Source organism: Miscanthus floridulus, chromosome 5 (assembly GCF_019320115.1).
Source record: "Miscanthus floridulus cultivar M001 chromosome 5, ASM1932011v1, whole genome shotgun sequence".
NCBI classification, from domain to species: Eukaryota; Viridiplantae; Streptophyta; class Magnoliopsida; order Poales; family Poaceae; genus Miscanthus; species Miscanthus floridulus.
In genome coordinates, this window is record NC_089584.1 from 127,431,681 (window position 1) to 127,503,310 (window position 71,630).

Below are 71,630 nucleotides of genomic sequence, written 5' to 3' on the forward strand. Positions count from 1 at the left end.
GCAAAACAAGTTCACAGTAGAGAAAGACCAGTGTCTCTATTGTAAGAAGACGAGACATTATAAGAAAGATTGTTCCGATTATTTAAAGATGATCATGGCAAAGAAAGGTAAGAACATTATTACGTTCATAAATGAATCCCTATATGTACAATATTCGAAATCTACTAGGTGGATTGATTCAGGTGCAACTGTTCATGTTGCTAATTCTTTATAGAGATTCCGTTCGACGAGGACTACGCAAAGAAGCGAAAGATACGTTAAAGTTGCAAATGAAGTTCGAGTAGATGTTGAAGCCGTTGGCAATCTTTCTCTAGAGCTTGCTGATGGTTTCACACTTTTACTTAGAGATGTACTATATGTTCCCTCTCTACAGAGAAACTTGATTAGTGTTTCATGCTTGGACTATGATGAATATGATTGTCATTTTGGAAATGACAAATGTAAGATAACATTTAATAATGCATGTGTTGGTCTTGCTATCTTACAAAATGAGCTTTATTTGTTATCACTACGTGATGATGTGATTGTTGTATGCGATGATGGGAACGTTGCGTGCGACAAAAAGAATATATCCTCGTCTACGGATGTAAACAGAAAATGAAAGAGAGCTCATGATGCGTTATCGAAATTATGGCACTATCGTTTATACCATATTTCGAGGGAGAGAATAGAAAGACTAGTTAAGAATGATATTCTTCCTCCATTAGAGCTCTCAGATTTAGAACAATGCAGAGAATGCATAAAAGGAAAGTATATAAAGAAAATTAAGAAATATGCTAAACGAAGCGCAGGAATTTTATAGATTATTCACACGAACATCTGTGGTCCGTTTTCTATAAAGAGTGTGGATGGTTATGATTCGTTCATAACATTCACAGATAATTAATCCCGTTATGGCTACATTTATCCAATCAAAGAAAGAACAGAAGCATTGGATAAATTTAAGATATTTAAGGCAGAAGTTGAAAACCAACACAATTTAAAGATTAAGATAGTCAGGTCCGACCATGGAGGGGAGTACTACGGTCGGCATACCCCATATGGCCAAGTTTCTAAACCTTTTACAAGGTTCTTACAGGAGAATGGTATAGTAGCCCAGTATTCTACACCGGGCGAACCTCAGCAGAATGGAGTAGCTGAAAGACACAATCGTACCCTGATGGATATGGTGCGCAGTATGATAAGTTACTCCACCTTACCGTTGAGCCTATGGATCGAGACGTTAAAAACCACCATTCATATTCTCAATAGAGTACCAAGTAAGTCGGTGCCCAAAACACCGTATGAGTTGTGGACAGAGAGTACCCTCACTAAACCACTTACGTGTGTGGGAGAGTCCTGCTGTACATTGGGAAGCTAGATCCCAAAACAGTAAGTTGTCATTTCATTGGCTACCCAGAAAAGTCAAAAGGTTTTTGTTTCTACTGTCTAGACAGACATACAAAGTTTGTGGAAATGAGACATGCTGTCTTCCTAAAGGATGAAATGATGAGGGGGAGCATGGTAGCTCGAGAAATTGACCTTGATGAGAAGCGGGTGTATGCGCCCACTCCAATGATTCATGAGCCATTTTTCTCACTAGCTGCTGTCGCTGCACCGACAGTTCAAGACACTGTGGTGCCAGCACCTGTTGTTATTCTGCCTGTGGCAACAATGAATAACGATGAGGAACCTATTCTTTAGGATCCTGTAGAACCTATTGCCACACATGAGGGGGAGCAACAACAGCCTCAAACAGAAGATGTGCCAAATGTGGACGCCCCTAGAATGTCTCAAAGGGTTAGAAAATCAGCTATTCCTGCTGACTATGAAGTATATAACACTGAGGAATTTCAAATAGAGGATGATCCCACCTGATTTGAAGAAGCCATGAGAAGTGATCATTTATCAAAGTGGCTTGAGGCCATGGAAGATGAAATAAAATCTATGAATGCCAATAAAGTTTGGGACTTGGAAACAATTCCTAAAGGAGCCAAAACAGTAGGCTGTAAATGGGTCTACAAAACAAAACTTGACTCTCAAAGGAATATAGAGAGATATAAAGCATGACTTGTGGCAAAAGGCTTTACGCAAAGAGAAGGGATTAATTACAATGAGACCTTTTCTCCAGTCTCATGTAAAGATTCTCAAGGGAATATAGAGAGATATAAAGCATGACTTGTGGCAAAAGGCTTTACGCAAAGAGAAGGGATTGATTAAAGAGAATGTTGAGGACAATTATGTATATGCAAAGTTTAAGAATGGGAAGTTTATCTTCCTTGTCCTGTATGTGGACGACATCTTACTTGCCAGTAGTGATGTCAGTCTACTACTGGAGACAAAGAAGTTTTTGTCCTTAAAATTTGATATGAAAGATCTTGGTGAAGACTCGTTCGTTCTAGGGACCGAGATTCACCGAGATAGAAGTAAAGGGGTATTAGGACTGTCACAAAAGACATATATAGAAAGAATCTTAAAGAAATTCAGTATGCATAAATATAGTCCTTCACCTGCTCCTATAGTCAAGGACGACAGATATGGGGATTTTCAATGCCCCAGGAACCAATATGAGATCGATCAAATAAAATCGGTTCCATATGCTTCAGCTATCAGAAGCTTGCAATATGCTCAAGTATGTACGCGCCCTGATTTGGCATTTGTCACCGGGTTACTTGGTAGATTTCAGAGCAATCCTGGAACAGAACACTGGAAATTAGTAAATAAAGTCTTGCGTTATTTGCAAGGAACGAATAGCCTCATGATGACGTATAGAAGATCTGATTCACTCCATATAGTGGGATATTCAGATTCTGATTATGCGGGAGATGATAGAAAATCTACGTTTGTATATGTATTCACTCTTACAGGGAAAGCTATTTTATAGAAAAGCTCAAAGCAAACCATCACTACGTCGTCCACAATGTATGCCGAGTTTGTAGCGTTTTATGAGGTAACTGGGCAGGTGAACTGGCTAAAGAAGTTCATACCCGGTTTGAAGATGGTTGACGATATCTATAGACCACTTAAGTTATACTGCGATAATAATCCGGCAGTACAGTATGCTCACAATAATAAGTCAAGTGGTGCTGCCAAACACATTGACATAAAGTACTATGTTGTGAAAGATAAAGTCCGAGATCATGTCATAAGTCTTGAGCATATAAGTACCGAAAAGATAAAGCCCGAGATCATGACAAAAGGCCTACCACCCAACGTGTTCAGAGAACATATAGCTGGCATGGGTTTAAGGGAAAGTCTATAATTCCTAGACAAAATAAGGTCCAAAGATAAGTATCTATTTCAGAACAGAGTGGTGTGTTGTAGATGTTAAATATATCGGCAATTGACCGTGACGATAAAACGTGCTCTATGCGCTAATCTGTAATGGAATGAACAAAAGTAAATGATATGAAATTAAAAGATGGTAGGAGATCAAGGGGAAGATTGTTAGATTGATCTTCAATCTCAAACTGGGCCCAACGGCCCAGTTGGGCCTTTGATCCACGCTCTGATCGGGGGCGCCCAGCCCACTATGGCTGGAGGGCCCCTGTCACACTGCGCAATAAATAGAGATGGGGGCCGGTGGCTCAAGTCACGAGGTTCGCCTGAGCCGAGCTCCCCACCGACACCTAAACCCTAATCCGATCAGAGAGGGGCGCAGCCAGTGACGGGAAGCCACCAGTCGCGCCGCCTGCTCCATCGACGTCGACGTCTTCATCGCCCTCTTCACCGACCGTCGCTGCCTGTGCGCAGACTACACCGACGAACGTGATGGCGTCCTCTAAACCCCCTCTACGGTGTCAGCTTCGACAACCCTTGTCCATCCTCTCTGTGTCCATGTCTCTCTATCTAGAACGTGTCCTAGTTTTTAGTTCATCCAATAGCGAGTAGTCCCTCTGATCGACGCCTAGATCGATCCGTACAACAAAGACTTCTAGGGTGGTGAAAAAAATGGCAGCTGGTTTAATTAGCGCTGCCAGTGAGTACTACAGAGCAATTTGTTTTAACTTGCGCCTTTGACTCACGAGGCCCACACCACACACACGCGCGCGCCTGGGGCACGGCGAATCGACGCTGACCAGACGCGCCGGCAAGGCGAGTCCAAGGCCAGAAAAAATGGCAGAGCTCCGCTGGTCCAAATCCAAGGCCTGTCCACCGCACTGTAAAAAGTGTGTAGTACCTCATCCTTAGACTCCTCACTCCAGAGTCCAGACCGTTCCAAGTTTCCAACGATTTGTTTACTGGGGGTGTGTTTAGTTACCCAAAATTCAAACTTTGGTACTATGCAAAAAGAAGATTTCCCGTCACATCAAACTTACGGTATATGCATGGAGTATTAAATGTTGACGAAATCAAAAACTAATTGCATAGTTTGGTTGTACTTTGCGAGACGAACGTTTTGAGCCTAATTAGTCAACGGTTAGACAATTATTATCAAATACAAACGAAATGCTACAGTGCGCTACGGTGCCGCACAGTGATTCCGGCGGCGCCAACTTTGAGCAACTAAACAAGGGCCGGCTCTACCTCATGTCTGATGCGTGTCTGCGCTGCGCATACAAAAATGATCTTGTGATGTGCATCATGTGAGTGGATCGAGCACGGGTATGCCGCGCCGATGTTGGTAACATTTGGAAGCATTTGCGTGCAGGGGAAGGCTGCAATCCCTGTCCTGCCCACTTGGGGCCTCCGAGTTCCAACCCGCTGCTCTGCCTGCGCTCCTCTGCATTGCATGGGAGAAGATGGGACAAGTATACTACCTAATCCGAGCCACGTGAGAGAGAGGAGGGGCCACTAGAGACCACGTTTATACGCTAATAATCAAAGCCGTTTAGGATTGGGCCTCTGGTGCCCAGTGGCCCACCTCTCAGCGGCTCCCTGGGCAGTTGAAATCACACCGGAAAATTAACCCACCAGGCGGAGTATTTGGCGCGGGGGACAGGCGGTGAGGACAAGCGGGAGGCTCCACCGGCTACGGGATGAGACGAGACGGCAGTGCCGCGCCAGGTGCGGAAAGCGAGAGCGCACGACGGGCGGGCGGCGACACCGGGGAGGAGGGGAGCTACAGCTACCGGGGCGCGCGGGGGATCGCGACTGCGTTTGACCCACGGAGACGGAGACGAACGGGACGGGTCGGTGCGGACGCGCCACCGCGCCGGGCCGTTCGGGCGTCGAGATCCGCGCGCGCTTGTTTTCGCCTTTTCACAGAATTCCTCGTCTTTACCGCGCCCCGGTAAGCGTAGCGCACTGAGTAACCGCCGTGGCCAGTCGAGCTCTCTGTCAGGCGAGCAATCGATGGCTCGCGTTCACGCAGCCGGTCCGGTATCCCGGTCCAGAGAAGCTCATCGTACTGGACGCCGACGCATGTTTCTTCTTTAATTTGGAGGATGGCAGATTTGGCGGAGCCAACGATGCTTGGTCGGTAGGAGCAGAAAAATACAGGTAGTCCTGCCTTACCTTACCTGGCATGTGATTTAGAGCTTGGGAAAAAAAGTCCACATCCGTCTCCATGCAGGAAAAAACCAGAGTTATTGTTTAGTGCGGTGCGTTGGTGAGAAGCTGGAAGCTTGTGGCGCGACCGCGCGAGTCTGCAAACCGACGCGTCGGAGACATGCAACGTGTCGTCCGATCTTTGCTAGAGTTTAAGAACCGCAGAAACCGACGAGGCCTCAGTCCGAACAGAGCTGGAGTCGTGCACCGTCTTAGATAGAGCTCGATCGAATCGCCAGGGTCACGGAGAGTGTACTCTTGCCGCTGATCCGTTTGCTTTCTGCTGCTGCGCGCCTTTTCTTCACGTACCGCGTCGGTCCGGCACGCCGCCGTGAAGAGACAGAGGACAGGAGGGATGGGAATAGGCAACAAGGCATAATAAGGAGGAGAACAACTATAGTACAATATTTAATGTATATTACAGAACCTTTAGTTCTAGCAATAATATTAAGATTTGGGCATTAAAAACTTTTACTATTCATCTAAAAGTTGTATAATGGTTTGAATGATAACACAAATGTATATTCTTATATTCCAGAGATCGAGCTGGCGGATACACAAGAATGTTAAGAACCAAAATACGTACTGGTGATGCTTCAACAATGGCATACATCGAGTAACATTCTTTATCTATTTCTTGGAGACCGACTTTACCCATACAGCTTCTCACAGGGTGTTATAGTTTGGTGCTTATTGCAAGTTCATTGTTCCTTACTACTTCCTTTAGTGAAAGGAGCTGACTATATATTTCTAGCCAAGTACACACTCTATTTTTAAATATATGACGTTTAGGACAAGCTAATTAGTTTATTTTAGCATGCCCTAAACGTCATATATTTAAAAAAATGGAAAGAGTAATTGGCTTTTCTTGACATTGTTACATCCAAATAGTTCAATATGAATCAGACTGCAGTAACCCGTCAAATGACTTATAGCAGATTCCTTGTAGACATGTGTTTATCCGTTATGTCATATGCAGGTTCGTGGACAGGGAGAATGAGCTTCGAGAGCCCAAACCTGCAACACCGCCGCCGCCTCAACGAGTTCCTCTTGATCCATGGACCAAGTCACGTGCTAGCCAACAGTGGGCAGGACCTAAAATCACCAAGACCTCGGAATCACACGGCTTGTGAGCTATTGTATCGATGTTCCATAGAAAGTTTCAGTTATTTTGCTTTAGTCGCAGGAGATTTTTTTTCTTCCTCTGGAGATAACTGCCGATAGAATAATTTCAAACTTTATTGTCGTATTGTATGCTTCTAATTCACCAATTGAAGATTGCAAGGCTGTCCACAGAGGAAGCTTGGAACGAGAGTGATGTATCTGTGTTTTGCTTATTGCAGTTGTAACAGAGCTATTCCGATTCGTGTATGCATCAATCCACCAGTCCTGTGTCCGGGGATCGTTATCGCAGTTTAGTTTCTGATGCTGTCTTTCACCATTAAATTAATAAACCTCAACTGTAGTTTGTTGGGTTGTTTTTCCTTCTGTGCTCCGGATCGCAGTTTACTGGCGTCAGATTTAGATCGAACTGTGGGCGTCAGTATATCCTACTCTGCCCAATCCCAAGCGGGATATACTGCAGTGCATAGCTTGAGTATGGGACCATGCAATAAGCAATGAGCCACTGATCAGATTAAAAGATTTATGATATAAACAAATGAGCCATAAAAAACATAGAAACCCAATAGAGAACAGATTGAAACAGGCACCAACAATTCGACGAAGACGTGACGCCGGTCACTCTGGTGCCGAGCTTGGCGCCGTTGACGCTGGCGCCGAGCATGCAATTGCAGGCCTTGAGATGACCCTGTTCGCTTTTATTCACGGCGCCATCGGGTACCTGAAGAAGCTCTCGGAGAAGGACGTGGCCGGCGCGAAGAAGCTGCTCGAGAAGCTGGACCGCGGCAGGCTGCGCAGCCTGTTCATCAGCAGGAAGTAGCGTGATGGTGAGATGGTCTCCAGCTGAAGCAGCTAGCAGTGAAGCGATCGTTCGTTTTGCGGTAACCTGTACAAAGATCCCGTCGTGTTTCATAGCCTCTATGAAGTGAAGTGCGGCAGAGCGGTGGACAGAGAGTGTGGTTGAGTTCACGTGAAGTGAACATATGGCGTTGTAATTTCGCTGGCTAATGTGTGTGTCAGGCAGTTCGTTCGTCCGTTCGTTAGCTCCCCAACCATGGCTGAATGAATTCCCAGAGGGCCCATCGTAATGTTAATAAAATCTCTTCAGGGAAAGAGCATTTGCACAGTTTGGTTGTGATTGTTTGCAATCCTTCAGAAATTGCTGTCAGCATTGAAGCTATTCAGGTCTCTCCCTCTTGGCTCTGAGTTCAAACAGCTATGATTCCAAATCTCGATTTAGTCGAACCTTTGCCTTGTGGATTAAAGAAATCCAGCATGCCCTTCGAGTCTTAGAATCTGGTGAAGTGTTGATTGTGTCATCACTGCCAACAACAGCTTCTGGTGACGTGCAGCCGTGCGGCAGGCTCGTATGCGGTGAGTGACCAGGTTATTGGAGCATGATGCGGACAAATCGGAGATGGGTTTCCGCACGCGTGCGACGGCAATGAGTACGCAGTAGCCTTCCATATCGCCATCGACCGATCGACGTCCAGCCCGTGCGATGCGTGCAGTCAGCCGTGGTGGTCGGGGCGTCGGGCTGCAGCCTGCAGGCCACGCCGCCCACGCGTACGTGGTTATCCATCACCTGGTAATCGGTTCCCCTTCGCAAATATTGTGCTTGTTTGCGTGTTAAAAAAAGAACGTGACCATTTTGTCAGGCAAGATCGTCAACGTGTTTAGGTATACTCCGTATATCATAGCGGTTGTAGCAACCTAAATTACACTGGATCTGCTGAAATATAGCCCCTGTTCAGGCGACGGCTACAAGCCTTTCCAAGCCAACAGTGCACGTGGAGAAGTCCATTCAACAGACAAAGCATCGTCTGACCGAAACATAGATTTCGGACGACTGTTCTATTGGAAAAGTGGTGGGGTCATTTCAACTTTAAAGATAATGGTCAGCGTTCATTTCAAGGCTGGATCTGCACTCCACGTTACACGGCGCTAAGGCCTGGAACTGCATGCTCGGCGCCAGCGTCAACGGCGCCGAGATTGGCGCCAGAGTGACCGGCGCAGAGCTACCTGCCACGTCTGCGTCGAGCCCAAGACCTCGGCGCCAGAGACACTGGCGTCGAAACGTGTTAACTCAGTGCCAGCATCGATGGCGCCGAGCTAAGGGTCCAGATTTTGAAATCTTTTCTTCAGGGGTTTATTTATGAGAAACTTTAGAAAAAAGAGCTAAAAAATTCGCCCACATCGCGCACTGGGTACCGCCGCGGCGTACGCGCATCCAGTACGTGTACATCGAAATCCTGAGGGGGCTCCCCAACTCATCATGTGGTAGTTGTGCAGCGCCCAGTGCCCACGACGGACTGCCCTGTCCATCGCGCGGAACTTGCTCGACGGAATGCCGCACCGGGACGTCGTCTCTGCCACGGCCGCCATCGGCGCGCTTACCCGCCGCGGCCGACACCGCGACGCCCTGGCACTGTTTTCCCAAGTGCTCGCCGACGGCGTCGCCCCCAACGAGTTCACCTTCGGCACCGTCCTGCGCTCGGCCACCGCTCTTCGAGCCCCGCGCGTCGGCGTGCAGCTCCACGCCTGCGCTGCCAAGGTCGGTCTCTGCTCCAACGTTTTCGTCGGCAGCGCCCTCCTCGACCACTATGCGAAGATGGGCGCTATGAGGGAGGCCCAGGGCGCGCTCGATGACACCCGGGAGCCGAATGTGGTCTCCTACACCGCCCTCATTGCCGGTTTGCTGAAGAATGGGATGTTTGATGAAGCAGACCGATTGTTCCACCGCATGCCAGAGAGGAACGTGGTCTCCTGGAATGCGATGATCGGCGGGTGCAGTCAAGCCGGTCTGAGTGAGGAGGCTGTCAATCTGTTCCTGGAAATGTGCCGAGAAGGTGTCACACCGAATGAGAGCACCTTCCCCTGTGTGCTCACTTCTGTTGCCAATGCAGGGGCACTTGGCGTTGGCAGAAGCGTTCACGCATCAGCCATCAAGTTCATGGGCAAGCTTGACGTTTATATAGGTAATTCTCTTGTGAGCTTCTATGCCAGGTGCGGTAGCTTGGAGGACGGTGTTTTGGCTTTCAAAAAGATGAATCGGAAAAACGTGGTCTCCTGGAACGCACTCATCTGCGGGTATGCACAGAATGGGAAGGGGGAGGAGGCTTTGGATGCTTACAGGATGATGAGAGCAACGGGCCTCAAGCCAGATAATGTCACTCTTCTCGGCTTGCTGTTTGGTTGCAACCATGCTGGTCTGGTTGATGAAGGTTATGCATTGTTCAAGACCGCAGAGACGGAGCAACCTGGCATACTGAAACCTGAGCATTATGCTTGTGTGGTTGATCTACTATCTCGTGCCAAGCGGTTCGACGATGCCAAGAGGTTTCTTGAGGAGCTCCCCTTTGAGCCAGGCATTGGGTTCTGGAAGGCTTTGGTAGGGGGCTGTCAGATTCACTGGAACAGGGGGCTGGCTGAGAGCGTTGCAAAGCGCATTCATGCATTGGATCCAAAGGACACATCTTCCTACATTCTTCTGTCAAATGTTTACTTTGCGTCAGGAAGCTGGCAAAGTGTGTCTATGATCAGGAGGGAGATTAAGGAGAAGGGGATGAAGAGGATCACCGGCTGCAGTTGGATTGAGGTCCAGGACAAGGTCCATGTCTTCTCCAATGGAGACTGTAGGCATCACCAGAGTGATGAAATTTATTCGATGCTTGAAGCGTGTTTTTATTCCATGGAAGATGAGCATGAACACTCAATTGTGTGACAGTGACAAATCAGTATCCAAGAGGCTATTGGTAAATTTGTTTGTTTGTCAATTGTCATCGTCTTTTGAAGTGAATCTTACATGAGGAACACACCAGACCAGACTGCACTTCAGTGTTGCGTAATGGAAGAATGAATAATCAGATTTCAGCCTTCATCAATGCACAATGCATTGCGGTGGCAACAATAAAGACGAGAACAAAGGTGAGCCTCCTGTCAGGTGCATGGTGCCACAAATCGTCCAAACTCCGAAAAGCCTGTTCGTCTGTTGGTTTCTGGGTTGATAAGTCCGACTGATGTTGGTTCGTTATGAGAGAAAAACAATGTTGACTAATAAGCTCTGGCTGAAACCAAAGCGAACAAGGTGGAAAACAACAAAGCATTATATTGTCTTGACGAATAATGAAAATTGGCCCCGAGGCAAATATTGCCTTAGGGGGTGTTTGGTTGCCCCTCCTAAATTTTAGTCGCTGTCCCATCGAATGTTTGGACACATGCATGGAGTATTAAATTTAGACTAATTACGAAACTAATTACATAGTTTGCTACTAATTTGCGAGATGAATCTTTTGAGTCTAATTAGTCCATGATTTAACAACGGTTTGCTACCGTAAACATGTGCTAATGACAGGTTAATTAGGCTTTAAAAATTTGTCTCATAGAGTACTAACGGATTATGTAATTTATTTTTTTATTAGTATCTGAACACCCCATGCAACATCCTTCCGACACACCTCCTAAATTTTAATAGCTGAATCCAAACACCCCCTTAAATCAAATCAGATTTTGCATAGCCATGGCAGCTGATTTATTAACCATTCCTTCTCTAGCATTTCTGTGATAAATATTGTTTACCCATGAGCAATTTATAAACCCCTGAGCACATCACATCGTCCAGGACAATCATCCCCGGGCAATCACAATTCAGACGCGAGGGGTAAATGATTGGCGGTTGTCCCAAATTTAAACAGCACCGAATGATACAATAACGCCAAAATTGACAACATCGAGATTTGAACAAATTATATTAGCACGCTTGCAATGTATTAGAAACTTCCACAAGGGTACCTGATTCATCATTCAGCAGATACAACAAATTCTACATTGTTCCACGAGCAACCTAGCAGTGGCCTAAACGAGGAAACAGGACCGTAGCACCCTGGGGCGGCAACCTAAGAGGAAGTAAACTTGGTAACAGCCTTGGTGCCCTCAGAGACGGCGTGCTTGGCGAGCTCGCCGGGGAGGACCAGGCGCACCGAGGTCTGGATCTCCCGGGAGGTGATTGTGGGCTTCTTGTTGTAGCGGGCGAGCTTGGCGGCCTCGGCGGCGAGCTTCTCGAAGATGTCGTTGATGAAGGAGTTCATGATGGACATGGCCTTGGACGAGATACCAATGTCCGGGTGCACCTGCTTGAGCACCTTGAAGATGTAGATCTTGTACGTCTCGACGCTCTTCTTGGCCTTCTTCTTCCCCTTCTTCTCGCCGCCCTCCTTGCCCGGCACGCGCTTCTCCGCCCTGGGCTTCTTCTCGGCCTTCTCCTCCGCCGGCTTCTTCTCGGCGGGCTTCTTCTCGGCCTTGGGCGCCATCAGGAATTGATCAAGTGGGCGGGTGGAAAGCGACGGACTGGGAATTTGCTGGTGGGAGGTGGCGAGTGCTCGTGGCTTTTGATTGTGTGCTCTGGACGGAGGATGCGGTGGGGTTATATAGAAAGGTGAGGCGGGACGTGATTGGTTGAAGCGGTGGCGGCGCGGATCGCTGAGAAGGCGGTCTCTGAGGCGTTGGATGCGCGGTACGGCTGGGATTTCAGCGCGCGGGGGCCGGTTTTGCGTGGGGACGCGTGATGCCGCGGATCCGGGTTGGTTTAGGCGGTAAGCGGGGGTGTGGGAGCCGAAAATGTGAGCGGGAAGCCGCCATGGCGAAATCGTGTGTCTTTGGGCGCTTTGGGTTGGAATTTTTGGAGCTGACCCTGAGGCGGTGGGGGCCTGGGCTGCTGGGCAGTTTGCCGCCGTCGATTCGCGTTTTGCGAAGGGCAGGATGGCCCGGGGCTTGCGACTTACACGTGGCAACAATCAGCCTCTTCGCTGGTTGGTTTCTAGATTAATAAGTCCGGCTGATGCTGGTTTATTATGAGGGAAAAACACTATATCATAACTGATAAGCTCTGATTGAAACAATAAGCGAATAGGTCGAATGGCGTCGAAAAATTCTCAACAAAATAAAAATCGCATCGAAAATGCCCACCTTCCCACTTAAAAAATGATCGCATCCCGAGCAGCTTGACCGGATCCGATTGTAGAATTGGATTGTGTCCCCTGTCCTATTAGATTTTGTAAAATAGGCATTTATATATAGTTTTTATATGTTGCAAAATGAAAACATATAATACTGCTACTGAAAAAATAATTATTTGAGTTCTGGAATCCTGACAACATAATTAGATTTTGGTGTTTTGGTAGACCACATGGGGACGGCCTATAAGCTATCCGCAGAGTTATGCGAGTCTAAGCTTGATTCTTGGGAGGTGCTTCAACGAAGACTAGTGAAAATCATAAGCTTTCTAGTACCTTGGTAAAAACACCAACGAGCGGGAGATTGTTTTTTCTAACCATTTACATTTCGCACTTATCACCCTATTCATTTGGGCTTATTTATTTATAAGCTGTACTTTTTCAACCAACGAACAGTATTTTTTTCTCTCACACCAAATCAGCCAACAGTACTTTCAGCCATGGCTTATCGGCCAAACAAGCCCAAACGAACAGGGCATTAGTCGTAATTCTTTGGTGTTGAATCCTATGAGAAATAGGACTCCTACTTATATGTGTGAGGATCTTGGATTGCACTATACATCAAAGGGGGAGGTCATAGTCATCACTCATCAACCAATCCAACACAGGGCTTGTAAGGAGCAATTACGTGCGTTCATGGAACTAGGCTAACATTTCTGTTGCACTAGATTTTTATGTACGAAAAGAATTAGAGGGCCCTATAGGATCAAGTAGGATTGTGATAGAGCGACAAACACTTGCACTCGTTTGGAGCTATGCTTATATAATTTGCAGCTAGGTTTTTTAAAATCCTATTTACTTGTTGTGGTTGTTTCAACATCGTGCTCTAGGATTTTTTACAAGATTCGTCTACGTCGTTCTTATACGGTGTAACATTGTGTCATACTCTCAATATGATAGCAAATGTCTGAGTATTGCTATGCATAACTAGAGATGCCAGATTCTAGCAGTAAGCCATCGTTGTGTACAAAGCTTATCACACATAGTTTGTCACGTGAGTACTTATTTACAAAACATAAGCATTTATTAAGTTTGCTAATTTCTATCCTTGTTATTGTTTCCTCATTGTGAGCTATGGAGTAGATCATAGCCGAATGCCATATGTGTAGGCCATCACTGGGGATAAAACTTTACAATCACAACGTATATCACACAAGTACATAAAGTTCTAGAAAGAAGAACACTCATCCACTAAGCGCGCATGTTAGGTGTATCCCTTTCTTACTGAAGTTGGATGCCAACTTATTAGAAAGTCACATACAAAAAATATAAAATAAGATATATAGAAAGCAGTTATAAAAGCAACTTAAATGGTTCAATGAGGTGGTGGGGGCGGCGGCGCGACGACGACGATGTTACTAACTGAGTTTGATGACATTGACGAGGAACGTCGAGAGACATCAAGGGATGTCGAGAGCATTGGAGGACATTGAGGGGGTCAAGATTAGACGTGACGTTGATAGACATCACACGACGTTGAAGGACGCCAAGTCATGATGAGTGACTTCAAGGGACGATCCGACCATGAGAGGTGTTAAGTGATGTAGAGTAACGTAGAAGAACAATGAGGGACATTGAGTAAAACTGAGAGATATCGTGAAATATTGAGGAAACATGAGGGACAACGAGGGACACAAGAGACATCAGTGAACAACAAGCTTGATTTTGTAATTTTAGTTGGATCTAATGAGAACCTAGAATGATCTCTAATCAACATGAACTCGGCGAATCCTTTTACACTCTCCCAACATAGCGCCGGTTGTGGAGGCTAACTTATTTGAGCTAGATGATGTGATCATATACCTATTATTCAGATCTATATCTATATACTATAAATATTAAAGCGCCAAAATTGCATCTCTATTTTTTTCGTACACTTCCAGCCTAGCTACCCAGACAATCAAGAATTCTTCCATTTTGTTTTTTTACTTTTCATTCAAAATAGCACTTTCCGTCTCGTAGGTAACCCAAATTTATCCGTGGTCATACGAGCTACTCGCATGTAACGATGTTACGGAGTCCGATTCATGTATATGTATCGGATTTTGTTGGCACGCATGAGCGTTTACTTAAATCAAATTTGACTGAAAACGAGCGCCGACGGGGTCAACGGCTGTACCCCACCCGACAGACACCGGGCTGAATAACCCACGAGCACCCCACCAGAAAGCAACTTCGCTTCGCTCCCCGGCGCTGATGGTGGCTCCTTCACCCCTAACGGCGACAGGCAACCGGGATCGAGGAGATGTTGGCGGCCCGGTACTCAACCGGTGAAGGGTGAGCCCATGTACCCAAGCAGCACGCCTTAGGCGTTCTTCTCTTCGCCGGCTTTGCAGGTCACCCGGTACGATCCTTTCAGACTTCGTCTCTCTTTTCTCCCCAATCTCGTCCTATCATCCCTGCGGCTTACACCTACGTCTACACCAATCGATGGATCTCATCTGCAATGACCTGTTCTGTTTCGCCGTGATCCGATCTTCCCTGGCTTGTTGAATCCATCGACCATCACAGGATCCCCTTCCGCAGATCGGACTTATAGACGCAGACTGCAGATACGCTAGTGTCAGATTAGGAGGCATCGTTATCCTGTAGTCGCACGGTCCCGGCTGCACCTCATTTTGTTTTCACAAGATAGGAAAGCTAGCACGTCCCATTTGCAGTGCATATCTGACATATTAGATCTTTCCCTTCTACTACTAGGTGATTCGGGATGCTGAGTTGCCTGTTTGTGCCTGCCTTTGTTGGTTGACTGGCTCACCCTCGTCTTTTCTCTACAACTAAAACATTCATAACTATTCTATCCAGCCAAAGTCGCTTCATGCGATCAGATTAGGAAGGCAACGCGCACTCGCTCCATGCGATCAGCTCAATCCCCATAACAGCCGCAACAAATCAGGAAGGCAAAAATCAATTCCATAATAGCCGCAGCAAATCAGGAAGGCAAAAATCAATTCCCGTAACAATCGTGATCAATTCCACGATCACCCCAGCCGCCAATCACACGAGACCGCGCCGTCACCTGCACCGCGAGTCCGCGACCTCCCTGGCACTCTGCAGTCGCAGGGCACCGCGTCCTCACCTCCTCGTGCATGGCCCTTAACCATGTCACACGTCGCTCAACACCTTGAACCAGAGCACCAGCCGGGACCGTCTTCCGGTGCCCTTAAGCTAGGCCTCGTCATCGGTGCCCTCAAGCGCCGTCAACGCTGTCGCCGCCGGTCAACTCCATCCAACTCCTACAGGGGAAGGGAAGAGAGGCGATTGCTCGCTCTCGCCAAGCCCCGCCACCCCCTGCCGTGATCGCGCAACCGCTGGTAGTCACGCATCGGTGCCGGTGCATCATCCCCGTGGCGTTGGCGCTCACGATCGTGGCCGTCGTCATCGAGCGCCCCAGCGGCTGCCCCACCATAGCCCTTCCATCGCTCACAGCCGTGGTCGTCGCTGAGTACCATAGCGGCCCTCCCACCATCGCCCTTCCATCGTTCGCAGTCTACGAAGATGACACGTGAGCTTGAAGACAGGTGATGTCATAATGATGTCACCATGACATATTTTCCTGTATAGAAATAAATGGTGAAATACATTACGTGATCAACTGGGAATATTTATCTACTCTACTATACTATAGTCACATACCAGAATTTCAGCCTGTTGGCCAACTGGGAATTTATATCTTCCATATGTGCTTTTTGTTAAAGCGTGAATGTAAATAAACAAGATTTGGAAGAACTGTTTCTTTCATTGATCTCTAAAATATATTTATACAAGTGAAGGGGTGTCACGAAGGGACACGACTGTTCCTAAAGGACATGCCCTTTGGAGTAAAACTAACTGTCTAATCCTATCCACTAATCTTGTTATTGATGGATGAGATCACTTCGTGAATAGGTGTCTGTTTATGGCATCGTTGATGAGATCACCGAAGGGATGTCTGTTGAGAGACACCGTTTCGTAACACTCCCCCTTGATCGAATCTTCATTGAGATCAATGCAGCTGTAAGCTGAAATTCCTCGAAAACCCTATGGGAAAAATCTAAGGAATATATGATATGCCATAAAAACTCCTTTAAACCTTATTGCAAAATAAGGAGAAAATAGCATATTTATTTGTGATTTAAATAAACCACTATGTCATTGGTATCCCATTAAAAACCCCAGTGGGGAAAAAATATTGAAGATACGACATAAAGATAACTCCCCCAAAAACCTTTTCAGGAAAAATATGAGGAGCAATGTAAAGTGATATGTCGCTAAAACTCCTGTAAAAATTCAGTGGAAAAATTAGGAGAAAATATGACGACATATTATTGGTATTGCCTTTTGGATAACTCACATGAAAAACCTTCTCAGAGAAAAACCATAAATGAGTTGTGAGGGCAATATGTGTCTTTGATATTTCCCACAAAAAACTCGGTGGGAAAAATAGAAAATATGATATATGCTTATGTTAATATTACCTCATTAAAAACTTTGACAAGAAACCTTGTAAGTAAAACTTGTGAAAGAAAAGAGTATAATATGATGCTGGTACATGTCAACATTTAGGAGATGTCTCCCCCTGATTCTGGCAAATCTCGAAGTCACCGTATACCAATTCCATATACCAATTTTTGAAACATAGAAGTTGGTAAGGACTTAGTAAATAGGTCAGCGAGATTATCACATGACTGGATTTACAAGATGTTTATTTCTCCGCTTTCTTGTAACTTATAGGGATAAAACAGCTTAGGGGCAATGTCCTTAGCGACATTACTCTTTATGTAACCTGTTTGCATCTATGTAACATAAGCGAAATTATCTTCATAGATAATTGTAGTTGATTTAATCGAACCAATACCACATGCCTGTTGTATGTGGTCAATCATTCTGCGAAGTCATACACATTCATGTGATGCCTCGTATAGAGCAATAATTTCAGAATGATTAGTAGAGGTCGTCGTCAGAGTCTGTTTAGAAGACTTCATGAAATAGCTGTACCTCCATGTAAGAATACAAATCCAGTTTGGGATGGGAACCAGATAAGTAACCAGCATCCGTGTATCCAATCATATTGGGATTATGATTTCTCTTAAAGAATAAACCAAGATCCTTTGTGCCACTAAGATATCTGAGGATATGCTTCGCTCCCATCCAATGACGATGAGTTGGATTGGCACTATGTTTAACTAGTATGTTCACTGCAAATGCAATATCAGGCCTGGTGCAATTTGCAAGATACATAAGTGCTTTAATGACACTAAGATATGCAACCTTGGTCCCAATATCTTTTCTACAATATCTCGTGGTCTAAATGGATCTTTCTCTATTTCTAAAGAACGAACAACCATCGAAGTATTGTTATGATATAATTTGTCCATATTGAATTTCTCCAATATTTTCTAGATATAGGCTGATTGATGCACTAAAATCCCTGAAGGATGGTGCTCAAGTTGTAAGCCTAGGCAATATTTGGTCTTACCCAAATCCTCCATCTCAAATCCACATGATGGAAATTGTATCTCAAATGATTGCATAATTATTTCTGTATCATGATGATATCAAAATAACCAATATACGCAATCATGCTTAATTATACACGATGTATGTTGCGATTTATATTTGGATTCAGAATATGAAGTCCATTGGGACTTATACGTCCGAATCTATCAAATTCATTTGATCCGCCAATTATTGAATTTAGAAAACTTTATTTTCACACATACCATGGGGTATGCTATGCTAGGTCTCTGCGTGAAACCATATGCTACAAGCTCTCATTATTCACCACCTTGCTTCTGAAAAGAAACTCTATGAGGAAAGATATTACTATGGTAATACTTCTCATCATTGAACAAGAGCAATCTCCTTAATTGCCACCTTTTAGTTTGACCAAATTTGAGTGTGAAGACACTCTGCCTAGGATTTTTGGTCTAGATCCAGTAAGGTAAAAATGCAATCTTTGAGGAGTATATGCCGCGATAATTTATAGTCTTTAAATGATTGATTTGGTTCTTGAAATCAATATAGCATGTGAAAATGTTAACCTTTTTGGACTCCTAGTCATTTCCCATATGGAGTCAGGGTGTTCCAATGTCCCAGGATCAGAATTTGGGTGCACCATTGATCCAGGTGGATTTTGATCCAGGTTTTGGATGCTCATCCATTTTGGGTGTCTACCAACTTGAGGTTGGCTTGGATTTAATGATTTGGAGGATATTGTCCTCGGTATCCTCGAACGCTTACTTGGAGCATTATCCTTAGGAGCGGCCGTACTTCTCCCCCTCTTCGTTGGAAGTGGGAGTTGAATGGTTTTAATTGGTACCTTCATTCTTTCGGGCGCATTATTAGTAGGATAAGAGGATTTTGTGACACCCTTATTATCAGTAAATGTTTCTGACAGATTCTTTGCAATATGATGCAAATATAAGACATTCTAAACGATTAGGTTTAGAATCTTTTGGTACGTGGATGTGAGGATTGCTCTTTTGATTCCTGGCATTCTTAATGTGGTATAAATCTTCCCCTAATGCCTGGAATTATCCTCAAATGTGATCAACATACGGGCAATCTATAAATCCCCTGTAGAGTTACCTCTTAGGATCCCTAATGCCCATTGGTATGTTGGAGTGGTGATATGGGTATGTAAAAACATACTCGATGCGCAAATGGGAAATGTTTGGCTGCGGCCAAAGTTTCACGTACATACGGCAACGGAGGGAGTTGTATAAGTGCAGCTTGATGAATTTGAATTAACGATGCGGTGTGTAAGGCCGCATGAAAATAACTTAGTTATGGTAAATTATAATTATATTTTAATATGTCATGCAATTTGATTATTAAAATTGTAGGTGATTTAATCGAACCAATACCACATGCCTGTTATATGTGGTCAATCATTCTGCGAAGTCATACACAAGCATAGTGAAATATACTGTAGCCGAAAGACTGCATTGTAAAGTACAGATAATAAGATCTGCGATTAATGTTTTAACATGTGGGCTAAAACATTAAAAAGGTATAGTACATAATTATCTAGAAAGATAATTATTTATTTTACAGAAAATGCAAGGCCTTTTCTGCAAAAGTACAGAACTTTATCAAACACACGGACGGTTTCTCCTCGGGAGAAAACCGTCGCTCGGTCCTTGAGGTGGACGCCGTCGGCCCGCCGCCAGGCTGGCCTCCGGCCGTCTGCGTGAGGCCGCAACGAGGTGCAGGCCAAGTCGATAGGAGCCTCCTGTCCGCTGGCGAGAGGGGGCAGCCTGCCACCGGCGCGAGGCCGCGGGCATGGGGGCCACTGGCGCGTGCCGCCTGGACGCGTGGTCTTGAGAAGGCCGGCCGTCGCGGCCGAGAAGCAGGGCGCTAGCCGCGGGAGCACCGGACGTTGGGGTGCTGTTGTGGGCTGGGGCCCGCCGGCTCGGGTTGGTCGGCCATGGGGCTTCGAGGCCGCCTGCCGCAGGACCGCCGGCCATGGAGACGCAGAGGCTGCCGGACACGGGCCGCCGGGTGCGACGGCCAGCGCAGGGGTCGCGCGCTGTCCCAGCCGGAGCCGCTGGCCGCAGGCACGGGGCAACCTGGCGTCGACTGCCGGCTTTGCCGCCGCAACTGCGGGCGTGCGAGCAGAGCACAGCTGCCGGCTGCCTCCGTACCGATGGAGGCGCAAGGCACGGTGCCGGCCACCACAGACACCGCACAACCGCTGCGTGCTCGTGGTGTTGACAACAAGCCAGCGACCATGCTCGATCTCACGGCGCTGTTGCACGGGGTCCGAAACGGACCACAGGGACCATAGCCGAGGAGAACACGGTGTCTGCGGCTTTGTTGCCATGGAATTTGACGAAGGTCGAAGGATGAAGATGTCGCTACAACAATCAAGGTAAGAAGAACATCAATAGATGGCTTACTGTAGTTCTTGATTGTTGCAAAAAGATGAGACACTGATGAAGATAAAAAAAAGGTCTCTCATTCATTCTCCATTCTTCTCTTCTGGAACGGCATCTGCTTCTTGCTTCCGGTGAATGCAGAGAGCGAAGGGCAAAAGAGTTGGCGAACTCAGCGATGCTCTTCTTGTTCTTCGCTGTAACGGCCTCTACTTCTTCCCTTTCGAGAGAAAGCAGAGAAGGCTATGCGTGCTGATAACGTATTAAAGCGTGAATGTAAATGAACAAGATTTGGAAGAACTGTTTCTTTCATTGATCTCTGAAATATATTTATATAAGTGAAGGGGTGTCACGAAGGGACACGACTGTTCCCAAAGGACATGCCCTTTGGAGTAAAACTAACTGTCTAATCCTATCCACTAATCTTGTAATTGATGAATGAGATCACTTCGTGAATAGGTGTCTGTTCATGGCATCGTTGATGAGATCATCAAAGGGGTGTCTGATGAGAGACACCATTTCGTAACACTTTTATTTCCTGTGAGATAACTAATGGCCACCATATTTGCAGTATATGCATATCAAAACATTTCGTTTCAGCTTTTGAATGACACTAATCCTTAGACATGTTTATTGGCTAGCATGTGAGTTCTGATACCTTTGCCATTTCAGATTTTGTAAATGTGTGGAAGACAAGCATGGTCATATATTTGTTTATTTTTCTTGCTGTTTCTGTTTTTTCCCCGGCAGAAAGTGACATTTTGGCATCAACTGCCACAAGGTGTCCAGTCTTGCACTCTTGCTTGTGAAAAAACAGTGGTCCCATCAAATGCATTCAAGAAACTGTAGACAATTAGCAGAAGTAACAATATGGAACTGCCCCATTACACTAACAATTGCACAATTTCACTGATGTTTTCTCAATGATTAGCTGACATGAATGGCGCCTGCTTATGCCAGGTTCACCACCAAAGTTACGATAACCGGTAGCACTTCAGGTTTGTCAACATTAGTCGAGCCCAAGCCACACGATACAAACACAACGTTCAGAACAAACCCCGTCCTAACGCATTTCTGGAGGCAACTATCACCAATGGACAGGCACTAAATGGAAAATACACAAGACGCTGGTGTCAGATGAGCATTTTGAGATTAGCAGCAAAATCTTGCAGCCTGACATGGCATGGTTAACTTCCCCAGTACTCCCATTTTCTTCAGAACATTTCCTGTGATTTCCGAACGATGCGCCGAACCTTTTTCTTGAAATCCTCCCTCTTCTCCCTCCATTCCTTCTGCACGAGAAATAACTGGTTTTCAGAAACAAAGAGGCACACTATGCAACATTGTAGTGACAGAAGGTCCTCACGCAACTCAGGGCTGGCACTTGTTCCTGACCTTATTAACAATAGAAGGATATCTGGATGAAAGTGATGATGCATCGACGCATGATATGTCCAACAGAATTACGCAAATAATAAATTCATGACATTTCAGGAGAGTAACACAAGTTGTTTGAGAACTCTCGAAACTCAATTTTCAATGCTGGACATATAATCAAAACTTGTTTGGGCGCAGCAATGGTGACACTAAGACACTTGTTTGAGACATCTCAGTACTGATTTCTTCTTTAATACTAGCATGCTATCTTGTTGTAACACAAATAAACTAGTTGTCATTTTACAACTACGAATCGGTGGCAAATACAACAGGACACAAACATGACGTATTGGATATTATAGCAGCCCACAAAGTAGAGGTCCAGTAAACCAAATCAGTATCACAACAACAACAACAAAGCCTTTAAGTCCCAAACAAGTTAAGGTAGGTTAGAGTTGAAACCCAGCAGAAGCAATCAAGGTTCAGGCACGTGAATAGCTGTCTTCCAAGCACTCCTATCTAAGGCTAAGTCTTTGGGTATATTCCATCCTTTCAAGTCTCCTTTTATTGCCTCTACCCAAGTCAACTTCGGTCTTCCCTTGCCTCTCTTCACGTTACTATCCTGGCTTAGGATTTCACTACGCACCGGTGCCTCTGGAGGGTCTCCGTTGGACATGTCCAAACCATCTCAACCGGTGTTGGACAAGCTTTTCTTCAATTGGTGTTACCCCTAATCTATCACGTATATCATCGTTCCGAACTCGATCCCTTCTTGTATGACCGCAAATCTAACGCAACATACGCATTTCCGCGACACTTATCTGTTGAACATGTCTTTTCGTAGACCAACATTCTGCACCATACAACATAGCAGGTCTAATCGCCGTCCTATAAACTTGCCTTTTAGCTTCTGTGGTACCGTTTTGTCATATAGGGCACCAGATGCTTGCCGCCACTTCATCCACCCTGCTTTGATTCTATGGCTAACATCTTCATCAATATCCCCGTCTCTTTGTAGCATTGATCCTAAACATCGAAAGGTGTCCTTCCTAGGCACTACTTGACTAAACCAAATCAGTATAAAGTAAAAATTTTTTTGACACAAAGTATAAAGTAAATTGTTAGGTGAACTTACAGCTGCCTCAATGTTTGCAGGAGACTCATCATTTGGACTAGAGAGCATTGATATAATGCTCAAAACTATGCTTTCAACCTGCAAATGGATAACAATCATCAATTTAGCAACTAGTGATAGCATACAAAAGTATTCACCCATGAAAGAAGTCTTCTGTTTATTATTCTACCTTGAGACCAAAACAGAGCATTCTCTATCTATCTAGTGGAAGCTAGGCAAATATAACAAACTCTTCAAGACCAGATGATGAATCCAAAAATCAGGAATTCACTGTTCTACCTTAAGTTGCTCAGGATTCCTAATTGCTTAGTTGTGGGGAAGCATTGTATCAGGCTATATGACAATATTTCAATATGATTCACTGGCAATTAACCACATTCATGATTACAGATCTACCAGTAAACTTCTGAATGTTGTTTTGATGATGAATCCCAGTAAATTTCAGTAATATAACAAGCGCTTCGTAGGATTGGGAAAAAAAAGATATTTAAACATTAAACATAGTATACGAAGCCGTACTGTGTGCACAGGTGTCCAACGCTCACTTGCGAGCTCGTAACCGTTTGGATCTTCACCGGGTGGATGAAGAATAGAGATACACACCCGCCCATCCGGATAAACTGGCATTTCCCCAAATATTATGCATGATGTCAGAAAACATAGTTGCAGATCAAGTAAATAAATACAATTTTCACTAATAAAAAACTAACCATTTGGATGCCACATTTCAGAGGTGAATCTGACTGATGGCGGGCTGTTTGGGTAATTTTGTGGGAAGCTCATTATGGCATTGAAGTACCCTCCATCACTGCAAAGTAAAGGTTAATATTAGTGTGCTACTCAGAAGATAAATATAATACTATTTACATGACTGCATGACAGCAAACACCAGTATTATGTTTAAGGTCTGTTAGTAGTTCAGACAGTATTAGCTGAATTTTTTCATTCAGAACTCAGACAGATGTTTAATTTCAGATTGATATGTGATCAACTGAAGTAACCAGGCAATTGACAAGACCGGAACTGGTAAACATTTCTTTGAAGCCAATAAAATATCAAGGAATGCATTAAAGTTGAAAATACATTCATCACACACAACCAAACTCCTCGGGATATTTTTTAGGTTCCACTTCAATTTTCCTTGCAGTACTCTGTTTTCTTTGCAACAAAGTGAACATAAACATTTCAGCAGTACAAAAAAAAAACTATATAAATAACTAATAGCTCCAATGTTTGCTAGCCCTTTAGTTCAAATAGAGAATCACGCTGTAAGAAATTCTGCAGCATGTAAGTAGCCAGCCAGTAAAAAAAAATTAAGAATGCATTATTATAACTCTATTGATGATATAAGTCAATCATCCTATCGCCTGATCAGGAATTATCAAAGAGAACATACTTCACAAAAATACTTCCAGTCCAACATTCTTGTTTATTTGGTGTCAGGCCAACTTTTCATGCCTCTAGGTTGTACTAAGAGGCGTTTATGATAATCATGGTACCTTTTAAGCCTGACTTTGCTGTCAATAAGAAATGAATTTTCTTCGTAAAATGTAACCAAATTGAACTAGCATGTCAATATCGGAAATGTTAAATTTTATATAACCAACTTTAAATATGCAGGAGAAAAAAGCTGACGGATAGAAAAAAACCCAGAGGCACACTACGTCTGATTATGTAGTTAAATGTACCACAAAAAATTCAAAGTTGCTTTGCTACTTGCCCCACTTCAGCTAGTGGCAGGCTATTCAAGTGAATTCCTAAGTTCCTAGTATGCCGCATGCTCTCTCAATACAAACCAACCCATCTTTATGAATGATATAACAGTTATCAAACACAGCAGACATTTACAAACGTGCATATACAGTGAACTCATTTACCAACACTAGTGTTTTTCAAACTTATCAGTATCATATTATCAGTGACCCGAATGTTTTTTTGCGTATGCAGAACTCCAAAAAATTGAAGGCATATTTACAGCATCCAGTGACCACTCCAGTTCATAATGTATTTCAGTAATTAGTAGTAAAAGAATTCACATAGGAATTAGGATTCATGTATTTTATCTCTACCTACAATCAAATTTCAAACCTGAGCAGAAAGACAGTGTATGCTATTAAAATTCTGATCATGCACCAAACAGGTTGACAAAATTAAGGTGACTCTACTTGGGTCAAGTAGCACAAATTCATTCAATATTAAATTACAGAAACGAGAAATTGTCGCAACTATCTACTACGAACTCCAAACATACATAGTCCCATTTCCTAACATGATGCAGAACCTATTCTAAGCAACCACGAAATTTGAGACAGTCGCCAGCAGAATGCCTATGGTGCCTATTTTACCCCATCTTTCAATACAAACCCCAATTCTGAATATACATAGTTTATCCCTGAACTCCGATTAACAATTCCCTAGGCCCTGATAAGCAATTGAAGACCCCAATTCTAAGTACTGATACAGCTACGAAAAAAAAACGAGCAGGCCACGCACCTAGAACCAAACAAACTCGATGGAACTGGGAACCGGACATGTCGCCAAGTTGATGTACTAGAAGGAGTACACTACCCGCTACAACAATCAACAAGCAAAGAAAATTCCGCCCCGCACCAGCCTCCACCAGAAATCAATCCCGTATAGTAAGATTTTCAATCGCTGCTTCCGGTCCACAGTAACACACAAACACCATCATAGATTCATAGTCCATAGGGCATGGCACCGACACAACAAACAGGCAATTCATCCAGATTCCAGACAAGGCATGGAAGCACGCTTCAAATGGAGAGGATCTGACTCACTATAGGGTGTCAGGCGGTCCGATGATGGTGACCTGCCACTCGAAGATGTTGCTGTCGTCGACCAGCCCAGCCGAGAACCCATCCACCGGGTGCTTCGCGAGATCTGCGCCAATCACCGTACCGCAAACCAACCCCAAGTCAATCAGCCAAACAATCCGCCGAGGAAAACAAAAATCGAACGGAAACAGATGCACGGGAACTCCGGCGGGCCGCACCTCTGAGCTGCTTCTGCAGGAGGAGGCTCGCCTGGCTGGTGGTGGCCGCCATGACAGGGATCGGTGGATGGGCTAGGGTTTTGCGTCGCGCGGAATGATTCGCGCTCTCGGGACGCGGTGACGCGAATTGATGGGCACCGCGGGCGCCTTATTTATAGACGTGAGGTGCGGTGGAGCTCGGGGAAGATGGGAATCCGAATCAGGAGGCGAGCGGTGTGGGGGAGAACGGAGAACGAAGCGGTGGTTGACTGGTAGGGGTGCCTGCTCTGCCTCTGCCTGCCTCCTCTGCTCTGCTACCCAGTAGATAGCCTATTTATTTATGGAGATGGGTCAATCTGGGCCTTGTTTAGAGTATTAAATGTAGATAAAAAAATAACTAATTACACAGTTTGATTATAAATTACGAGACGAATCTTTTAAGCCTAGTTAAATTATGATTGGATAATAATTATTAAATACAAACAAAAATGCTACAGTAGCCCATACAGATTCCTAACCTCAAGGCCCGTCGGGGAATTGTAAAATCTGTAACGCTTCCTGCTTTATGGAAAAAAGGCTGACCGATCGGAAGCTCGGGATCATCGTCCTGGAGCCGCCTCTGCGGACTGGCCGACATGCCGTGCAGTGTGCAGAATAAACGCATGCAGTCGACCAACGTACGTACGGAGTAACCTGTCCAGCCATTGAACCTGCATGCTTCTTCGGCCATCCCTGGGCCCCGGCGATGGCCGAGCTGTTTTATTATTTATAATTAAATAGGAGTATGATGGATTGGAGGAGGCTGTTTACACATGACAGGGCCAGGCAGGAAGATTGCGCGGACGGGCGCCGAGCGGTGCCCTCCTCGTGAACGCCAGGAGGCAGACGTCGACGGCAACGAGCCAACGGGAGGGGCACTGGAACGGGACGAACGTTTCGGGCAAATGGGCCGACAAGGGTCGCGTGGGTGCGCGCCACGCACCCTCGCCGCGCGCGGCAGGCACCCCCGCCATCCGTTGCTTTGCCCACGCCGGCCAGCGCGAAATGATGATGAGCCGCCGACCGCCGTGGCGTTCCGTGCCGTCCCTTTCCCTTTGCGTAAGGGGAACAGACCCCCGGGTCGGAATCGGCAACTTGCTCGCCCAAGAGGAGCCCACCATGGCAGGGCACCATGTGGTGCTTGTTCTCTCGTTGCCTGCTTCGGCGAGCTGGTGTTCTTCGGTCGTGTTTCCATCTCGTCTCTAAAGATTGGCTAAATATAGTGACTAAATTTTAGATTACTTTAGCTCATTTGTGTCTAATGAACTAAATAATCTTTTTATGAGGTTAGCTAAACTTGAGGCGATATTTTGAACCTCAAGAGCTAAAGTGATTAAGCTTAATGACAAAACTTTAGATCAGGGATTCAAACAGGCTCTAGATATACGGGCAAGTATCGACGTACCGCAGGCAGGGTCTCCATTCGCTAGAAGCCTCTAAATTGGGCCAAGTATTTGGGATCCGTTCGACTGTTTATGGTGATGTTTGGTAGGGCTCTCTATAATTAATTCTCCATGAGAATCACTCCTCCCCGGCCCACGAGAATCATTTTTTAATCAATTCTCAACCGCTCCCTACCATAATCAAGTAGAATCACTCCACTAGAGAATCAAGGAGCGGAGCCAAAGAACCTAGGAGTGGGGCTCTGCGAAACAGATCCTAAAAACTTGTTTGAAAAAAAAAAGCATAGGTTAGTTCGGTCCTACTTAAATAAAGCATAAATAACAGGGAAAAAAATATTGTTCTAAACATGGCGTCAGGGCCTAAGATGAAAGCGTTGGAAATTTGCCTACACCGCAGTGTCCCAGCCATCCGATTTGCGGTCGGCCAACCTTGTGATCCAAGCAGTATAAAAACACCGCAGGCTATGTTTGTATTTTGGATTTTGGTTTCCGGGCCCGCTGTCGTATAATGCACTCTACAAGCCGGTAACACATTTCTAATTATGAAAACGTAAAAAAAAAAAGAAGGGACAGTGAAGAATAGGAACCACAAGATCATTCCGTTAATCAATCAAGCGATGTTAATGTTGCCAATAATTCTGACACTGGTAGGTTTATTCTTCTTGTATCTTGGGTTGCAAAGTACTTTCTCGGTTCCAGAAAAAATACAATTTATAGCATACAACGCTAAGCGAAATCATTTTAAATTTGATTAAATTTATATAGAACTATACTCGTATTTATCATATTATTAGATTCGTCATCAAATATATTTCCATCGTATACATATTTAGGGACATAAATTAAATATCGATACCACTTCCACAAATTTGGTAAAGCTTAAAGATATTTTGAGCTGCCTTCCTATAGGGAGGTAATAATACATTATAGTTTCATGTATGGATAAATCCGAGCAAATTGAGCTTGGCCCAACCCATGGGCCTGGCCTGTTCGGCAGGACTGAAAAACAAGCTAAAATACTGTTCTGGCTGGTTTATTGTAAGAGAAAAATACTATTCCGGTTGAAAGACACTGTTCAGGTGAAGAGTGTCCGCGTGAGTGTCAAAGCCTGCCTCAGCCAGCTATCCAGCCAGCCGAACACGCCAGTCTACTAGGTTTTGGCCCGTCTCGACCTAAGCCTAGCCCGAAGTATTTATGTTAATCGTTTTCCAAGTAAAACAAAAAGCAGGTATCCTGCCAAGTCTGAGACTGACTTGAAAAATGCATGTTTGACTTGTCCATAGGGCAGTCATGGTTAGAATTATTTTTTTGGTCTCAAATAATCAGTTTTTTCTGAACCTGTTCCGCTCAAAAAATGTTGTCGGTATGGATTGTTACCATTTTATTCAAGCTTATTAAATTTAGGGCTTTGGTTAGGATTTGTCATAGTAGCATAAGGCTCTCAGATTTCTTAAGATGGGCCGACTCCACTAGCTATGTATCTCAACATTCAACATGCAAGCTATTCATCTCAACAAAACACACAATCTTTTTTTTGTTGACTACATCAACATATCAAACAATCTACTGATGTATGCTTGTAGTTAAACAGGAGTGCAAGCCAGCCAGACCCAAAACTAGCTCACGTCAAAGTAGTCAGTAGTCACTAGCCGCCAAAGCTAGCTCCATGGTTTTATACATTTCTGGCGGATCAAGCCCAGGTGCAGAGCGAATAATAACCAAGTCATCAAGCACAAAAAAAAGACGCTACTGTCGCAGCCCCAAAAACGTGATGCACTGCACATCACCACAAACTACAATTTCGGCAGGGCCGCTTTTCCCCGGCGAGGCGACGATTGGACGGCCATCGTTTTTCCGGGCTGCCCCAGCGCCACCAGCACCGGAACCGGCCGGTCCAAAGCGCGATAGGAATAGGATAGATAAAACGATCGGAAACATGCGGGTGCCGCCGGAACGTACGAGCACAAGAGCAAAAGTCGCACGCTTCGGGCCACCAATAGTGCGGTCTCCGGCGACGCCGGTGGACCGCGCAGGCTACACGAGCCGCGCAGCCCGCAGAGTCACAGATCCTCTCTTTTTTGGGTGACCTTTGCTGTTTGGATCTTGGGTCTTTCAGGCAAGCCGAATCTAGCCGGGCGTTAGGGGGAAAACGCAGCCCGAACCTTTCAGCGTTCTTTTTAATAAGCAGCCTCCCGGTCTGACTGACCTGATCACATCGGCTGGCATCGTAAGACTGGCGTCGTTGGTGTGCTGACTTCGGGAAAACGGGAGTCCATAGGATCGTCCGTAGCCGCGGAGACAGGAGTGTGATACAAGTCCGGGTGCAAATAAATCAACTTCTAGAAGTATCTTAACATGAACAGGTTTGTTGCAACTTGCAAAGTTGCAAGGTTTACTAATTGTATTAAGTTGAGATATGTCAGCGTTTGCAGGCATGCATGAGATGCTGTTGGCAGGAAGGAACTTTCGTTCAGCCTGTTCGCCGGTTGGTTTCTAGGCTGATAAGTCTATCTGGTGCTGATTTGTTGGGAAAGGAAAGCACTGTTGGCTGGCTGATAAGCCCTGACTGAAACCAACAAGTGAACATGCTGGTTATCCGAAGGGAAATCTGAACTAGTATTGCATAACCATTAACCATGATCTAACCATGACAGCAGCACCGCGGTTAATTAGCCAACAGATGTAACGTGGCAAGGTACTTTAAGGTGTCTTCATGGACTGCAGTCTGCAGCATCTATGCTTTGCATGCTGCACTAGGGTCTGGGAACACACTGTACTTGTATGTTATCGCAGCTGCAGTTATTTGCAGGAACTACGGGCGGTGCAAAGGAGAGAGGTAGTGTGTGCTGAACTTCTCATCACAATAGGCGGCTCGGCCTGAAGATCGATGACGACAGATTGGTTGGCGTTGATGACGGTTACGTCTACCTCCAACAACTGAACTTTGGCGAGGTAGAGGTTAGGAAGGTGAGAAGATGTACCATCGCTTTGTACAAGCATGTATTATTTAATACAGCCGAATAAAGCATGTATTATTTAATACAACCGAATATAATAATACTCGCTAATTGCCATTTGGTCTGATTCGAACACTGTGTAAACCTGTGTGAAAAAGCTAGTACAGACGTTCTCAATTAGCAGCCGTGGACACTTTGCTGTGGGTTCAAAATACATGTCTATGCGCATGCATCTAACACCTGAAAAGGGCTCTAGTTTTTCTTTTGTTTTGTTTAAGGCTGACCCCAACTTTAAGTTCGGTCCTACCCAGCTATGTTTTAGGTCTTACCTAGATCTTAATACGAGATCCAGGTATACCTAATAAAATAATCCATATCCCTTTCTTTCTTATCTACACAGAACGGAGGGGCTGCCGCTGTCTCTCCCCTCTGCTTCTAGCGCCACCCCTCCATCTGCCCCCTACCACCAACCTCTACCCGCTTCCACCGCCGCCCATTTGCCCACTACTAGTGCCGCCCCTCCTCGGCTGAAGTTCCTCTCCTTGCCCACTTACAACGTCGCCCCTCGCCACGCCGAAGCGCCTCCCTTCGCGAACGCTAGCACCGCAATCTCCTCTCCGGTCATCTCCACTGCAAGTTCCTAGGCGGACGGCGGCCAGGACACATGACACCCTCCAGCTCAACCCTGTCTCTGCTCACATCGTCAATGTCAACCAACCCAAGTTTTTTATTTGTCGAGGTCGTGTCCTAACCTTGAGGCTCAATCTTAAGCTATTTCGATTAAGGTCAAGCTCTAGTAAGTGATATGTATAAGACTGACCCTAAGATTGCCACCTAGGACATAAGGCCGACAAAAATCATCCCACGCTCTGGATGCTCTAAGCAACAATTCCACGTGCTAGATGCATGCGTGTGGACAAATTCTGAATTCACGAATCACAGCGGAGGTGTCCATGGCTGCTCCATAAAACCGCTCTCACTGAATTTATATTGGCCCACATAAAGGTTTTCACATGCAACAAATACGTGTAAACTGTAGCACACATGTACAAAGTGATGTGGGAAATCAAGCACGAATCTAATAAAACTCCGATTGACATTGTGATAAAGATGAGGATGACCTTGAGTAGATATTCAATAGCATTTTTTACTAATAAAAAGTAAGGACAAGGAACTGTTCGAGTTGCCATAGCTTCACAGCAGATACTTAAACGAGAGTTTGTTCGTTTTTGTTAAAAAAAATATGGAGGACATCGAAGGAGAAATCAAAATTTCATTTTGCTTTTAAGCTAAAATCAACATCGGGTGTGGGTGTGGGTGTGGGTGAGTCAATGTGCACGTACGAAGAACTTACATACAGCTTATACAGCTTATAAAGCATGATACATGGGCTTCTCATTAGTTAGTGGAAAGCCGAAAATCAGTCACCTTCAATTTGTTTAGCCCATCCAAAATGAGTCCATTTGGGTCACAGGCACACAGCGCAACAACAATGGGCCGAGGTTTGGTGTTTGGAATATGTTGCGTTACTTCTAAGACACGGTACATACAAAAGTATGGATACACTATAGACAATCCAATCCAATAACTAAAGTACAGAGATGCTCAGCGAACTTCAAACTCGATTTGAAAGTTTTCACATTTTTATGGTTAGAACTTAGAAAGTTCGATATTTGAGCTTGGTAGTCAAAGCTACAGCCTTCAAGAGAACTCTCGGTCATGAAATGCTCACCCGGCTGTCTGTGTTTCAATCAAAACAAAAGTTGAGAGCGCAGGGAGGGAGACGGGAAACTTGGACAGGGAGAGCCGCGGAGCGCTCCATTTCAGCCTTGGTTGCTCCCTAAAAATCTTCTAATAACCTAGTGATTTTATCGACAACCAATTGTCGATTTTGCGAAGCTGTCAAGATGTGAAATGTGCATCATCATTGTGTTCCTCTCGTCGAGATGATAAAAAAACATATAGAAAACGTCTAATCAGAGTCTAGATAAAGGAGTTACGTCCTCGAAAAGATGCTTCAATCGACGTGTTCGCTGGTTGGTTTCTGGGCTGGTTTGGGCTGGCTGGTGCTGGTTTATTGTGAGAGGAAAACACTGTTGGCTGGTTGAATAAACCTGGCTAAAACCAACAAGCGAACATGGTGAATGCCGGAACTTTCGAGATGCCAAGAAAAACCTGTTTAGATGCTCGAAGTTATCCCACGTCGGAAGTTCCGACAGACATAAACTAAAAAATATCCTCTTTCAGACCCGGTCTTTTGAATTCCGATTCAGACCGCTCCAAACTCGTAGGAAAACTTAGAAAATACATCTTAAAAAGGTTTTCTAGTAGGATAAGACTACTACTCTCTATATATTGGAGGATCGTGACCAATTGAGTAAACCAACATCCAATCAATCCTTTTTTATATCTATTACTCTTTTTGCTCTATAGCTTGATCCGACGACCAAGGATGGCACTATAGGCTTGCCGGCTGACTTAAGGCAAACCGGCAATGTCCCTGCCTCCAACAACAGGGTTTCTCTCGGGCGAGAGCTTCAACCGTTCCTCGGCTAGTTTGCTCGGAGACTAGCCATTCTTTATCACGTAAGCATAATTAATCATTCTTTGATGGTTTACTCGTAAACCTCGTCGTTTTCATCGTAAAAGAATGTTGGTTATCCGCTACATTCTTGGATCCATTCGGTCCATGACGACTCGGACGATTTAGCCTTTCCCATTGGAACACCGTGCCCTCCATAATTCTATCCAAGGCGCTCCTCCCACACAGGCACACAGCTCACAGCTGAGTGTCCATTTGCTTATATATGATCGTGTACTGTACGTTCTTATCCACTTGCTAGGGACCATCTACGTTCGCGGTTTCCCTTTCACCTATAGCGGCGCTACTACCTACTGTACAGCAAGTTCTGCGTGCAGTCACGCGCTCCGGCCTTTCACCGCTTCCGATGCTCTGCCTCCTAAAGCTTGCCCTACCGTTCGCCACGGGGAGGATGAACCAAGCTCATGCACCGGCTTCATCAATCTCGCATGTCTGTGGAGAATAATAATAATGCATGCATGAGCATATCTGTTGGGAATATTTGCATATACTATCAAAATAACTAACACACGTCTCTTGATCCAGTTGAACTCTTGTACTGGCCTTGTTTAGTTCCCTCATTTTACAGATTTTGGCACTATGCAAAAAGAAGATTCCCTGTCACATCAAACTTGCGGTATATGTATGGAGTACTAAATGTTGACGAAATCAAAAACTAATTACACAGTTTGGTTGTACTCTGCGAGACGAACGTTTTGAGTCTAATTAGTCAACGATGGGACAATTACTATTCAATAAAAACAAAACGCTACAGTGCGCAACAGTGTTGTTACAGTGCACCGGATTCCGGCGGCGCCGAATCCGCGGCCGAACTAAACGCGGCCTCCGTAAGCCTTGTAGTACGTAGCAGTAGACTCGGAGCAGCGAGGCAGCGGGCAGACGGGCAGGCGCCAAGACGCATCGATCCCTGGATCCCATGATAAAAAAGGCAGAGAAAAAGCTGCCAAAAAGTGGAATGGGGAAGGGACAAGGCGGCACCAGTCACCACTCACCAAGATGCAGAGGCATCGAGCCATCGAGGGCCGAACAGCGAAAAGAGAGACAAAAAAGCACTTAAGTTACGAGTTAGGTGGTGTTTGGTCCTCTAAATTTTAAATTTTAGTAGGTGTTTCATCAAATATTTAAACATATGTATGAAGTATTAAATATAGATTAATTATGAAACTAAATATATAATTTGCGAGACAAATCTTTTAAATCTAATTAGTCTATGATTTGACAATGTGGTGATACAGTAAACATATGCTAATGATGAATTAATTAGGCTTAAAAAATTCGTCTCATGAAGTACTGATTATGTAATTTGTTTTTTATTAGTATCCAAACACTCTATACAATATCTTCCCGACATATCTCCTAAATTTTAGTCCCTACATCCAAACACCACCTTACTACGCATAGATGGAGTTCTTGGTTCTACTATAGTAGTATGATTTACGGAGTTTAGCGAGCGAGGTGGTGTTTAAATTCATGGATAAAGTTTAGGGTTGTGAGATGTCGAATCTTCAAATAGTAATAGTAAAACAAACTACATAAGTTTTCAGTAATCCACGACAAGAATTTATTAAGCCCAATTAGCATATGTAGTTTTACTGTATAATTAGTTATAACTTGTATAATTAGTTATTTTTTTTCTATATTTAATAGTCTACGCACATGGACCTTAGGGGAAGAACTACACAAAGGCCGATTCAACATTTGAACATGCGCGAACGATCATTGCTCATCGAACAAGTTTTATTTCACCTGCAAACTGTAAGCAGCAACAGCATCACATCAGTCTTGTAGCCAGAACGCATAGTACGGAGTACCTACAGCCTACAGAAGAACACAGCACAGCCCATAGGCCCATAGCTATTACAGCACAGAAGCGCACGCACACGCACTAGACAACACGCACACCGCAAATCCTACTACTACTACTAGTACTAGCGAGTAGCGACACTTGTCGACGGCGACGGCGACGGCGCACGGGCGCGCGCCCACTCCTCCGAGCTCTAGTGGCAGAAGATGACCTTGAGCTCGCGCGGCGCGGCGCACTCGTGGGTGAGCGAGGGGCTGTCGTGCGCGTAGGTGAAGGCCTGCGGGCACTCGCGCTTGAAGAACTCCGAGTACTTGGACACGCGGCAGGTGCGCGGGCTGTTGTACATGTTGCGGCAGCACAGCTCGTCGGTGCGGTACGCCTCGCAGCCGCTCTTGCACGCGAGGACGCTCCCCGCCGGGGACCGCAGCTGCAGCTCGCCGGGGCAGGTCTCGGTGAGGTTCTTGCGGCAGGCGAGGACGGGGCAGTTGCCCCGGCCCTCGTGCGGGGTCACGGACAGGCCCACGTTGAAGCCGTCCACCACGCTCACGCCGTACGAGGTCTGGTCGCTGTTGCCGTTGCCGTGGTGGAGGTTCACCTGCGCCAGCGTAGCGGGCGCCGCGCCGCCGAGCCCGCCGCACTGCAGCCGCCCGCCGCAGTCGCCCGTGGCGCAGTGCAGCTGCGCGCCGGCGCCCGCGCAGACCGTGCGCGCCCAGATGCGGCCCGACCAGGGGTGCGCCGGCGCCGGGAACGACTTGTGGGAGAGCGGCGGGAGGAAGAAGCCACCGCCCTCCAGGACGTCGTGGCCGGAGTTGGCCTGGATGCCCGGCCACACCGGGTAGGGGCAGTTGTTCACCACGGTCAGGGTCATTGGGGCGTAGTCGGCGGCTACCAGGAGGCCGCAGCTCAGGAGCGAGGTGGCGACCAGGAGGAGGAGCAGCTTGGGAGAAGCCATGGTTGGGTTCTTGTTCTTGAGCTGGTTGTGATTTGTGGTCGTGACAAGTGAAGTGAGGGGACCGGGGTTTTAGGTGGGGTGGTTTTATAGGACGTGGGGGTTGTTGGTCCAGTGGGCGTCGTGGGTTTTGTTTGGCTCCAGCTGCGGCGAACTGGTGCGGGCGTGTCCGTGTCTCGAGCTCTCGATGCATCGGTTGCCTTTGCATGTTGCAAGCAGTGAACAACGCCAAACCTCTCGCTTCAGCTTCCATCGACACCTTCCATGATTCCATCAGAGGATAAACGGACCACTTGTTCTTCAGCGCAGTAATGCGTACACGAATGTTTTCTCACTGGAGTCGTGTCACCAATTTGGCTGTAATTCCATCCAGAGTTCAAGATGTACGCGAACACTTTATCCACTGGGAAAAAATATCTGCCCCAGAATGATTGTTCAGTCACAGCTATTCCAATGTTGGTGTCAAGGCTATTGTCTTTTTACTATCACACTATTCTATTCAGATTTGCTATGGAAAAAGATTAGTGTTCACAAGTTTTAAAAATAGTTTTGGGTGCTGTATTTTTTCATAAGTTACTAAGTTGGTAAATGCGTTAGAGACCGTTTTCAAAGATTATGTTACTCGGCGGGACTCTGGCAATAGTTGGTCATGACATGACAATTCTGCTGATAACGCTGGCGTTTATCTTGAATTTTTTTTTATTTTTAACATTTTTTGAAAACTAATTTTAAATCTAACATGATCGGGTTTTTTTTTTAAACTAACACTTTTGGCCGCGCCTATTGCCCTGGCACGGCCAAATGCCTGTGCCGCGCCATGTATGATGGCGCGGCAGAGGCCTGACGTGGCGGCGACCGGAATCGCTGACCGCTGACGGGGCAGAGCTTGTCGCGCCACCGATCTTGGTGCGGCAGTGTCGCGCCACGGTGCATGGCGCGGCGGTACCTAGACGGTTTACCGCCTCCACCGTGCCTCGTGCTTGGAACTCCGCCACTCGCCGCGGCCACGCGCCCATCCACCTATTGCGGCCACTACCGAGGCCTGTGCCGCCAATGAACTTCGCACCGGCGACCACCCCGTCACTCCATGGCATCGAACTCTGCGCCGGCGTCGAGCTCCGTGTTGACGAGCCTTTTGCAACCGGATGTTTCACGCGTTTCAGATGTATGTTTCATGTGTTTTCCCTTTCAACGGCCGACCATATTAACCACCGTAATGACTGGTCTTCAGTTCCCCCTTACACGCCTCTCACATTAATTATAGGTGAATCAATCGATCACAAGCACTCGTGGACTCGTGGTGTTGCTCCTTAACAACTCATAGGATATATACGTACGCACTCATCGTTGAAGTTCATCAGATGCTTTCGACTTCTGGCCTCCTCCTCCCTGTCTATCTTTTCAGCTCCATAGAATAGATAGAAATGCAACTATAAAGCTGCGATCCTCATTTGTTATTCGGTGCTCATCTGTTGTGTAGTATCTTGGGACGCCAGGAAAGCTAATCTTGACGGCAGTGCTGCCGTGACACATAGAAACGAATATGAAGCAAATTAATGAGGTCCGTGCGCAAGTTGACCACATAACATTTTCATTGTTTGACATAAGTTTGACATAACATAACCAAATAACCCCGCAAGTTTCGAACGCCAATATTCGTTTGACCTAACAAACTAAGACCCGGGAGTGTAAGGATTCCTCGGACGCCTCTGTCTCTTCGGATTTGTTGGCGACACATTGGGAGTGTAGCCAACGTCGGTATGGTCGCGTCGACGGTGCGTACGGCTCGTACCCTGCAAGTATATGATACGCACGATTACTTATAATTCTTTATGATCGTTAGTTCATGCAGCATACGTATTTAAAGAAACTACCTTTATTAGTACATGTGACTGTGAGGCTCCTTGGGTACCAAGCGGGGCACCACCTAGCTGAGACATACCGATCTTGTCCTGCGCCTAATCGTCCCACTAGTCGTGCTGTCTGTGGAAGCCCGAGGGGTCGTCCTCGTCGTCATCGTCGTCCTCGGTTGCAGGGTCCTTCCCAGTGTTATGATGTGGTGGTGTACGGACCGTGGAAGTGGCACCTGTCATTTGCTGAGAAGAGCCGGCTGGTGTCCTCAAAGAGGCTGAAGACGTGCCACCCGACCACACCGGGAGTGGCGGTTCCTCATAAGGAGTGTCCATGCAGCTCAGCTTCTGAACTAGCTTCCTGCAGCTCTTCTTCACCTTCTGCATAAGTAGACGTCAAAGTTAGTGCATTTCTCAAACGCATATAAACTAAACAAATATTTTTGGAACGGACAAGTTTATGTTTACCTCCACAAAAGCCGCGAGAACGCCTGGCCCCAGCCCTCTAGACTCGTGAAGCCGAAATGCTGCTTCGTTGGACAACTTTGATAATTGTGTCGCCTGGGTACAGAAACGCGGTTGGACAGTTTTAGTACACATACTTAATACCAAAAGGATAACAAATTGTACCATTCAAGTATCTTACCACGTATCTTTGAAGCGGGGCTCTCTGTAGCTGTGTGTCCTCTCTAGTGGTAACGTCGTACACATCTTCGATGACATCTTTCTCCGAGTCCTCGTCAATCGCCTCCTCAGTGTACGGGGGCTTGATATGCGTCCTCGTAGACCTATGAAGCCACCGCAGGTATTCGTCGAAGGTGTGCTGGTCGTGTGGAGGACCCGCATGGACCGGATGTCGTACCCTATTCTACCACAAATGGATGCGCGCGCTGTGTGTCACGCGCCAATCGTTGGTCTTATACCTCTTCCTGCGGTCATACCTGCAACAAAACGATGTTAGTTGTGCCACACACATCTGAATTATAGCTTTGTTATTAATCGATAATACACCCGTGCAATGCTTGGTTGGTGGAGTAAAGCGGTGGTGGGCAGCCTGTCATTCTTCCAAACTGTCTGCAGACCCTGATGGGCAAGTGAATCTCGACCACATGAAAGAAAATAAAGAGGGACGTCGCAGCGATACTCGTCTGACTCGTCCCTAGTGACAGGACTGAGATAGTACTGGAGCTCCGGAGCATCCCAATGACACCAATGCACCTGAAATTTTATAATTGAGTTAGGTTGTGATATAGTGTACATCGAACAAGACACATGTATGATAGTAAAGAGAGCGTAACCTGGTGCTGTGTTAGGACGTCGAGACCGTCTGTGTACTCCCTGTACTTGCGCCTTGCATTCCCTCTAACTAACTCAGCTTTCGTCCAGATATACAGAGCTGTAGGGAGTGTATCCTGCCCGTTCCATTGCTGCATTGAACACGATAATGAATTAGCCATTAATAATCTCATCATATGTAACTGCCTCGAAGAATATAGTGAACCAAAGTACTTACCGGTAAACCATTATTAAAGGGCCCCCCAACGGGCCATCATTCCCAACACCAAACATGGAGTAGGTAGGAGCAACCCCCAAGGTTCGTATATCCTGAGGTGCGACGGTAGGCAACGCATAGCTGTCGATACGTCCATGCCAGGACTGCGCTGCCCCAGCTGTACGCCGCTATATTCTTCCACGACTGGCGTAGTATGTCAAGGAAGATCTAGCTGATGGTGTTGCCCGAGGCGTCTGGGAAGAGGAAAGCACCAAGAAAGCACCAGAGCCACACTCGAGCGAACCTGTCGATCCGAGCCTCCTCAGCCTGTGGGTCCAAGTAATCAAAGCGCTCTGTGATCCAGGACGACAAAACACCGGAACTTTTCCTGAAATTGACCAAAGAAAATGAGACCCGATGGCTGCAGGAAAGGAATGCAATTATTAAATAGGCTTGAATTACTCACTTATTTTTCTTGGAAGCCTCGTCGTCCGGTGGAAGAAAGCCAGTAAACTGAGCCACCAGCTCCTTCAGTGATCGTTGTCAACTATCCCTGTCACTGGAAGTCCCCCCAACCGAAGGCCAAAAATAGCCTTCACGTCCTGCATGGTCAAGATCATCTCGCCACAAGGTAGGTGGAACGTGTGGGTCTCAGGCCTCCATCTGTTATAAGAATAGAACGACTGTTAGTTGCCTCAAATTTGTTACAAGAAAGTTTACGTACAAAGAATGCACTCGCACCTATCTATAGCTGTAGTAAGTAGTGCTGGGTCAAAGGGCGGAAGACCGTGGTTGACAACACGGACAAGCTCGAGCAAGCCGGCACGCCGTATGTACGGCGCGTAACGCTCGTCCCACTGGTGCGCCCTGGTGTGCGTGCGGGGCCTCAAAGGAGGCAAGGCCACCTCTGCGTCGTGTCACTCAAGATGTGTGCTCGGTGCTGGTCATCGTACTCCACCTCAAGAATGGGGTACAACGGGTGCTGCGTGGGGGGCATTCTGTTACAAATTGATAAACAAAGCGTTAGAGTATTCAAATTAACAAAATTCAAATTAACATTATGTAGCATTACAAAATTTGAACTACTTGTTATGCAATATTAAAGCACATATATATATTCAAAGTAAAATTAACAGACATATCATGCACTAGTAACATAAACAACTTCACTAGGAATATAAGCATTTGACGAAACTTCATGAAGTCATCAAAATCGACGTATCACGCACTACTAAGTACCGACATTTGTAAACTAGTATCTATACCCAAAATCCCTAACTATAAACTAAATAATAAATACCTAATCAATCCCTAAACCCAAAATCCTAACCTCAAACCTAAAAACTGCCTACGTAAATCACAAACAAATTCACTAACCTAACTATCCTAAATCACTAACTATCATAAATCAATAACAATACTATATTACTAATTATCCTATATTCACTAACCTAACTATCCTAAAACCCTAACTATCCTAAATCACCAATTATCCTAAAACAATAATAATCAAAATAACATGAAATAGTACCTTAGGAGCGGACGGCCTTGACGCGCCGGCGTTCGTGGCGCGGCCGGCGCGGCCGCTGCACGGCGGGAGTGGTCGGGCGCGGGCGCGTGCGGGTGGGCAGGTGCGGGCGGGGGGCTCGCTCGCGATATTTATTCGGCTCTGCCGCGCCACGGATCAGGGTGCGGCAGTGCCGCGCTAAGATCGGTGGCGCGGCAGGCCCTGCCCCGTCAGCGGTCAGCGATTCCGGTCGCCGCCACGTCAGCCCTCTGTCGCGCTACCATGCATGGCGTGTCACAGGCATTTGGCCGCGCCAGGGCAATAGGCACGGCCAAAAGTATTAGTTTTAAAAAAAATCCGACCGTGTTAGATTTAAAATTAGTTTTCAAAAAGTATTAAAATTAAAAAAAATCTTTATCTTGGCCTTGTAACCATGATGACCGGCTGAAGAAGACGGCGTCACGTCCGTTTTCAAAGTTGCTACCTTGAAGATGCCTATCCTTGAACCTTTTTCAAAGCATCTTTAGAAACACAACCAAAAGCTATCAAATGTTCGGCTTTAAGATTTATGTATATGTATATAGATCCAAAGGCGACACCTGGTACCTAGCTATCTACTAGGTTTATACATGCAGATGGCAATACTTCGGAGGTAAGGATTGCCATGCAAGTGGGCTCATTATAGACCCCTTTAAAATACAAATATATATATATATATATATATATATATATATATATATATATATATATATATAACTTTTATAGAAAAAACATAGGAAACATAATAAGATTCGCAATGAAAACATGATCCTAAAGTGGAGCTAGCATCGCGGTACGTATTTTAGCTTTCTTGGCAATGGCAATGCACTCCCGTGCCTACCATCAGCCTGTTCGGAAGACCGTATCGTATCGTGGATTATTTACTGCTAGTTGGTTTGGTATGAGAGAAAAATACTATTCTCAACTAAAAATTTACTATCATTTACGAGCAAGCGAACAGGCTAACCTTTTCTCCTGAGCAAAGCTCGGAATAATGCTCGTGCGATGTGGCGGCCTGTGTGGTCTGTGGATAAGCACGGTCCATGTCCATCATAACAGCACGACTGCTGCACGACCTCGGCAGAAGAGACGCAGGCGGCAGGCCTCAGGGCCATCGGACGGTCAGGGCGGGGGGCCTGGGGCTGGGCGAGAGGTCTGCCACCTTTCTTGGTACCGGGCGCACGGTACGTGTGGCGCGGGCGTGCGACACAACAGCAGCGGCTTTAAGAACAGTCGTTTCCTGCACCGGGTAGGCAAATCCTAGCACCGCCGGGGCCCGATCTTGTAGCTGCTTCACGGATCGTATCATGACGTGAGGCCTGCATCGCGAATGCTTTTGGCTTTTGTTCGCTTTAGGCGTTGTTTACTTACTATCACGTTTTATGTTTGACACATACATGAAATATTAAATATAGACTAACAAATAATTAATTGTACAGTTTACGACTAATTTGCGAGACGAATCTTTTAAGTCTAATTAGTTCATGTGATGCTACAGTAACACGTACGCTAATAGCAGATTGATTAGGTTTAATAAATTCGTCCCACAGATTACTAACGGATTCTATAATTTATTTTTTTATTAATATCAAATACCCTATATAACATTCCACTCGACGTAACCCCCTGAAACTTTACATTTAGACAGGGCCTTATACCTTTTCAGTTTTCGCGTTCGGTGGTGGGGGGTGGAGCCGTCGGTCCCCAGCACTTTCTCAGGTTCCATGTGATCCTGGCTATGGTTGTGTCTGGCCGGTCAAGAAAGGAGCCAGGCTCGTCAAAGGTGGTGTTTGATTGCTCCTTTTAAATTTTAGTTGTTGTCTTATCGAATGTGTTAGACACATGTATATAGTATTAAATATAGACTAATTACGAAACTAATTGCATATTTTGAGACTAATTTAAGAGATGAATCTTTTAAGCCTAATTAGTCAATGATTTAACAACGTGATGCTACAGTAAACATATGCTAATGACGGATTAATTATGTTTAAAAAATTCGTCTCATGGAGTACTGACGGATTATGTAATTTATTTTTTTTATTAATATCCGAACACCCCATGCAACATCCTTCCGACACATCTCCTAAATTTTAGTCACCGGATCCAAACACCACCTAAGACAGCCACTTCGGACTTGTTCGGTTGCCTGCGCTATCTAAGGTAGTGTTTGGTTGTCCCTCCTAAATTTTAGTCACTATCATATCGAATGTTTGGACACATGCATGGAGTATTAAATATAGACTAATTACGAAACTAATTGCATAGTTTACGACTAATTTGCGAGACAAATCTTTTAAGTCTAATTAATCCATGATTTGATAATGTAGTGCTACAGTAACATGCGCTAATAACATATTAATTAGGCTTAAAAAATTCGTCTTGTGAAGTACTGACCGATTATGTAATTTGTTTTTTTATTAGCATCCAAACACCCTGTGCAACATCCTTCCAACACATCTCATAAATTTTAGTCACTGGATCCGAACAACACATGTCACTTCACCGCCTATCAGACAGTTCGTCGAACACCTACAGCCTGTTCGTTTGGCTGTGACTTATCATAAATAATCGTAAATTTTCAGTCGAAATAATATTTTTCTCTTACACAAACCAGACAGTCGTACTTCCTCACGAACCAGCCGACCAAATAGGCAAACTTCACCGCCTTTTTCAGCAGGCAGTCCCAGGCACCGCAGCTCCTGCCCATGCCGGTTCCCATGACAAGGAGGTGGTCGCCTCTGACTCTGACGCCGACGAGGAGGAACTCACCTTGGCCAGCCTACTCGCCTGCCCCATTGCTGGATGCTGTGGCGCGGCTGCGACACGAGGCTGGCCATGGTTGCGACTCTGCATGCTGGGGTGTTCGGGTACGGCAGCGGAGGAGCTACCATCCTTGACTCCACCGGAGGGAAAGGAGACGCCAGGATAAGGGGGAGGTGGCGTGGCGGCCATGTCTCCAATCTGGGTGTTCGGGTACGGCAGCGGAGGAGCTCGAGCGCATCTCCGGCGAGGAGCTCCATGGCCAGCGCCACCGCCGCCACCATGGCCTCCGACGACGGCGACAAGGATGTCCTCCTCCTCTTCCAGTAGGTCCCACTCGACATGGAGGAGGGCCCAACGCAGATCCGGCGAGGAGCTCGATCCGGCGACCATGGAGGAGGGTTCATATATATATCCCACGCTGCTTTTATTCACTCTGATCCGAACCTGTTTAGATAGAGAGAATGTTTTGTTCATGATCTGTCTTGTATAATTCTTATCATACGTCCAGTTCGTACCACCGAATTTGAACAACACCGCCGTTGCTTCTCTTTTCTTAGGTGTTGAAATGTTTCTATGTTTGGTTGCCTGCAAATTTTGTTCCCGTGGCCGTTAGCGTTACCAGCTAAGCTGCCTGACTCTTGAAGATCTGTGAATTCGTGCTTCCTCTAGGGCTCAAACGCCTTAATGCTGTAATAAACTGTATGGTGCCACACGGCAGTGCGGCACTGGCCGTGGTGACGGCGACGACACAACTTTGGCCACAATTGGAACAAAAATGTCTTCAGGAAATCCGCTGCGCGTAGAGATTTGTGAAAAATTCTTAAACGACGATGCAACTTTGGGCACAACTGATGCAACTTGAAACGACGTAGAGATTTGCACTGCATGTGAAATTTAATATTTTGCCTGACAGCAGTTTATTTTTGATAGCATGTCAGCACCGGAGTCCCGGCCGCAGGAAACTAAAACATTTGTAATGAACAAAACGTTCGATTTGCATTTAAAAATGCGTGAGTATTCAACTCCATCTTCAAAAATATTTTCCCCCCAGAAAGCTTATTGAAGGCCAGAATATAGAATTGCATCGAAACAAGCGGTACCCACATGTCCAATCCAATTTATACAAATTTTGGTGGCCGAGATCCCGTTTGGATTGGGTGAACATTATAATCCTGTGTACTGTATCTCCTATTATGTATGTTTTACTGGATCATGTAATTCTGAAAATCTGTAAGTCAAAATGCCTTAGGTACTGTTCGGTTCCAATGAGATTTTAAGAATTTGGATAAAAATAAATCTGAGAAACTTAGAATCCAGTCCAAATAGGCTAGATTCTAGTAAATTTTAACATACAGACCTGATCACGAAAAAGAATTTTAACATACAGACATAGAATTCAATAAAACACATTATTTTTTTATTTAGATTTTTAAAATTTACCAGGATCCAAGAATCTCGCTTGTTTGGACTATGTGATAGGAATATGAGATTTTTTTTTCATTAGATTCTCACTAGCAAATATGTCCGTACGGTACAACGGAAGGAAAAACTACATTAACGAAAAATGAATACACATATGTTACATTTTTAAACTATAATTTATTGTCTGATGGATTCATAGCGTAAATTAACATAGGTAATAATATCACAATGTCCTGTTAAATCTATATCGAATTAAAATAAAATCTTGATAGCTTTTTCTCCAATTGTAAGGCATAAAAATATTTACTCCACGGGCGGCCGGAGCCCATAAGCAAATTGCACAGCCACCTCCACCGCTCTGTGCGACCGCGCACGCGTAAGCCTCACTCGTGGCGTCGCTATTCCGAGTTCTGACCTCAGCTCCTCCTGCACCTCCGCGTCGGCCACTTCTACCTCGGCCTTTACCATGCTGTGTTTCCACGCCCCACGCCGCCGTCGCTCGGCCTCGTTTCTGCACCGTCGGCTCTCTGCTCCGAGCCCGTGCGTTGCAACGGTTAATTAAATGAAAGAATCCCGTGAAATAATAAATTTTTTGGTTTGGATAATAAAAAATCAATCATATTTTATTGTTGCCCACGTCACTACAACTAGCCACATGTATATGGCTTTTTATATCTGACATGTATATACAACAGCACGAAATAAATTGATCATGTTTTATGGTTGCCCACATCACTACACCTAGCAACACGTATATGGCCATCTCTCTCTCTCTCTCTCTTTTTTATCTTGCTTGTATATACAACACGAAAGTTACGGAACCCACCTGGGCTACTAGCTACCGCTGCTACCGTCCTATGTGATGGAGCGTTTTGACTGAAAAATTAGAAGGGTTCTCGTCAGGACATTCAACGGAAAAAGTAATAGATAAAAGAAAAAACAAAAAGGATTTGAATTAGAATTCCTATTCAGGTTACTCAGATTGGATTCTTTATCTATCTAGATTATCTTAAGAAGTCCCACATATACGACCCAATATGTTTTGGAATCGAACCTCGTATCGCGCTAAACAAGAGCTATTCTAACTCGTAGGAGCATAGATTATATATATACTAGTAAACGTGTCCGTACGTTGCAACAGGAAGAAATAAATAAATCCTTGTACATCAGATTGTATTAACAATAAGAAAAAACCATTTATTTGTGTAAATATTATTGTACATTCTGTTTACTGAATTTATGACTTCCATGTCACTCCAATTATTTTGCAATCAATTCATTTATCAACATCATGTACTCTGGTGTTTGCCATGGGATTTTTCGGAAAGCGTTGCGGCACAATCTGCCTCGCCGTCCTCTGCACCATCATTAGTAGTTTGGCACAAACCAATCTACATCTATGAATCAACAAATGCACCACCACAATTCAAATTGACGGTTTGTTCTACCAGGATGAGAATGTGGTTAGTGTAAAACATTGACTTTTTTTAGTGCTAAGAAGAAACCTGGGTACTCGGTACTATGTGAAGGATGCTAGCAGGATGTCACTGATTTCATCAACTATATATATATCAGCTTCGCATTTCTTGTAAACTCACTTGAAGGTGTTTGTTTGGAAGCACCATCTTTTAAAAGCTACTATCACCATTGCCATTAGGTTTTTCAAGCCAAACCCTCGAGCACTGTAAAGAAATACCACCATTAACCTAAGGAGGCACCACAAAATATTATTATCAGGCACCAACTTGACAAAGACATGTGAGTTCTGACAGAACATTCAATCTAAATAGTGTTACTCTCTGCAATACTGAACTAAGGCTTTCAGGAATGGGAAATCTAAATATATTTTGCATCAGTTTTTATATTTGTATAAATAAAAAGTCCTGCAGACACCTGTGATATCTGACTTTTAAGTTCAAATTTTAGTCAATAACACAAATAGTTAGTATACCTTGATATTTTCTATTTACACTCCAAGTGGTGATATGAGGTTGCAAGATACTAAATCTCATTGGTTAACATAGATGCCTCATACGTGAGCAGTGTTGTTTTTATGCACCTTGATTAGTTGCTTTGCTTTTGTGTGGTGTGTGCATGCTCTTTTTGAATATCTTGAGTTCTCAGACAAATGACAATCCACAATTATTCCATTAAATCCTTAATCAAATGCTAGAAATGTTGAAATCTAAAATGGCATCAATGTAAGAGTTAGTTACAGGAAATTGTATTTTTATACATAGTACTTGCAGCTTCCTTGCTTGATTCTTCCAAGGATGTCAATACGTGGGCACATGGTTCAGTTGCAAACTCACCCTGGCCGCAGCATCAGCGCCATGTTGGGACTTCTGTCGGTGGTGGTGAAGGTACAACTGGAACACGAGGACGACCTTCATTTGGCAATGGTGAAGTGCTTCAATCGCATTCAACAAAGATGGCAGACAGGAACCTCTAAATAGAGTGATAAACTCGGTCTGTAAGCTAGCATCTTTTACCTAGGATATGGCCAACCTGTTAAAAATCAACTTATTACCTAAAGACATGCATTGTTAGGTAAATTCAGTAGGAACACATGCAAAGGCTTGAAAAAGAATAAGTTTATTTTCTAGTTCAAAGGTCAAGGTCCCCTAAATACACTCTTCAATTAATAGGATCTTTTTCTGCAGGATACCCATTTAAATGCACTCTAAACTAATGCCCTAACAACACTGCATCAACTGCAATTTCAGATTGTTGACAAATACAATTCAGATAGGCATAACTTCTACATCCCTCATAAAAAATCACGAAACTTTAACAACAGTTAGGTCTCAATGGTATCTGCAACCATTGCTATCTAGGATACCGCAAGACATAAAAAAACAAATGGATACAGGATTGTTGTTCTCTAGTCCATCTTCAGAAAATGATGCAGAGGCGGTATCATCTCATGTGACACATAGTGGTAACAGGATGCAACCACAAGTAGATGAGCTAGAGTCATGAGACATTGTGCAAGGGGCGGTACCTTTCCACGAAGTTGCTTTTGCCACCTATTACTCACAGGTTCTTATGTCTATCGCTTCCTGCATCTGTTAAGGTCAGCAATGATTTTTGCCTTACTGCTTTGCAGAAACTAACAGAAAAAGAAATTCAGGGATCGGAGGAGGATGACTCGCTTGGAATTATCATCGCCTAGCGACTGCATCAGATGTTGCCTGAAGGTTTCCAAATGCATATTCAGTTGAAAGAAATAAAACGGAACAACCAATGTGCCTGAAGGTACACTGATCTTGATTAGATCACAAAAAGCAATCACCTTGCGCGAGGTCCCCGGCCGAAAAAACAAAAAGGATTTGAATTAGAATTTCTATTACTCAGATTGGAGAGACCTATTTGGATTAGGATTCTTTATCTATCTAGATTATCTTAAGCAGTCCTACATACACGACCCAATATGTTTTGGAATCGAACTCCGTATCGCGCTAGATAAGAGCTATTCTATCTCGTATGAGCATGGATTATATATATATATATATATAATATATATATATATATATATATATATATATATATATATATATATATATATATATATATATATATATATATATATATATATATATATAAGTTTGAATGGAAGAAATTCTTCATTGTCAAGTAGTTGGAGGGAGATAGAACAAAAAAAATGGACGGACCAAAAAATAGGCGGAGAGAAATTTTTGCCTCTTTAATATTAGGTACTAGCAAATATGCCCGTGTGTTGCAAAAAAAACTATAAAATATTCATAAAAACGTGAATGGTACATATCTATTTATGTTTTACCATTTCTACAACATTTAAAACCTATAATTTATTTTATGATGATGATAACATTCCATAATATAAGCTAATGTTGACAATAATACAAAAATACCTTATTAAGTTTGTATCAAATTTGAAACATAATCTTGATAGATTTTTTGCTCCGTTCCAAAGTACAGCGATATTTCCATACTATTTATGCATTGATATAGTTAAATATCGAGTTCTATGACTTTTTTTTTGTACCCATAATCAAATGACCGCTCTGTCTACTGATGATTATAACAAAAGACATCGCTCACTTTCCCATATGATAATCTTCATCAGGATTGCATGGGTATATATGTACAGTTTAAAGATAAACTTATTTAGACCGGATCGATAACAATATTGTCAAGATTTCAGTTTACAAATTGATTGGTTAGACCAAAAGCTAAAGCATTGGTTGTATTTAATGATTTATATGGAAAATGGGACAAAATGGAATAGGAGATCAAATGAAAAAAGGACCAAAAAAGAAAACCTAATGTGGATAAAAAAAGAATTAGATGCAAAAGAAATGACACGGAAACCAGACGTGAAAGAAAACAAAAACTATTATATAGCAAAAAAAATTGAAAAGAGGAAAACATCGTGGAGAACAAACAAGATAAAAAAAAGGAAAACTGAACGTGAAAGACAAAAAAAAAGCATACGTGACAAAAAAAAAACAGAGCAAAGAAAAAAAAGAAGCCAGGGACCACGACTGTGTCACGGAAAACCAACGTGAAAAAAAAGAAACGGAACCAGTGTTTTGTGTCCGGATCCATAAAAAATAAAATTGGAACACGGTGAAAAAACCAGAAGAGCCTAGAAAGTTTTCGTGGTTTTTTATATCATCAGAATAAGACATAAGATTAAGATAATTTTTATTTTTATTCTTTTCTATTTGGATTTGGATTTGATTTAGATTAGGATCCCTATTCAAACTATTTCGGGTGGGATGTATCTTAGTTGGATTAGGGTTAAGATTCTTAACAATCCATGTTACCTCTAGAACATATGTCATCTAAAGCAATAATGTAGGACCGTAAATAGATGAACAAAGACATCTTCACATTTATGGAGTTAGTTAGGAGAGGCCGGACCGAAAAAATAGGTGGAGAGAAATTTTGCCTTTTTGACCGTAGGTAGATGAACAACGACAACTTCACATTTATGGAGTTAATTAGGGGAGGCCAGACCGAAAAAATAGGTGGAGAGAAATTTTACCTTTTTATAATATTATTAGGCTAGCAAATATGCCCGTGCGTTACAACGAGAGTCATTTTTTTCATGGGTGTCTAAGAACGGCCGTGGGGCTTAGGGTTTGTTTGGTTTATAACATAACCATAACTTGCCACATCATAAGTTAGTCTCGCTATAGTTTTTTAGGTAGTTGTGTGGTTCACCGTCTCAACTACGATGTACCATACTGTCTTAAGCACTGTTTCAACATGTCATAGTTTTATTTTCTTGCTAAACTTTTGCTGCAAGTGTGGCTTTTGTCAAGCACTTCAATTCAAAATTACCTAGACCTAATCATTTATAACATTTTATCTTGTACTGTTCCATGGCTGGGTGAAATTAAAAAGGAAATAAAGTATTTATGTATTAAAAGATCCATCATACTATATTTATTATTTTTATATCTATATCTAATTCTAATAATAAAGAGGTAAAATTGCAGCCTATTTTTTGGTCCATCTATTTTTTTGTCTGTCTCCCTCTAACTACCGGACAATGGAGAGTTTCTTCCGTCCAGACGTATATATATAACTTGTGCTCATATGAGTTAGAATAGCTTTTGTCTGACGTGATACGGAATCCAATTCCAAAATGTATTGGGTTGTTTATGTGACCCAGAATCATAAGTTGTGCTCATATGTTCGTCCATCATCTTAATAATCAAATAGAAACGGATAAGAGTTAAGTTCTTTATTGTTCTTTATTTTGCTATGCTTTCTCTATTTAGTTCTCTGTCAAAAGGAAGGCAAACTCCAGTTCGTAAAATCATGTCCGTACTCCATGCTATTCTCCGTCCGTTTTACAAAGAAGCAAACTCCAACTCTATCTCCTTTTACTTTCAAGCTTATACAGTCCGAATGTTATACAAGAACCTCGTGGTAATCTTTCTAAATATTTTGTGTAAATATTATGTAGCAGTAACATATTCGGACTCGAACTCCGGGTGCGGATCGACAGAGGCATGTTATATGGACGGAGACCTATAGATATATATCACGTCGTATTATTAGTTTAGTTTGAGATTTGATTGATTGAAGCTTATGAGGTGCATTAATTTATAATTCAGCAGAAAGATGCAAAATATGTAATGAGCGGCGGCGAGGCCGGTGTTCTGGTACGACCTCGTGACGTTGAAGAGAAAAGGCGGCGGGCACGAGCACGACCATGACCAACGCGGCGTCGTGGTGCACATGCGCAGACTACAAGCGTGGCTTGCGCCGACGCCAACGGCACCATGTTCGCGGCCGGCGGTGGCCTCCGCATTGTCGACAGGAGCACCTTCCGCCCAGGCGATATCGTCGCGTAGGAGTTGGACGTCGGTGGCTAGATCGGGGTCGTCACGGGAGTCTCTAGGGCGCTCAACATGGTTCATTTCGACAACGGGCTTGTTCGCAGGTTTGAACCAGACCAGCCAGCCGGCTTATTTTTCTCTCAAGTTACTGTTCATCAAATCAGCCCCAACAGTGTTTTTTTTTTCACAACAAACTAGTCAGAATAGTGTTTTTCAGCCAAGTCTCAGACCAACGAACAGGGCCAACGACGGAAGACGCCGGTGTCATGTCACGGCCATCGGAGTAGCTCTGATGCTCGTCACTAGTTCCAGTAGTCATCTAATATATGTCTACATCTCTTAATATTATTTTACTATGTTATCATCTCTAATGATGGTGTCAGAGATACTTGTTGATACTATATAGTATCACTACTATAGTAGTTCTTTATTAATTTATGTGGCTAGAAAGAATATATATATATATATATATATATATATATATATATATATATATATATATATATATATATATATATATATATATATATATATATATATATATATATATATGAATGAAAGGAATATGCAAGCGCACAGATAATATACCATTGCAGCACTTCACCCGAGAGTATTCCAGGTATCGTTATTTATATTTTTACCACAGGGAAGGTCTGGCATGGACATGTATTGATAACTTATACTATTGATGGAGAAGTAAACCATAACCAACCAATATTCTACTCACAATAAGGGTAAGTCAAGAGGTAAATGCATATATATAAATGGTGCATAATCACTAATCTTTAATCACTCAGAGTACTCTTTTTTATGGCATTAGCATGGTCAAGTAGAATATTAGAGGAATATTTTCTAAGTCATTCTTAATTACAAATCAAAGCATACATTAATTAGTGCAATTACACCTAGTAACCATGGCTAAGATTAGCTTCATATCTACACATAAGGGATATTACTAAAGAAGATTAAGAACATAGCTCGTCTTCCTTCGTAACTAGATCCTACTTGTCCTATATTCGGAGAGTGGACTACAAAGGACTCAACGAGAGTATCACATCCGCGATCTACCACATGACCCGGAATATAGGGTGTATCCGTAGGTAAACAATATATAAGCATCATACTTACACAATGTCGACCACTCACCCTGTCTACACCAGAGCGAGCGCTATACGAACCTATGCATGAATATGTTGATAATCCAACTATACTAAGGGCCTGTTTGGTTCGCCTAGTAGCTACTAAATTTAGTAGCTTTTAGTCACTTTAGTAACTTTTTAACCAAACGCTATGACTAAAAGCTACTAAAAAGGCTTTAGTCATCTCTAGTAACTCTGGAGTTACTAAAAGTGACTAAACCGTTTAGTAGCTACTAAAGTTTAGTAGCTCGAACCAAACATCCCCTAAGCATATAATCAAAGTAGACAATGAACCATTATAATTAGGAATATAATCGATATGAATGATATTGTCATATCAATTGTAACAAATATATTAAAGTAATGAGTGATACAAAATAGAGAGGGATACAAAAATTTTACCAAACCATGCCTTTCACACGATCAGGAATCCAAGCGAAGACTGCTTGTCTTCCTCTAGACCTAGCCTAACTAGCTATGCCCTAGAATATGGTGGAGCTCTGAGGATGATTAGGGTTTATGTCTTCTCTTGAATGCAATGCCTGCGGGAGGGGATAGGGGCTGGTATATATAGGCTGGAGCGTCAATCCTGAGCCCTCAGATCAAACCGACTTGAATAAACGGCGTAGATGCAATCTAAGAGGCGATGGAGAACCGACATAACTACGGGGGCTGACAGGTGGGCCCTAGGGGCTGGCCGGCCTACAGGTGGAGCCGGGCGGCGCCTCACCCTCCGCTTCGGTGTAGAGTCCTCTCGAGTCTTCTGGAACCTTCTCGGTTTGTTTTCACTATGGATATGCGCAATTAAATATGACATCTTGGTCCACCTTGACGGTTTTCTAGATAAACCCTGCAGAAAATACATATTCGCCAAAACTCGTAGATTTTATTAGTTTAAACACCTAGACCTTCGTTGGTGATTATATTTATGTTTTTATACATGTTATATTGACGATTTATAATGGTTGTTAACTACCGTCAGAATGTAAAAACTGTTCTATTCGTCTGTCTACCGCTTGAATATGTGTTGTTAAGGCCTAGATAGTTAAAAAAAATCCTAATCAAAATAGATCCATCCGATGAGTATCCGAATGGAAACTCTAATCTAAATACAACAAAAGGCTAATAGTTTTATTTTCTGTTGTCCGATTAAGATTTCTTTCAGAGGAATATGTCCAATTCAAATTAGGCATTGCCCCGTTCGCTGGTCTGAAACTGGCTGAAAAATACTGTTCCGGCTGAATTGTTGTGAGGGGAAAACACTGTTCTGGCTGAAAAAAGAAGCCGAACAAACTGAATATGGGGTAAGCCGAACAGGGCCAATGGGGTATATGGTTTTGAGGCAAGAATGGGATATACTAGCCGGATCAGAGTAAAATCCGTTCCTTCAATTCAAATCAGGCAAATGGTTTTGACAAAAGTTCTGTACATAACCTAGATCGTTAGGAATCTTAATTCTTATAACAAAAGATACCTCTGATACTGAGTAGATTGAATAGGATCCTAAATCAAATTCAACTAGAAAAATAAAATAGAAATTATATCCTAATCTTATGTCTTATCTGCTTAATCCCAATATAAAATCCACGAAGAGTTTCTAGGCTCTTTTGTTTTTTTACCGAGTTTCAAATTTAATTTTCATAGATCTGAACCCGTTCCGTTTTTGTTCACGTTGGTTTCCGTCCATTTACTTTTCATAGATCCGAACCCGTTCCGTTTTTTTTCACGTTGGTTTCCGTCCATTAGAGTCACGGTACCGCATCCATCTCGGTTTCTTTTTTTTCTTTCCTTTTTTCTTTTGCACGTATGGTTTTTCGTTTTTTCTTTCACGTTCGGGTTCCCTCTTTTTTGCGTCTTATTTTTTCTCCATGTTATGTTTTCCTCTTTTTTTAGTTTTTTTTTTGCACGCATGGTTTCTGTTTTCTTTCACGTTCAATTTCTGTTTTTTCTTTTGCGTCTTATTTGTTTCACGTTTCCTCAGCTTCAGTCACCTGAGCTCTCAAGCGACGTGTAGAGAACACCGTCTGCTGCTTTGTTGCTGAGCTGATGGAAGGAAGCATAAAACGGATGACCACTGCTTAGCAAATGTTGCCTGATTATTTTTTTTTTTGGAAAAAAAAACAGGCGCATGTGCAATAGCAACTCCCTATTTGTTTTCCTCCACGTATGTTTCCTCTTTTCTGTAATTTTTCCTTTGATCTCCTGTTTTGTTTTTTATGATTTTCCATAAATAAAATTAAAAACAAATAATAAATATAGTATTACAGATATTTGAACTCTTGATTTTTCTAAGAAAAAATCCACCACCACGATGTTAATAGTTTCAATTAGGAATAAAATTTATGTTATTATAAATAGTTCAGCTTCTGGTCTAACCAATCAAACTATAAACAGAAATCTTGATCAAATTGTTATCAGTGCAGTCTAAATAAATTTGTTTTTAAATTGTACATATGCACCAGTGCAGTCTAGATGATAGTTACCATATGAAAAAATGAGAGATATATCCCGTCATAATCATTCATGACCAGACTAGTCCCTTTGATTATGAGTCCACAAAGAAAGTCATGAAACTCGATATTTAACTATATCAGCGCATAAATAGTATGAAAATGTCCCTGTACTTTGCAACGGAAGAAGAAAAACTATAAATATTATATTATAAATTTGATAAAGACTTAATAGGTCATTGTCATGTTATTGCTAACATTAGCTTATATTATGGATGTTATGACATCACAAAATAAATTATAGCCTTTAAATTTTATAGAAATGATAAAACATAAATAGATATTTACCATTCACATTGTTGGTCTATGAACATTTGATAGTTTTTTTTTCTTCTGTTGCAACGGATGAACATATTTGCTAATTTATAAAAATGGTAAACGGACTTACTTCATTAGGGAAGAAAAAAAAAACAAAAGTAAAGATTGGGAAGAGCAGCACGGACACCACGTGCGGGGGGCCGCAATTTTTAAAAGGCCCCAAGGTAGGAAATAGCTCTGAGTAGGGAAGATAGAAAAAGAAAAAAAAGACGGACGTCCAAATGAGAGAAGAAATAGAGAGGGAAAACAACACGGTTGTAGAAATTTTGCCTCTTTAGTGTTAGGTATAGATATAGATATAAACTATTGGTGTTTCGAGTTGTCATCGACTAGTAAATTTCTAATATTATGCGTCTGGCTCGGATGGTATGCTAAGAGAATACGAGGTTTATACTGATTCGGGCAGAATGTCTATACGTCCAGTTCGTTGATGCTCGCGTTACTAGCACTAAAAGTTCGTAGTAGGGGTTACAAACGGCCGAGAGGAACAGGTCCCAAGTCTCTGGTGAGAGGAGCGAATGAGTGTCGAGAGCCCGGTCGCTTCCTAGCTGTGTGCTTGTGTATCTGATCGGTTCGGGGTTCGATGGGTTCAAGTCCGAATCGATGCGATGTGTTGCGATGTTCTTTATGGGATGCTCTATTTTCTCTTTTATAGACCAAGAGAAAGCACATATTACAGTGGAGGAAAAAGAAGAGGATGAGAAGGAGAAGGAGTCCTCCAGGATCGCCGGTCCCTTCTTTTCCTTCACATGGGTCCTGCCGACCCTGTAGACGTCAACATGGACAGCTCCACGTCGCGGCCCTGTCCGTCACTAGCGCCATGCGTAGGCGTCGTCTCCCGGTCGTGGCGCTCCACTCCGTTCTGGCGGACATCGTGGTGAACTGACGCGCCCGTCAGTGCTCGTACGAGGGTTAGGCAGAACAGTACCAGTACGCCCGATGCTCTTCCTGATGTGAATCCCCAGGTATGGCCCGTCACGGCCACGGGTTATATCGGGGCGTGCCAGTCATCTTCCTGGTGTCAGAGCTTTGACCCTGACCTATTCGCTTGGACCTAGAGTGGTTGGCGACGGTATGGGTCTTCGTCGGGCGAGACGGATCCCCCGGTCTCGGGGTCGGTCAAGGCGGAGTCCTCCTCAGAGACCGGACGAGGCGAAGCCAACCCTCAGAGGCCGGGCGAGGCGGAGCCAACCCTCAGAGATCGGGCGAGGCGGAGTCCGCGGCCTCGGTGTCGAGCGAGGCGGAGCTAGTCCTCCGAGGTCGGAGGAGGCGAAGCCCGCGGCCTCGGTGTCGGGCGAGGTGGAGCCCGCCCTCAGAGGTCGGTTGAGTCGGAGCGCAAACCCAAGGGTCGGGCGAGGCGGAGCCCGTCCCCAGAGATTGGACGAGGCGAAGCCCGCCCTCAGAGGTCGGGTGAGGTGGAGCCAGCCCTCAGTGGTCGGGCGAGGCGGAGCTTGCGCACCTAGGGGTCGGTTGGAGCTGTAGTCGCGCTCTTGACTGCTCGGATGAATCAATATTGATGGTTATTAGTTACTCCTCTTTGGATACCCTAGTATTGGTTCCCGACACAAACCGAAAAAAGATTAAAAAAGAACATAAAAGAAATGAAACAAAGAAATTCTACCCCCTCTTTTATCTTTATTATATTTCTATTCTTATATTTTTGCATCTGGATTAAGATTCATATTTCGGTTACTCAGAGTTGGAGAGATCTAATTGAATTAAGATTCCTATTCACCCAAGATCGGAGAGATCTAGTTGGATTAGGATTCCTAGTTATATAAAGAGAATGGTTATAGGCGATTTTCTATATTCACAAAGTTAGTTAAGGAATGTCCGAACCAAAAAATAGGTGGAGAAAATTTTTACCTCTTTATTATTAGATATAGATATAGATACAAATCGGAAAAAAGTGAAAAAAGAACCGAAAAGAAACGAAATAAAGAAATTATACCCCCTCTTTTCTCTTTATTAGATTTCTGTTCTTATATTTTTGTATTTGATTAAGATTTCTATTTCGGTTACTCGGAGTTGGAGAGATCTAATTAAATTATGATTCCTAGTTGTTTAATATTCCTATTCACCCGAAAAGACAGAGATCTAGTTGGATTCGGATTTCTAGTTATATAAAGAGAAGGGCTATGGTGGTTTTTTTATATTCACAAAGTTAGTTAAAGGAGGACCGTACGTGGAGATAAATTTTACTTTTTTATTATTAATATAGATATAGATATGGATAGAAAAAACAGCTGAGATAAAAAATTTCTAAACCGGGGCGATGTTGTGAAGCCGAAGGAATCGTAACTAACGAACTAACACCACGTGTAAATCATGGACAGCTCAGGGACCGAGTCATAAATAGCCCATCTTCCAGCTTTCCCGTTCCAACCCGTCGCGTTAGGTTGCTGCCGCCTCCTCCCTCCCTTCTGCCGCACGGAGCCCAAATCGCGGCGGATTCCTCGCCCTCCGCCCTCCAGGGAGCCGCTGCGGCGCCGGGTTTCGTGCACCGACCTGTTTGCTCGCCTCCACTTTCTCCGCGGCGACCCATGGCTCTCCTCGCCCCCGCCATCTCCGGCGAGGTACGCGCCCTTACCGCTCTGCTTTCCCACGGAAACCTGGATCGCCCGTGCCTCTCGAGCGATCTCGCTCCCGCTCGTTCACCGGAGGGATCGGGGTGTCGTTGTCGTGCAGCTATGCTAATTTATTAACCGTGTATGGTTTCTGTCAGCTGGGTTTGGGTAGGGGGACGAATGTGCAGATTGGGGTTGGGCGCGGCTGAATGTTTTGTACTGAAGGCCTGTGGCAGATCGTGGAACAAAACAGGGAGTTTCTGTTCGGTGGTTATGAAGCTTCCGTGCGGGTTGAGCCAAGTATGGTTGCCTTTCCCAGGGAATGAGGGAATCCTAGCCATTGTGCCCCGAAATTTGCCTTCTTCCCCCGTCACTGAAGGGCTGAATTAATTATTGTGAGAACTGGGACAGTCCTGTAACCACCATTGATCTTGCAGTGTATTTTGTCAATATGGTTAGAAAATCAGTATTATATTAGTGGAAATGACTGGCCCATTAATACGAGTTTCAAGTATTAATCCATTTGTCAATCATCATGTGAGCTTATTCGTGATATCTGATATGAACCCACCTGGTTACATACTCATATTCACCAAAGTGACTGAATAGATAATGACTTTTGTGTTTTAACGTGTTCAGTTTTGTTTTGGATTTGATGCCTTTCAAGAGTGCACATGAATTGAATTTAAAATACCCTTTGTGTAGTAAATTTGTAACACCCAGTAACATGCCAAGAGTATCTTGCTCCACTAGCACCAGGGTATTTGCTTATTTACGAAACATTCATCATTTTGCTGGTTCCTTTTATCCTATGGTCCAAAATTTAATGGTTGATCCATGGAATTCAAGTGCTCTTAGTGCATCTGAATATGGACACTTGAATATTCAAATTCCTGAGCCATGGATTGTGTTGATACTTAACTTTTCTAAAGATTTCAGGATAGATTCTTCATAGGTTTCACAATTTCCAAAAATATTCATTGCAACATAAACGTTGTTTATGGTTTGTGTTAAAACTGTATTTGCAGGTTGGTTTGCGGCTCTTATTGGCGCCGCTAAGCTCTAACATAGTCATCCGTACAGCCAGGTACTTAGATATTGTGATATGTTAACATGTTTATCTCTGTGTTGTGCTCCCTGGAAGTTGGTACTAGGGTGAATAATGAGTCAACTGCACTTTTTTTACGAACTTTATTTGAAATTGGTATAATCTTATTTATCATAGTCTCCTGAATGGTTTGAGACCCAACTTCAAACCGAGCTTAATGAACCGAGCCGAAGTTGAAAGTCATTCAAAATCAAGTCATTTTCATTTAAAAAAAGAAAAACTAGTTCAATCCGAGCACTTTTGAAACGAGTCACCAGGCCAGCTTAACGAGCTTCGGCCTTGGAACAGTATTCTTCTCTCACAACAAATCAGCTTTAGCCGGCTTATCAGCCTGGCTTATCAATCATGGAATAATATTTTTCTCTCACAACAAATCAGCTTCAGCCAGCTTATCAGCCGCGGAAATCATCAGCCGAACAGCATGGGCTTATGCTGCGCCAATAAAATAGTATATGTTATAAACTGTCCATTCCTTGTAGTTTATCAGGTTTATATTTTTCTGCAAAGAGGTTATGCTGGCAATAGTCAATAGCTACGACTTCAATCTATGTGAGCTGGGCATCATCTGTAACTAGAACATTTTTGTCTGCTATTAGGCACGATATTTTCATGTTAAATTGCTTGGTTGTCTTATTTAATGTAATAAATGATAAAATATACATTATTTTGGCTTTCCTTTTCAAAAGTGTGCTACCATCATTGTATGGGTAAAATGATATAATTCCCGGTTTTTTATTCTCACCTCATGCTGCTGCAGTTGTGCTGTGGGGATCGGTCTACCTGTATACTCTACTTTCAGAGCTATAGAGAAGAAGGATGAAAAAGAGAGAGAGCGGTTGCTTTTGTATTGGGCAGGTCTGTAACGAGATGAATTTTTTTAGTATTTTTCAATATTAGCTAATCATCTTATTTTAGTATATTGATGAAAATGTTGTACAAACTTTTGTTACTTTCAGCATTATGCAGCAAAGCTGCGCATATGTTGTATTTTATGGAGTTATTCAGCTGGTTGTATTTGATATTCAAGTAATATTCTGGATTTAGTACCATAGTTTTAGTACCCACTGTTTTTTTTCCCGTCATAATTAGTCTTAGCTAATATTGCATGGGCACAAACTTGCCTTCTCTTGATTTAACGAGTTATAGACTTCGATCCTTTTTGGGTGTCATAGTTCCCAGAAAGGGGAAAACCATGGTGTTCGTAAACTACAATTTTAGAAACCAGGGCTATGTAATATCACAGTTTAGAAAAAAGAGGCCCGGGTTCAAGTTTCTTAAATTCTAAAAAAGGCTACGGTTTTGGCAATAGTATAGTTTTTAAAACTACAAAATTTATTATATCCAAACACCTTATAGTTTTTAAAACCAAATTCTTTTAGCAAAACCATAGTGTTTTCTGAAAATTCCAAAATATTTTGTATTCAACCAGGGCCTTAATAATACCATAAGAATGAAAATTTTTACTGTAGCCAAGTGACAAATCTAAAAATGTCTGCATTTTGTTTCCCATTGCTTGTTGCTTATATTACATTGATATCTGAACCATGACTCCTTTCCAAAATGTTTTTGCAGCATATGGATCTTTTAGCATTGCTGAAGTGTTTGCAGACAAGCTTCTTTCAAGGTATGAATATCTGACGTTATTGAAGTGTTTGACATGTTAATTGAAGAAATATTTCTTGTTTTTTGTCATAACCATGAATAGCAATGCTACTATTCATTGAGCACTGGTTGTAAAATTTTGTTCTGCAGCCTTGCATTATTAGACTCCATGTAGTCTCGTTATTATCTCTAAGGAAGACCTTCTGGCTAGAATTATTTTTTAGGAAATGATGCATTGGGAGTCTGTTTCTTTTAAGAAAATCCTTCAGTAACTTGCTACATCTTTTATTTTGTATTTGTGCTTTACATTTGACAAAGTATCATTCTGTTTGCCTTCATGGCATTCTTATTTCATAACATTGTGTATGCACTTGATTATTTTACTTTATATTTGCCATAAGCAACATGCCTTCTTTTTGTGCTATTTGTTTGGCATCAGTTAAGTGTTTTTAATCCTACCTTAGAAACTATTTGAACATGTGCCTGCTGCTGTTCTCCAGTGTTCCTCTCTATTATCATGTGAAGTTTGCTATCCTTGTGTGGCTCCAGTTCCCTTCAAACAGTGTAAGTTTCCCTTGCCCCTTCCATCCCTTGTCTAAATTTCATGTACTGTTCAACTTTACCATTTTACCACTCTGCGATATGGCTTTAATTCAAATGCATCATATTAGTGACACTTGTTCTTTGAATTGGCCATTTTCTACTTCCATGAGCTTTCTTGCTCTGACCCATAAACCATTCCAGTTCTCTTGTAGTGGGAGTTTGTCAAGAAATTTCCATCAGCTTTATATATGTTTTCCTTTCTATATTGCTTATGAAGTACATACTCTTGGCTTCTTTTAAACATCATATCCATGTTTTCTTATGACAAGACTCATGCTGCCTTTTGGACAAAAAAGTTTAACTATTACATTGCTTGCTGTATCTTTGATGATTGTTTTGATCGAATCCGTGTCCTTTGCTTTCAGGGATCAAAGCATGTATACAAAAGATACCTGCGCCCATTTTTCTTGAAACATCAAGCAAAAATTGATAGGTTTCTGAATATTCTGTCAAAGGAACTTGTAAGTGTGTTCACTGTGCATCTTATGAACATTGTAGTTCATGGATATATACTGATGAAAGTAATACTTTACAAAACCAGACGAAGTTTGTGAGCAGCCATGAAGATGAAATTCGTTTTATAGAGAACATGGCCATCAGAGGTGCTACGACAGGTATACAACTGGGAACACCCTGTATAATACAACAAACTAAAACATCATGCATGCACAGACAATAGACTAACTGCTCAGGAAAACGAAGTAAAGATAATTTCTAAAGTTGGGTTTAGACCATAAATAATAAAGATCTAGTCACAATTCGGATCTCAACATGTTAAGATTGATTTGTTTTTGGGCTCAAATGCTTGCATGGTGTGCTGTTGTTTTTGCCTATGCCCTCAACATGACTTCATATGCACATTCTTCTGCACATAGCAAATTTCTCATCCTATCCCCTCTGCCTCATAGTCGCAATCGTGCTTTGTGACTTTAGAATACCTAGATTTGAAGGGAAATCAGTTTATGCTGCTTTTGTTTTTGTGACAGCAAACTACATTGTAAATGGCCTCGAACAACCTGAAGAAACACAAGCGGTTAATACAATTGAAGGTCCAAATACAACTGCAACGGAAGAAGCTGGTGTGTCGGGAACTGAAACTTAAGCTGAACTTTTTATCTCTGCTCACGATCTCAGATGCAGCAAATACGATCTGGTTGGATGTGCTTCAAAATTGTTCGTTGAGGTCACCCAGCTTGACTGGATTGTGAATACGACTGTTCCTGAAAGGCTAATTCTAGAGACAATGTTTTAGCTTTAGCTAGATATCCATAACAACAACAACAACTAGCAACTAAAATGGGTGTTGGACAAATCTGTAGCACCAGTTTGTCATTTACAGTGTAAAAATGACCGGTGTGTTGTCGGCTTTCACGTTGGAGCAATTTGAATCCTGCGATGAACAATCTTTCTAAAGCATGAATTCGTGGTGGTTAGCATGCTTTGGAACATCTACTTGTGCATGCTTGATCGTGTACATCAGTGGTGCTTCATAATTCATCCTTCAAATTTGGTGGCTTCTTTCTTCAGTAGCTTGTGAAGAACTAGTGGGTGGCGCACGCCCCTGCGCGCGAGAGTGAATGATGTAGGATTGTTTCATGGTGGCGACAATAACATGTACGTGTCACTGTCATGTACGTACTATACAGAACATCTCGCAATTTTCTTCGAAAGACATGTTGCAGTCAATAGCAATTTAGTCAGGAACCTCCAGACATCGTTGTAACTGTCCGTCAACTTTTTTTTCCCGAAAGACAATTTTTTTTATTAAGTATAACTTCAGTAGAACACTAGTAGAACACTAGTATGAAAGCAGGTTTGTTTAAGAAGAAAACTGTCGGGTACCTTTAGAACGGGGTACCCTAAGCAAACATCAAACGGGTCGCTGAAATCCCATCTAAAAAATAAAGCCAGAAGGTAAGCCGTGGGCCCCTCACCTGCCACGACCGAGCCCACTGGGCCCTCTTCCACCTCGCCTCGAGCCTCGAGCAGGAGGTCTCGGCACCCTGAAACAAACTCCGCCTCGCGCGAGGCTCCCCAGGGAAGGCCTCGGCAGGGGGCGCCGTCTCCGTCTCGCCCGAGGCTCTCCAGGGAAGGCCTCGGCAGGGGGCGCCGTCTCCGTCTCGCTCGAGGCTCTCCAGGGAAGGCCTCGGCAGGGGGTACGTTCTCCGTATCGCGCGAGGCGTCTCGCGCAAGGCCTCGGCAAGGAGCCCGATCTCCGTCTCGCGCGAGGCCTCAGTCTCCGTGTCCCTCGAGGCCGGGTCGCCCGCAGCCCGTCACCCTCCGCCTCGACCGACCCTCCAGACAACGTGTCATGTCCCATTAATGCTTCAACCACTCCCGCAATCTCAGCCGGACGACGGCTCAACGCCACAGAATGGCCGACGCGACCCGAGGTCGCATCAGCGCCATGCCGGCCGGGACAGGGCACGGCGGGGATTACCGGCCACTGTGTCCTAACGCTGTATCCACGATCAGCGCCATACCGGCTGGGACAGGGTACGGCGGGGATTACCGGCCACTGTGTCCTAACGCTGTGTCCACGATCGGCGCCATACCGGCTAGGACAGGGTACGGCGGGGGCTACCGGCCACTGTGTCCTAACACTGTACCCACGTTCAGACGCCCACTCGAGGCCTCGGCACTGTACACCAAGGTCTCGGCTATCTTGGGGTTCGTGCCTGCCGAGACCCCTCCACCACGGTGCAGCCTCGACACCGACCAAGTCTCGGCCTCGCGCGCAGTCCGTCCACAGTGGCTTGCACGTCCACCGCCGCACCCACTCCGAGGCAGTCCCGGGGCTCCCACGACGCACAGGATCTGATGGGGCGGCCACGCCGCCCCAGTGCTCCAAGGACGGACCACTCCGACGGCCACACCGCCACAGGAGCAGGCTACAGGGCCCGGACACGCCGCCTCTGTTCACACGGCGCCGTATAGTTAGCTCATGTACCGTCCTAGTCCTCCCTTAGGCTATAAAAGGAGAGGACTTGGGCTGTTTTAGGGGGGGAGACGGGGTAACACACACAAACACACGCACATCCTAGCCGCTTGAGAGCAACGTCTCAAGCGGCTCGCACGACACCCTGCCGAGACCTGGGACCAGCTCCCTCTCTCCTTTAGCTTGTAACCCCCTACTACGAGCACCCCGGTGCAAGGAATACAAGATCGATCTCTCCGACTAGACGTAGGGCCTCGATTGCCTGAACCAGTATAAACCTTGTGTCTCTTTGCATCACCATCCGGAATCGGGAGCACGCAGAACAAATTCACTGGTTGGTTGAGGACCCCCCCCGGTCTGGAACACCGATAGTTGGTGCGCCAGGTAGGGGCCGCTGCGTGTCGGTTTCGTCATCCTAGAAGGTCCCGGATGGCAGACCCCATACGACCATTGCGTCTCGGCACCGTGGTTTGGTTCGGGAGCCTAGAGTTCATGTCTCTAGGGCATGAGTACGACATGGTGCTCCTCACTCTTCGAGCCCCATCGTCCGACGATGAAGTTACGCCCCGGCAGCCCAGGCGCAGGCGGCGTCCGGGCGGCCGCTCTCGCCGCGCTCGCCAAGCACGGCACGAACAAGGCCACCCCGACGCTACGCGAATCCGGGGCGACACGCCACCCCCCGCCGATATCCTATGACCAGCTGTTGGCACAGGGTCCCTGACTGGGGACCTGTCTAGCCTGAGCTTGGACAAAGGAAAGTTGCCTATGGCACGCGGCGATGCCTAGTCGTGAAGCTCCGCTCCACCACTCCCTGAAGAGCCGACCCCGGCGGGGTGGAATCTGGCGACAGCACCGTCCCCATACCCCTTTGGGTTGAGAAATGCCACCGCCTCTTACGCCTACGCTTACACTGCCGCTCACGAGCACCCTTCGGAACACCGCCAGCGCTTCGCTCTCGGCCTAAGCACCCACTCCGACTCCTCGAACGAGGACGAGGCATGGCCTGGGGTGGATTTCTCCGGACTCCACAACCCTGGGGCTTTGCGCCAATTCTTGGCCGCAAGCGACTACTGCTTCGGTTACTCCGACTCCGACGACGAAGGCACCTACGACCCCACTCGCGAGTGTTTTCACGTCGGGCTCGGGATGCCGAGGGCGGGCGAAGAGGACGAGGGGACAGGTAGCCGTTCCCCGCTCCGCCCCGGCGCGGGCGTCGCTACACCTCCACACGTCATCCTGCCGGCCGCACGAAATGAGAACGTCGCTCTTGCGCGACCTCAGCGCCCAGACCTAGAACAGCTCCGTGAGCTCCAGGCCAAGGTCGAGCAAGACCAACTCCTTCTGCAGCAGCTTTGAGACTCTCTCGAATAGGAACAGCGAGGTCGCGGCGAAGGCGGGGGAGCCCGACGGAGGGCCCTCGACGTGCATCACCGCATCCATAACGACGAAGGGAGTGAGCAACCCCCGGTCTTCAATCGCGCTAGCCAGAACGTCGCGGCTGCGGCAATGCTGGTTCGCGCAATGCCCGAGCCTTCTACCATGGAGGGGCGGCGGGTCCGCGGCGAGCTCCGAGATCTCCTAGAGACCGCCGCGGTTCAGCAGGCCGAGAGTTCCGCCTCCCGACGACACGGGGGCGTCTCGAACCTGCCCGCGGCACCGCCTCGGCAGGACAGGGAAGCCTCGGCTCGTCCCGAACCTGCTCGAGCACCGATAGCCCACAGGGTCCCCGTGCTTCTTGACCGCCTCGACAATCGACACGAGGTGCAGGGAGACCACGAGGTGGTCGGCCGACGACGACGCCACGACGGTGAGGGGCCCACCCGAGGCTACCATGTGCACCGAGGTGGCCGCTATGACAGCGAGGAAGACCGCAGTCCTTCTCCTGAGCCATCTGGCCCTCGAGTCTTTAGCAGAGCTATCCATGTCGCCCAGTTCCCGGCCCATTTTCGGCAACCAGCCAACCTCGCGAAATACAGCGGTGAGACCAACCCCGAACTCTGGCTTGCCGACTACCGCCTGGCCTGCCAGCTAGGTGGCACGGATGATGACCTGCTCATCATCCGTAACCTCCCCTTGCTCTTGTCAGACTCGGCGCGAGCCTGGCTCGAGCACCTCCCTCCATCACAAATCCACGACTGGCGTGACTTGGTTAGGGTCTTCGTTGGGAATTTCTAGGGCACATATGTACGTCCCGAAAACTCCTGGGACCTTAAGAGTTGCCGCCAGAAACTAGGCGAGTCTCTCCGAGATTTCATCCGGCGCTTCTCCAAGCAGTGCACCGAGTTGCCCAGCGTCGGCGACTTGGAGATCGTCCAGGCTTTCCTCTCCGGCACCACCTGCCGAGACCTGGTGCAGGAGCTAGGTCGGAACGTGCCACGCACCGCTGCTGCGCTCCTCGACATCGCCACCAACTTCGCCTCGGGCGAGGAGGCCGTCGGTGCCATCTTCCCCGACAGCGACGCCAAGGGAAAACGGAGGGACGAGGCCCCCGAAGCCTCGGCCTCCCACCTCCCTAAGAGAAAGAAAAAGGGGCGCCTAGGGAAGCAGGAGGTCATGGAGGCTGATCTGGTCGGGGCCGTAGAACGCAAGAATCCCCGAGGCCCTAAAGGCCCTAGGCCTTTCGATGACATGCTCAAGAAACCATGCCCTTATCACCAAGGCCCGGTCAAGCACGCCCTCGAGGATTGCTCCATGCTGCGACGTTACTACGCCAGGCTCGGGCTCCCCGACGACGACGCCAAGCAAAAGGGCGCCGGCGACCGAGACGAGGACAAGGGCGACGGGTTCCCCGAGGTACGCAACGCCTTCATGATCTTCGGTGGGCCCTCGGCATGCCTTACGGCGTGGCAGCGCAAGAGGGAACGCCAAGAAGTCTTCTCGGTCAAGGTGGCCACCCCCCAGTACCTCAACTGGTCTCGAGAGGCGATCACCTTCGATCGAGATGACCACCCTGACCATGTTCTGAATCCTGGGCAGTACCCACTGGTTGTCGACCCGATCATCGGCAACACCCGACTCTCCAAGGTGTTGATGGACGGAGGCAGCGGCCTCAACATCCTCTACGCCAACACCCTGGAGCTCTTGGAGATCGACCGGTCGAGGCTCCGAGGCAACGTTGCACCCTTCCACGGCATCGTGCCAGGGAAGCGCACGCGACCCCTCGGGCGCATCGACCTTCCTGTCTGCTTCGACACCCCCTCCAACTACCGCAAGGAAGTCCTCACCTTCGAGGTAGTCGGGTTCGGGGGAGCCTACCATGCCATTCTGGGGCGGCCATGCTACGCCAAGTTCATGGCAGTGCCCAACTATACCTACCTCAAGCTCAAGATGCCAGGCCCTCGCGGTGTCATCACGATTGAGTCCACGTACGAACATGCATACGACTGCGACGTTGAATGCATCGAGTACGCCGAGGCTCTCGCGGAGGCCGAGACCCTCATCGCCCACCTCGACCAACTCAGTGGCGAGGTGCCTAACTCCAAGCGTCGCGCGGGGCATTTGAGCCCGCGGAAACCACCAAACTCGTCCCGGTCGACCCCGCCTGCCCCGACGACCGAGCGCTGAGGATCAGCGCCACCCTCGACATCAAATAGGAAGCCGTGCTCGTCAACTTCCTCCATGCGAATGCCGACATATTTGCATGGAGTCCCTCGGACATGCCGGGCATACCTGAAGGGTCGAGATGGCGGACTAGAGGGGGGGGGTGAATAGTCTTTTCTAAAACTTAATCGCGTCGGCTAACCGATACAAATGCGGAATTAAAACTATCGGTCTAGCCAAGACTATACCCCACTATATATGTTCACTAGCACCTTGCAAAGATAACAATTATGCAACAAAGGTGCCGGGCTAGCTAGAGCTCTCCTAAACAATTATAAGAGCAAGGTTACACAAACCTATGCCACTAGTATTTTAAGCAACAAGAGAGCTCCTACACATGCTAGTAAGCAAAAGCACAAAGCTAACGATGCTCACTAGCAATGCTCAATAACAAGGCAACCAATGCCTAATTAGAGAGCGCAAATACTTAGCTACACAAACTAAGTAATGTGACTAACAAGGTTACATAAACCAAATTAGCCACGCATGGGAGCTACTTCTATGCTACACAAGCAAGAAGGTAATTAGCAAGCTACACAAGCTATCTAATTACAAGAGCAACTACACAAGCTTAATATGTATAAAAGTAATTGCAAGCTTGTGTAATGGGGATGCAAACCAACGGGAAGAATAAGGTTGACACGATGATTTTTCTCCCGAGGTTCACGTGTTTGCCAACACGCTAGTCCCCGTTGTGTCGACCGCTCACTTGGTGGTTCGGCGGCTAATTAGCATCACCCGCTAAGCCCGCACGTCGGGCGCCGCAAGAACCTACCCCTTGAGTGAGGGTAGCTCAATGACACGCTTTACTAGAGTTGCTCTTCGCGGCTCCCGCGGGGCGAGCACAATGCCCCTTACAAGCACTTCTCCGGAGCGCCGCACAAGCTTCTTGCGCGCTTCGACGGAGACCACCACCAAGCCGTCTAGGAGGTGGCAACCTCCAAGAGTAACAAGCACCACCGGCTTGCAACTCGATCACCTAGTGCCACTCGATGCAACCTCACGATGCAATCGCACTAGAATCGCTCACTCACACAATCGAATGATCACTATCAAGTATATGTGTGATGGAGGGCTCCCAAGCACTCTCAAGCATGGACACAAAGTCCCCCAAGGTGCTCCGCAACAGCCATGGCCGAGGGCCACTTCTATTTATAGCCCCAAGGGCTAAACTAGCCGTTACCCCTTCACTGGGCAACGGTCGGCACGACCGGACGCTCCGGTCGTGTTGACCGGACGCTGGACCTCAGCGTCCGGTCGCCCGCAGACGGCCACGTGTCCTGGTTCCAACGGTCACTGACTTGACCGGACGCAGTAGCTTCAACTGACCGGACGCTGAATGTAACACCCCGGTGTTATGACTGCATTTAGGCATTGCTAATCGTACATATCGTGCATCATCAAGCATCCTATTCATACATGCGTAATCTTGCATATAACAACTGAAACATTACTTCGAAACATCCGAAACATGTTTGTGAAAACTAAATGACTCATACACTTATTAGAGTTGTTTTGCTCTGATTCTTGCTTGCTAGTTGAGTAGAAACTGTTGGTTATGCTTGTAAATCATCTAGAATTGTTTAGCAAAAATTTTGGAGCAAGGTTCGTATTCAAATTAATTCAAAACTTTGCTTCCAAAGTAAATTCCCAAAATTAGGGTTTTGAGTTAAAATGTAACTTTGATTCTATAATTTAAAATCTAGATAGAATTGGACTTTGGTCATAAAAGTAAAGTTGTAGGGAATTAAATTCTAAGCAACTTTCATTTTTGGTACATTTTCAAAAGAGGTCATTTTCTTGCTCAAAATAATGTTTGAAAGATGGCATTTAAAAATTTCTTGAAAATAAATTGAAAAATTCCATTTCTATTTTTCTGGGCCGCCGCCTCGCTTCTGGCCCGCCAGCCGAAGCCGGCCCAGCCAGCCTCCCACCCGCGCGCCTCGCGCTTCTCCCGCGCCGGCCCACAGCGCCCCAGCCCAGCCCAGCGCGCCGGCTCTTTCTCCCGCTCGCCCGCACTCGCGCGCCCGTCGCAGCGCCACGCCGCGACCGCGGCAGAGGAATCCCGCCGCGTGGCGACTCCGCGCCGGCGTCGCCCGCCGCGCGGCAGCCACGGCCTGACACCGCGCCCACGCGCCCGCCTTCACCTGCTGATGCCCGCGCACTCGCTCACTCGCGCCCACGCTTCCTCTTCTCCCCTCCAGAGCCGAGAGCTCGAGCTCCGCCCTCGCCGCGCCCGCCGCTCCGCCGACGCCAAGCTCTCGCACCGCCGCATCATTTTCCGATTGCTCGCGCCCACAGCCGCGCCTCGCCTTCCTTTGGCTCACGCTCGCGCTTGCGCCGCCTTCCGAGCCCTGGGTAAGCTTTCCCCGCGCCTCGCCACCGGCGTCCATGGCGCCGCCGTGCTCGGCCGCCGTGGAGCGCCCTCTTCCTCCCCTTCTCAGCCGTGCTTAGCTGCCTGCTCGTTTGCGCCATAGCCTCGCACACCTATTGCGCTCGCTGGCTTGTGCTGCCATGGCCGGAGACGGCCGCCGGCCGCTGGCCGAGCCGCGCCGTCGCGCCAGCGCGCGCCCCGGCGTGTCACCGTGCCTCGGCTGGCCAGGCCGAGCCAGGCCGTGGGCTGACGCCCTGATTGGGCCGTCTCCCCCCCTCTCGCGCTCGGGCCGCGCAGGCCGGTGATGGCCATGGGCCAGCTGTTCCCTTCGGGCCGGCCCAGCATTTCTGAAATGAATTGATTTCCATTTATTATTTGTTATTTGAAATCAAAAATGGTTTGAGAAATGTTTGGATGGTCAAACTTGCTCCAAATTTGTTGAAACAAAATTTGCTAGGTTCCTTATCACCAGATCTACTTGGGAAAATTATTGCATGTCATGTTTGGGATACTTTTCTGTAGGATTTTAATTAATCATGGATATTGCTGATAACTTGAAAAATATGTAGAAAAATCTATAGTCTGCAGAAAAATATGATTTCAAGTTTGTTAATCTTCTTAGGTCATGTACTTCCTAGGAAAAATATGTTTCATGCATGTGCTGTGGAAAACTTTGGAGGTGTAGTTCAAGTGCCTTTAATGGCTGATTTTTGTTATTTTTGCTAGAGAGCAAACTTTGTATAAAACATGCATGTGGTAATTTTTGTACAGTCATTATATGCTATTAAGAACTTAGGAAAAATACTAATTCTGTTGTTTGACACTTTTCATAGTACAAAGTAATTTCATGCTCATTTTGATGTTTTAGCTTGTCATTTTTGTGTAGGATAGTTCGCTTATCCAAATGCTATGAAATTTTTATGGTAGTCTGCTTCGAATAGTACTATGCTACTGTAATTTTCTTAGATTTTTAGGAGCATCAGAAATATAGGTTGCTATTCAAACCTATTATTAATTAGGGTTTAAGCAAGTGTTGCTTTAAGTGTGATTAAGAAATTAGTAAAGCTTTGGTGTATCTTTGAAGCATTTCATAAGATAGGTTAACTTAACATATTAGTAGTAGAAGAGAATGCAGTAGATGACATGTGCTTGTAGCATAGTTTCTTGGATGATGTTGACTACCTTGCTTTTCCACATATCCATTGCATTCATCTCCTTCGATGCACCGATTGCATAGGCACTTACACGCATTGCATCATACAGGATCGCAAACCGAGAACCCAGTCGTCATTCCCGAGGAGCCCGAGGAGCAGCTCGAGGTGCAGCCGCAGGAAGTGCTAGAAGCCGACGAGGAGGACGTTGAGGAACTTCCGGAGTGCCCCGATCACCGTCCGAGCTCCTTCGAGAGAGGCAAGCCCCGGAGCATTTTCCTCCCGATTTGCAATAATTTAATTAAATGCTTTACTTTAATTGATGCATTACGTTCAGGAGTTGTTTGCAACCGTTGCTGCATTATACCTTGCTTACCTTTGTTATACTATATCCTTGTTACCCTGGTATCCGCAGTCGAGTCAATGCTTAGCTGGCTTAGACCGGTAGAAGTCGGGTGATTTCCTGTCACCTGCGAGCTATAGGTGGTTACCTAGATCTGCTTGGATGACTATGAAGTCATGGTATAACTAAGTGTTAAATGAAGTTGAGACCGGACGGAGACTTGCAGTGTTTTGGACTGTAGTGT

General features: G+C 45.1%; 5 protein-coding genes across 6 annotated transcripts; 2 read left to right on the plus strand and 3 right to left on the minus strand.

Annotated features, from left to right (window-relative positions):
- The first annotated feature begins 8,938 nt into the window (after window positions 1-8,938).
- Window positions 8,939-10,499, plus strand: LOC136453518 (pentatricopeptide repeat-containing protein At5g42450, mitochondrial-like). Its single transcript, XM_066454079.1, has one exon. The coding sequence runs from the start codon at window positions 8,939-8,941 to the stop codon at window positions 10,313-10,315; it is 1,377 nt and encodes a 458-aa protein (XP_066310176.1). The 3' UTR covers window positions 10,316-10,499.
- An 825-nt stretch (window positions 10,500-11,324) lies between these two features.
- Window positions 11,325-11,993, minus strand: LOC136453519 (histone H2B.4). Its single transcript, XM_066454080.1, has one exon. The coding sequence runs from the start codon at window positions 11,898-11,900 to the stop codon at window positions 11,487-11,489; it is 414 nt and encodes a 137-aa protein (XP_066310177.1). The 5' UTR covers window positions 11,901-11,993; the 3' UTR covers window positions 11,325-11,486.
- Window positions 11,994-21,330: 9,337 nt separating this feature from the next.
- Window positions 21,331-26,267, minus strand: LOC136450713 (ubiquitin-conjugating enzyme E2 7-like). Of its 2 annotated transcripts, XR_010758405.1 has the most exons (7): window positions 25,987-26,267; window positions 25,772-25,874; window positions 23,684-23,781; window positions 23,493-23,593; window positions 22,974-23,051; window positions 22,739-22,894; window positions 21,331-21,753 (listed from the first exon to the last, which is right to left on the minus strand). XR_010758405.1 is itself a non-coding variant. In XM_066451295.1 (6 exons), the coding sequence occupies exons 1-6, from the start codon at window positions 26,036-26,038 to the stop codon at window positions 21,676-21,678; spliced, it is 510 nt and encodes a 169-aa protein (XP_066307392.1). In that variant the 5' UTR covers window positions 26,039-26,267; the 3' UTR covers window positions 21,331-21,675. The 2 variants fall into 2 exon arrangements, 1 of the variants encoding a protein (XP_066307392.1); XM_066451295.1 differs by lacking the exon at window positions 22,739-22,894.
- An 8,412-nt stretch (window positions 26,268-34,679) lies between these two features.
- On the minus strand, window positions 34,680-35,759 carry LOC136453520 (osmotin-like protein). The gene has a single exon (XM_066454081.1). The coding sequence runs from the start codon at window positions 35,720-35,722 to the stop codon at window positions 34,964-34,966; it is 759 nt and encodes a 252-aa protein (XP_066310178.1). The 5' UTR covers window positions 35,723-35,759; the 3' UTR covers window positions 34,680-34,963.
- Window positions 35,760-57,457: 21,698 nt separating this feature from the next.
- Window positions 57,458-62,393, plus strand: LOC136453521 (HVA22-like protein k). Its single transcript, XM_066454082.1, has 8 exons — window positions 57,458-57,676; window positions 58,696-58,754; window positions 59,533-59,630; window positions 60,348-60,399; window positions 60,878-60,941; window positions 61,346-61,441; window positions 61,522-61,594; window positions 61,967-62,393. The coding sequence occupies exons 1-8, from the start codon at window positions 57,644-57,646 to the stop codon at window positions 62,080-62,082; spliced, it is 591 nt and encodes a 196-aa protein (XP_066310179.1). The 5' UTR covers window positions 57,458-57,643; the 3' UTR covers window positions 62,083-62,393.
- Window positions 62,394-71,630: the final 9,237 nt, after the last annotated feature.

Excerpts from the sequence above, each read along its gene's own strand:
- LOC136453519 (XM_066454080.1), bottom strand. The coding sequence starts at position 11,900 with ATGGCGCCCAAGGCCGAGAAGAAGCCCGCCGAGAAGAAGCCGGCGGAG.
- LOC136453521 (XM_066454082.1), top strand. The coding sequence starts at position 57,644 with ATGGCTCTCCTCGCCCCCGCCATCTCCGGCGAG. Across the intron at positions 60,942-61,345 it reads TCCAGTTCCCTTCAAACAGT|GGATCAAAGCATGTATACAA; the intron begins GTAAGTTTCCCT and ends CTTTGCTTTCAG. Across the intron at positions 61,595-61,966 it reads CATCAGAGGTGCTACGACAG|CAAACTACATTGTAAATGGC; the intron begins GTATACAACTGG and ends TTTTTGTGACAG.
- LOC136453520 (XM_066454081.1), bottom strand. The coding sequence starts at position 35,722 with ATGGCTTCTCCCAAGCTGCTCCTCCTCCTGGTCGCCACCTCGCTCCTG.
- LOC136453518 (XM_066454079.1), top strand. The coding sequence starts at position 8,939 with ATGCCGCACCGGGACGTCGTCTCTGCCACGGCCGCCATCGGCGCGCTT.
- LOC136450713 (XM_066451295.1), bottom strand. The coding sequence starts at position 26,038 with ATGGCGGCCACCACCAGCCAGGCGAGCCTCCTCCTGCAGAAGCAGCTC. Across the intron at positions 23,052-23,492 it reads GTTGGACACCTGTGCACACA|GTTGAAAGCATAGTTTTGAG; the intron begins GTACGGCTTCGT and ends ATCCATTTGCAG. Across the intron at positions 21,754-22,973 it reads CTGCAAACATTGAGGCAGCT|AAGGAATGGAGGGAGAAGAG; the intron begins GTAAGTTCACCT and ends TTTCTCGTGCAG.